General features: G+C 36.8%; 4 protein-coding genes and 1 long non-coding RNA gene across 5 annotated transcripts; 3 read left to right on the top strand and 2 right to left on the bottom strand.

The window, feature by feature from the left end:
* Positions 1-36,329: 36,329 nt before the first annotated feature.
* Positions 36,330-42,417, bottom strand: LOC124636200 (probable methyltransferase-like protein 25). The gene is made up of 9 exons (XM_047172143.1): positions 42,167-42,417; positions 41,827-42,079; positions 40,937-41,164; positions 40,223-40,392; positions 39,548-39,736; positions 38,102-38,285; positions 37,505-37,705; positions 37,117-37,226; positions 36,330-36,833 (listed from the first exon to the last, which is right to left on the bottom strand). Exons 2-9 carry the CDS (start codon positions 41,855-41,857, stop codon positions 36,471-36,473), a joined length of 1,476 nt encoding a protein of 491 aa, XP_047028099.1. The 5' UTR covers positions 41,858-42,079; positions 42,167-42,417; the 3' UTR covers positions 36,330-36,470.
* A 338-nt stretch (positions 42,418-42,755) lies between these two features.
* Positions 42,756-49,697, top strand: LOC124636201 (cytochrome b5-like). The gene is made up of 4 exons (XM_047172144.1): positions 42,756-42,999; positions 43,887-43,975; positions 44,391-44,441; positions 48,859-49,697. Exons 1-4 carry the CDS (start codon positions 42,871-42,873, stop codon positions 48,935-48,937), a joined length of 348 nt encoding a protein of 115 aa, XP_047028100.1. The 5' UTR covers positions 42,756-42,870; the 3' UTR covers positions 48,938-49,697.
* LOC124636198 (alkaline phosphatase-like) lies at positions 49,526-55,704 on the bottom strand. Its single transcript, XM_047172142.1, has 9 exons — positions 55,573-55,704; positions 53,650-53,852; positions 53,135-53,327; positions 52,728-52,888; positions 52,303-52,522; positions 51,857-51,990; positions 51,364-51,562; positions 50,747-50,980; positions 49,526-50,145 (listed from the first exon to the last, which is right to left on the bottom strand). The coding sequence occupies exons 1-9, from the start codon at positions 55,637-55,639 to the stop codon at positions 49,982-49,984; spliced, it is 1,575 nt and encodes a 524-aa protein (XP_047028098.1). The 5' UTR covers positions 55,640-55,704; the 3' UTR covers positions 49,526-49,981.
* Positions 55,705-57,670: 1,966 nt separating this feature from the next.
* On the top strand, positions 57,671-61,161 carry LOC124636681. The gene is made up of 5 exons (XM_047172843.1): positions 57,671-57,682; positions 59,288-59,374; positions 59,760-59,948; positions 60,341-60,470; positions 61,035-61,161. The coding sequence occupies exons 1-5, from the start codon at positions 57,671-57,673 to the stop codon at positions 61,103-61,105; spliced, it is 489 nt and encodes a 162-aa protein (XP_047028799.1). The 3' UTR covers positions 61,106-61,161.
* Positions 61,162-61,992: 831 nt separating this feature from the next.
* LOC124636341 lies at positions 61,993-63,347 on the top strand. Its single transcript, XR_006985122.1, has 2 exons — positions 61,993-62,155; positions 62,294-63,347. It is a non-coding gene; the product is annotated as an uncharacterized LOC124636341 (long non-coding RNA).
* Positions 63,348-72,089: the final 8,742 nt, after the last annotated feature.

The following is a 72,089-nucleotide window of genomic DNA, read 5'->3' as shown; positions in this document are numbered from 1 at the left end:
TATTTTATAGTTTTCAAGTGTAAGTAAAGTAATTGCATAAACTGTTAGGCTGAGATGTAACGTGAATTTACAGTTCAACCCGGGCAAGCGAACATAAGACGTTACATCCTGGGTATAATTCACATTTTATGACAACTAGACCAAAGATTTAGCACATAACACTTAAGTTATTTTTATCCAAACCAAAAATAAAATGCTGAAAGTATTTCAAAGTTACATTAATCATAAGTTCTAGCTTTAAGTAAATAAGTTAACAGGTGGTTAGGAACATTTGTTTTGCCTTCCATCTGATATTCGGGCATTATTTGGCTAAGTACCTATTAATTAGTTGATTGAACGTATTAATTGACACACAATCTAATTACAGACTCGACTTGATGGCAGTTTTGGATAAACACTGATCGGGTGTATGTGGTGTTAGGGGTGTACAAGTTTGAACCTGTTTAATTTGAGGCTAGCGAGCATGCTCAGTAATTAAAAGCTTAGGTGACTTATGGTCACCACATGACTTATGGTCACCACATGACTTATGGCATGGTTCAATCTGAGCACCGGTAGTTATTTCTATTGGCATAAATAATATAGTTTGTATTTCAACCAACCTAAGAGCGTATCAGCCGGTAGGTACCTATAGACTTGTTTTTCAGCTTAAGTTAGATATAAAATTGTAGGGACACATGTAAGTATGTATGGCAGAGTGCAAGGTAAAATTCACAAACCCTCTAGTTATTCTTAGACCAAAAAGAATAACTCATATATTTTCGTATGCTATGATTGCTAACCATGAGACACACTTTCATCCCTTACGAGTGTTTGCAGGTCAGATTGTGTAAGTAACAGATCTTTACTCAATATGCGGATAGCACGTTCAAAATCCCACACACAAAATATTTATGTAAAAAGTAAACACTGTGTGTGAATGGTCTAAAATAGTTGAAAGTTTCAATGTTAGTTATAATTTCTCGTTTACCTAATAGGCCTATGGAGCTAATTGTTTTATTCAATAGTAATATTTCCTAACTTAATTTTTGACTCGTCAGAAGGGACGGATATAATTTGAAAGCAATTTTTTAAAATATATTACCTAATTGAAAATTGTGGTATGAAGAACACATGTACCCACACTCTAAAATAATTCAGAAATAATGTTTACCTTTTTTTTGGGAAGTGGATTAAATTAAACAGTCTAAAAGTTCTTTGTGAGAAGAGGCCAACTTATTCATGATTTTGAGCGTTTTAAAAAAATACCACAGAATGGATAGATTGGCCGTAGTTTTTTTCTACTCTTGTCTTTCCTCTTTGAGAGCTAAATTTAGCTGTATACATTTCCTACAGTTTCTGTAGGAACTGTATAGCAATATTTGAAACTAATGATCTACAGAGATTAGTTTGCAATCAATGGATGCAAAGTTGTGGAGCGTCTAACTTTAGAGTTCAACTTTAATTAAAATTGCGATTCGAATCTAGACTGAGCTAGTTCATTGTTAGACTCATGGCTAGTTTACCACCTAGATATGAGAATTTGTTAAAATGATTGGTCAAACAATTTTGCAAATATGAATGAATTTTGTAGAACCTTTGATAGAGACTTGAATTACAACTGAAAAGTGGTAAAAGCGCGTTGATGGTACTTTTACATACCTATTATGTATGAAAATAATTTCAGGTAAATAAAAAAATTACCAGCGGTAACCAAGTAAAGTATCAAATGTGCAAAACTATAAAAATTACAACTATTGAAAACTTTAGTACATACCATGAAACAGTCAATATTCCTACTTATGACACAGTGGTAATTTTAAATATTCGATTACATAGTTCCATAAAAATTAAAATGGAAAAAAGTTGAGGTTTTGCAGTTCCGGTGATTTACGTGGGGACCGTCGAATTTGAAAACGGTTTTAGACAACTATCCTATAGACTATATTAATAAATAGTATGTCATGTGTTTTGTAAAGAATCATTGTTTTCAGTACAATCAACGCGGATAATGATTTTAATTTCCTACAAACATAATTAGCAATAGTTAGGCAGACATATTTATGTCATAATTTACGTTATAATATAACCATATTTATACATGAAATAGATTATTGTGCTTATTTTCAAATTAATAAGGAAAACAAATATATTGTACAAATTATTCGTTTAACCGATTATTTCAAAATTAAGTTAAATTTAAGTTCAGGACATTTTCTACAACATAGGTACTCTACCTCTCGTTTATTCATTGAAACACTACAAAACGTGATAGGTAAGCACCAAAAGTGGTTTATTGAAATCACAGAATAAACTAATACAAATAAGTGCAAACGTCAATTTCAATTTTATAAAACTTTTAACTAAATTGGACGTCAGCGATCGTAAACATATCATAGTGAATTCCACAGTTACCTATGTATTTCGGACGTACAAAGTACCCGAGAGGATAATTTTATGAAAACCGAGAAAAATTGTTCCAACGTCTACATAGTAAAGTTTGCTATCGACGTAAGTTGATCCGGCAACAAAGTCTTTAGGTATATAAACTTTATGACTTACCAATCAGCTCCGTTCTTATTATTAACACACTTATAACAATATTAAAACAATTCTTAAACTATTATAAATTAAAATTAATTAAGTAAACATAACACGGAGAAAAAATACAGAACTAAAAGGAATTGATGTAACTTTTTAAACAAAAGAAAACTTTTTAAGAGCTTCCTTCTAAATTCAAAAGATGTTCAGCCAGCTAAATATGTTCGTGGCCTGTTTCGAATCGATTATGAAATAAAAGTTCTTAATAAAAAAATAAATCCATTGAAAATGGAATAGACGTCATTGTTCAACTTTTTTTGTGAACATGATAACTTTTTGGTACTGTTTTGTGTTGTGACAAGAAGTTTAATTATTTTTAAAGCGAATAAAAGGTTAAGTAAAAGTTAGTTTTAATTGAAAATATAACTAAGAGAGATAAATAACTTGTTGAACTAACCGGCCAGCAGCAAGGCAAGCACAGCGGTCGTGCAGGCTGCGGATGGTTTCATCGTTGCGTTACGAATGCCGAGCCGAGTTCGCGAGCGCGCCTTATAACTTTGGGGCAGAGCCGCCCTCATGATATAGTACGTAACTATACTACGGCATCTCACGTAGGTGTCTTACGTTTAGTTTTTGTGGAATCTGAGCTTACATTAATGTGACCTTTGGGGTCTAAAATTAAGGAACAAGTTTTTTTCGAAGAAAGTTGTTCTTGAATAGGTGTTATTGAAAATGAGGTAGGCAAATTGATTTGTAAGAAGATTTTGAAACCGTGATATATAGGACTCTATCACCTATATTTAACATATAGTAGACAAATGTCTTGCATGAATAAAATTGATGTAAAGTACATCAATAGTATAATTGTAAATATATTTTGTTATTTTTGAAGATTTTTTTTACCCGTTCTGTCTAATTTGAACATTTTGTAAAGGCTGTATCAAACTATCACATTTATTCTAGCTTGTAAAGTTGTTCTACTATTGATAAGATAGGCACCTAATTTCTCTTTGTTTAACCAATGTTACATATACTAAATATAATGTTAGCTAGCACATAATATTCAAACATAATTTAGTGGAGGAACATGAAATAGGAAATATTGCAATAAACATGAGAAACAATGATCATTATGATCCAATTTTGTCAATGGTAAAAGTCCGTAAAGTTTTCCTCGTCTATTTATATTAACAGTGTTATTACGTGATTGTAAATTCCAGTCTTATGTAATATACTCGGATACGTATTTATTCATATTTACTTAGTAGATATAATTATTCTAAAAATAACAGGTTCAAATCGGAGATTAGTACTTTCAAACAATAAATCAAACTCCTTTTCTTCCACTTAATTAATAAATATATAGGTAAGTATACGCAGATTTATGAAACAATAGTCAGAATATGTAGAATGGTCATCTCCTTGGTTTCAACTGCTGACCTTAAGTGCTGGGTTTGGGTACCAGAACAGGTACCTGACAATTGTATATTTGTCAGGACAATTGTGTGTATCCGTTGGTGAATTTATCTCCGTTACACAAAAATAACGTGGAAAATAATAAAAATGTCGAAACTGACATATGTGACTCATACTCTGACCAAATGTTTCAATATCTATGATCGTAGAATTAATAATTACTTTTTATGATTTAAAACCTATTGGTAACTGTTAGGCAGACGTTTTCAATGTTTTCACAAATCCTTTTTTGAGTCGAACTTCGTAACGCAATGTAGATTTTTCGGTCAAGGAAATAAGTGGTCGAATATTTTTCCAAATGTTATTGGAATACCGGGGCGGCAACCAAATATTTACAGACATTTCCTATTTTTCTTTTATGTTATTTTAATTTATGCCCTTTTGTTTTATCTTGTTAAGAATTTCATCAAATCTATTTCGTATACTGGTGTATTATTTAACAAGATATAATCGTACATACCCACTGTGTTAGCCAGAGTGTCGGTCCATATAAACCACTGGCAAATGGACATCTATCTGGTTAGATTGGCGGCAACCCTAACATAGTTCGGAAAAAGCTAAGCAGGGGATGATGTTTAAGCTGGACTGAAAAAAGTCCCTAGATTTTGGATATAAACACTATCGAAACAACATGATTCATTCATTCATAGTGTAAAAATTCGCGATAACAATTATAATCCTACACACTGACCTATTTCATTCATCGCTTACCACGTTACACAAAAACTAACCACTAATTAGTAAAAGTAGACAAAGGCCAAAGGACCCATTTTACAGCAGAATACAAACTGTAACCCTCATATATTTCGTGATAATTCTAATTTATTAAAAGTATTGAACGGTGACGTCACAATTTACGTTGTTTACACGCCCAGTATTGGCGCGAAGAAAAACAAAACGCAACGACCTTTATTTATGAGTAATAATGGCGATTTGTCTCATCTCTAATAAATTACACGCATCGGTATCGAGTTTAATCGAAATGCAATATGTCCCCCCTCTATAATACCGAAGAAATTGATATTGGCAACATTTTTTCTGAATAAAACCTTATATTTATGGCGACTATCTATGCTTTTATTTGCATTTCGGAATTGATTAAAATGTTTTGTTACTAAGAATTTCTGTTGAAGTATTAAAATATTTGCCCGAGGTGATTAAAGGATTTCCACGCTTAAATCGAAATAACATTTAATAAGTAATTAATTTGCGAAAACCCCGTTGGGCATTTTCCTGCAAAAGTCAGATAACATATAAACATACAGTTTGTGAACCAAGACGTATATTTTAATGTTCTCACTTGATTAGAGGGCACGATGAACCCCTGAGACAGTGGGTGTATATTACGTATTAAATGAACACACTAAATACTAATAAATCAAGGTGTTTGAATTACCTGCCGATTCGAATATATTTGTGTATAGAAAGCCTACGTTGTAACCGAACTTTATTGAGCTAGATTAAGAATTATTCAAGTAACGTGACCGTCAAAGCACTGATTGTCTTAGTACCTACAAGTAACAAGTACCATGCCAGTCTTCGCCTTACAAAGTTAGTTGATGAATCAGAGATGGAATTTCCGTAGACATCTCTCGTGTCTGTTATTATTGCTGCATAGTTCTGCACCGTCCAAAGTATCCACCGTACTTATTTAATTAAATAGGTGTGATTCAATTCCGGTAAAAGTACATAGCAGTACTGGGATTCTATAAAACTCGATCAACAACTCGCATTTCACTTCGATTCGTAATGTCATTTCATACTTTAGGGGAGGTAGGGGAGGGATGGGCACTTTTTCACAATTTATTGCATAAAAAATCAGATTTTACAGATCATTATCAACTTTTATTGCCATTTCTTATATTCGGCTAGATATAATGAAAGAGCTTTCCTAAAAATTACAATCAGTTTCAACATTACGAGATATTTAAACGGTTTTATTTAGCTCACCCCGTTTGTTTTATTATTTATTCTTGGATCAAATTTAGTAATTCAAATTTCACCCTCTTCCTGTCAACCGATTGGTCTGAAATTTTGTATACACCTTTAATTAAATCCAATATGGCCGCCGGCACAAAATGGCACAGCCCCCTCAATATGGGTATCAAATGAAAGGGCTACACAAGTAGAATACTGTCAGCAACCCCAGCGGGGCGCAACAGGGCCAAGGCCTGCCTGCACGTCGATTCTATAAAATTCGAACAACAACTCGCATTTCACTTCGCTATTCACTCTCACTTCGCATTCGATTCAGAACGACCTTGATTTTGCATTCTGTAAACATCACCTAATCACTTGCGAAGTGAAGTGAGCTCGACATCGACCAATGCTGTGCTAGTGACTTCCCCACTCGACAAAATGTCAACCGAGATTAATCAGTTTTTAATTTTATCAGTTTTGACACAGAATTTTAGCTAAATATGATGTTTTAGTTATAATTTGTTATTGTAAGGAATTTGAGGCAGCTTTTAAGTATAAAATAAACAGAAATCTCTAAATTCGTGCTGTGAATATAATCTATGCTTACCCTACGAAAAAAAATACTGACAGCGCCAATACCATTATTAATCTGTGGACAATATTTTCTTCTCTTCTGTCATAGAGGAAAGTAATATATCGGGTATCTTCTGTCTTCATATTGTGTTTAAGCTTGTTTGTTTTCGCCGGTTTTCGCCGTAATTGTGATAAAATCATGAAGTAATTTTATATTTCTTGTTATAAAGTTAAAAATAATATTAATTAAAGAAGTGTTTATTTTATTAATCCAACAATAATTTCAGTCCAAATGACAGGTCGTCTCACCCTTCGTCGGCTCAGGTTGAAACTCTGGTTGAGTTTATGGAGCAAAACCCTGGCCTGGCGAAGGGTTTCGTGAGAACGCAAAATGCCAGAGAGCGAAGTCGAAGCCAGTGGGAGGAATTAGCCGTGCGCTTAAACAGTATAGGTGGCACCATCAAAACCCACAAACAGTGGACCAAGGTTAGCAGTATTTTTTTTTGCAGCAGTATGTTAGAACCACTTCACATTCCTTAAAGCAAACCACTTATGCGATAGCCGATAGTCTTGGTTTCAAATGTGTTCCTTGAATTCATAAATATTTTATTTTGATTTTATGTAATCTTTTTCAATTTTTGACCAAGAATATTGTGGAAATGGAGACAACTAATTTTCTTTTTAATTTTAAATAAATGTTTGATTGTAGTATTGGACTGACAAAAAAAGCGCCATTAAAAAAAAAGTTGCAGCACGCTCTGCTGCTAGGCGTAGGACTGGTGGTGGGGTGGAGGACGAAATGATGCTAACTGAGGTTGAGGAAAGGATTGTAAATATATTAAATATATATTGAACTATTTTAAATATAATAGTCTCTAGATCAAGTTGGCAACGGTACCTGAAACAAGATTCTATAAAGGATTTTTCGCGCAGATTTATAACCTCACAAATTTTCACTGACGAAGAAAAGCCTCCCTATCATAGAGAGCATTGGACACTTTTGACTTAGTTTATGAAAAAAAAAATCGGTAAAAAAACTTTTAAGTTAAACGGTTTTATCTTATGTGCACTGAAAACTAGAAAATAAAAAATAGTTACTTACCTGTCAACCTACGTAGGTGGTCCCGGTCATATTAGACTAAAATAAAAACGTGGGGCCCATTAACTATTGCTGTAGTACTCTCTTCTAAAGGTATAATAGGTGTGGATTGCATCGACTTACTATAATTGTAACTGGAGATTTTGACAATCAATAATTAATAATAGAAAATACACATACCTTTCATTAGTTTTCTCTTTATAACGATCCAAAACCGCAACAAAATATTTAAGTACTTTTACGAGTGTTTGTTCTTGACAACTCACAGAAATGACAGATAGTCTATGGATGAACACCGTTACCAGTCGGTAACGTAAACTACCCAATTAAAAAAAAAACAAAACTATGATCAGAAATCAGAATAAAAGGACCCCCCTTTTATTCTGATTTGATCATGTCTCCCAACTGCCCATCTCTCCCCTACCTCCCCTATAGATAGACAGATTTTGACAAATCTGTCAAAATCTCGACTTTGATTTAGTTCAACTTGTCAACACGCTCGATAGTGAAGCGCTAGTGTAGTTTGACAATGTCAATCACGAAACTTTAAGGTAGAATTCCGTGGGTCGCGATTGTCGCAGCCGCGCGCGACAAAAGTCAACCTATGAAAATGTATGGCACCGCTGCCGAGGGCTGCGACAGTCGCGCGCGGACGACGAATTTCGTGAGCCGCTCGCGGCCGTACGCTTCTCAACATGGTCTAGCGCTTAATAACATCTATAGAATTTTAGTAAAACCAGAATTAAATTTTTGACAATGCCGCGAGCAGCTTACGAAATTCGTCGGCCGCGCGCGACTGTCACGGGCCTCGACAACGGTGCCATACATTTTCAAAGGTTGACTATTGTCGCGTCCACGGAATTCTACCTTTAGATCGAAGTCGAACTGAGAGTGATGTCGAAGTGAGTTGTGATATTTTATAGAATCGACATGCAGGATTCAAAAGGAAACTGGACAATTAAAACGGATGAGCAATACTTATGTGTTTACCTATTGTGACTGTCGTCACCTAGCCCTAAATATTATCAAATAATATTAATTTATTTTACAAGGCGCCACGATGACGGGCCTCTTAAGAACACATTAACTTTCTATTTTATGGATAGGGATATTTGACGGCTGACATGGAGTGCAATAAATACTTAACAAAATATTTTAAGTGTCTAAAAGTTTCTCACAGCAAAGCAATCAAACATCTGCTAAGCAGGACTTACAAGCCGTTGCCAACCGTTAAGGCAATTAGGACCTTGAGACAAAGGACTCAATATTGAATAGAAGTGCACATGTGCCAAATCCCAAACGGACCCCGACAGCGATGCTTAGAACAATTGAGAATATGTACAAAAAGACTAATAAATCTATCTTATAACAAATAGACGAATACGCGAAACAGGACCTTAAGAATAGGGTGGAGTCAGCGCTGAAGGTGGGACTTGCGAGGATGTAGGAAGGGATAGCAGGCCACAAGGGTTTGCAGGGAACTGAAGCAGGGACAGTTGGTCCTAGGTCGCGCAGTAGGCTAGTACTCTGACCGAAATTAGGAGACGCCTCATGGAGGCTAGAGCTAAGTTGTGAAGTAATAGTGAGTCATGAAAGCCAAGTGAATCTGGGGAGGCGAAGGTGCATGGTCGAAGTGATCTGCGCGAGAGTGTGGTATTGTGGTGGTAACTAAGTCGTAGGAGCGTATACCTAACACCCACGGCCGGTCATCCGGAGGAAGAAGGGAAACGTTCTTCGGGCAAGCGACAAGGAGGACTCGCGTGAGTAAGTCGAATAGGTCCGGGTGCAGGATATTGATCGGTGAGTGGTTTATATCGATGTTATGGGTTTTACATCATTATTGTCTTTTATTTTAGTGTGCTTCATGCACTGCGTAGGGAATCGAGTAGTGCCCTGGTTCGGGATTACCACGGCGACTGCGTGACCACAGTTGTGGGACCTTAATTATGTAATTCGGCTGTGATCAACACCCCTAGGCTGTACTTTCTAGCTGCTCTGGTATTTAAACATAAACGTATTGCAAAGCGTGAGACGAGACTTGGCAATAGCGTAATGGTACTGTGCACTTTCGTAAGCGTAAGAATACTGAGCTTTGTTTTATGTAACGCGCTTCTATCTATGTATATATCTGGCATGTTCTCTCCCGACTACACTGAGGTATCCCAGACTCGCGTTTGGTTATAGGGAAACGGAGAAGGCCTTCTACTACACTTACAATAATGACACAGTTACACACCCATACCCTTGCCGTGGACTAGGGCTCCCACAAATCGAATACACAATTGGAGGGCAGAACCGTATTGACTGACCGCGGTTCATTATTACATAACGGCTCATGGCCGTATGATTTATGTTACGTCATTAAGAATACACGTTATCCCATAACAGGATACAATTAAACCAAACGCTAGTTACAGTTACTTCTTATGGACTGACAAACCGGCAGCTTCTTCTGTCTTGCATTTGTTGTACGCACTCTTCCAGGGAGCGGGGGTAGGCTTCACATACTTCCCCTAACAAAACTAAACCATAGACCCGTCCTGATGGACGCTAGGGACCGTGTCTTGCCATCACGCATACGGCTTCATGAGTCGATCAATGATTTTGTGTTGATGGTGAAACACGCAGACTGGACTAGGCTAGAACGGGGAGATTAAGGAAGAGGAAGTGACGAATTACCACTTCGGTGTATACCAGGTGTATTCATAGAGAAAGCTACCACCGACTGACCATACACTGCGCTTGCGCTAGTTTGATCTTTGTAAGGGTAAATCGGTCCGTAACGGGAATCCATCAATTGTACGCGTTCATTCTAACTGGAGACTTATCTTACCCAATGGCAGTAGTACTTCGCAGTACTCTGTCTTAGGATTGGGTGCGATATTTTATATATAGGGAACGTGACGGCTAGAACCTTCTATGTTAGCCCTAGACGTTCACGTGCGGAGTGTCAGCCACTCTAGGGTGGCTACACGTCACTAAACTGGGGATTGTAGCATTAGAGCAGTATATTATTATAACTTAAAGCGCAAGCTCTATGTATTTCTTCTGTTAGGTTTCGTTAGGTAGGTTTGCTATCCCTCTCACTCTCTAATAGTTTCTATAATTCAATTTGTACCCTGCATGTTAAGTCTGATTTGATTTGCTGACGTCTCGTCTACCCCTGCCCTTAGTTTTTATTAGACGGGACTAATGGTAAAGTTAATGCATGGTCCTCTAAGGTGGAAGAGCGTCCAGTAAGGTGACGAGCTCTACAGGGTTGCGCGGATGGCGGGGCGCAACCTCTTCCCCTTCGGGGGAAGCCTGCGGTATTTATATGTTAGGAAAAGCGAAAAATTTTACAGCCTAGGGGTTGTCGTGGAACGGTTACATTTGGCGCTGCGTGACCAGGATTCTCGTCATTAAATGTACTGATTCACATCAGTGCAACGAGAATAAAAGATCTAAATCGGTTACTACACAAAAACACAACGTAGATTTGATTTCATGCTTATGGTCCTAGACGAGACATTATGGCAATAAAACAGCATTGGGTTCGATTCCCTGTGATTTTTATACAACGTGATGAACTGTGAGTTCATATGGCGATGATTACGGTTACGGGTTCGACTCCCTAACTGAAGTGTTGTATAAAACGAGTCATAATTACGACGGATTCTAGTTATGGGTTCGATTCCCTAACGAAGACCTAGACTCTGGCTAGAGGTGAAAGATGATGCAAGAATTAAGAGTTAACTACGGTTATGATTTACGGTAATGGGTTCGATTCCCATATGTTACCAAGGGCGTGAACTGCATATCCTTATGGATGGATTAATACAGTTGGAAATACAGTTGTGGGTTCGAGTCCCTAACAAAAGTGTGCAGCCTAGAGGTATTTATGTATGTGGTTTTAAGTATGAAAGAAATGAATATGTGAAATACTAAGATAGAAGAAATGGGCAGATGGCTAGAGGTAGGATGTTGGTTCTGAAATTTTGCTATAAGCGTAAAACTGTATAATGGCAATAAGCGTATTTGCATAAGCGTAAGGATAGAATTAGTGTAAGAATACTGAGCGTACTTTAAAGAAAATAAACGTCATGGCTGTAAACCCCGCTTCTATATAAGTATATAACGACGTATATTTTCCCGATTACATTGCGGAGAAGGCCTTCTAGAAATTACACTGGAGTAGGTAATAATACAGTTACACACCCACAAATTTGCCGTGGACTAGGGGCATGCGCTTATAAAATACACATCTGGAAGGCAGAACCGCATTGATAAATCATTGCGATATCATTTTGTCACAACCTTAGCACTTTGCTTCGGTCTGTGTGGTTAATACACTAATCTATATTTTTACACGAGTTCATAAAAATATAATTATAATTACTTTTAGTTTAACTGACGAACCGACAACTTCCTCTAGGTTGTATTTACGTGTGATTTAAATATTCATCTTTGAAATTTCTTCACACATAGGAATCAATATATTGTGTGGCTATTTGTAAAGCCTCTGTCTTCTGTAAATAGATACTTGGCTGGTTTTGTTTTAAATTCCAGGACACTAACAGACTTCATGTACGAGCCTACACAGTTTCGACATCATTTTTCTGCGTCGCTTGGGTTCAAAGTTTCATCAAAATCGTCGTGCGCGTACGTCGGCTGATGTACCTACGTACTAGCAGCCCTAGTGTGGATGCGGTTGCGAAGCTAAGTTGCCAAATTATTTAAGTTAATCGATAGTGCTTAATCATATTCCAGCTCGTGATGATTGAATCAATGTGGATATGAGCTATCACGGCTGTGTGGAATGCACAGTGTATCCTTTAATGACAGACTTATATTGGCATTTCCATTTAAATCGGTTAAAAAAAAAAAAAAAAGGGAACTGAATTAATGTTTGTTCAATGTTCTGTCTTATTAGTTGATTTACAACCGGCTCTATCCTCTTAGAATCGGAGGGGGGTAAACCCAGTTGGGACGAATTTTTACATTCTTATAAATAAATTATACAACTATCATTGGATTAACTTCCAATTAGAATCAACTTCTAATTAGTACATGTGCGAACTATTCCAGGATAAAAATGCTGCAATAATTATCACGACGCAACGGAGAGGCCTAAGTTCAGCAGCTGTAGTAGGCTGAGTTGATAAGGGAAGGTAACGCGGTGCCATAATGAAAAGCTCTAGTAGAAGAAACTCTGGTATGTATATTCAACTTATAAGCATGCGCAGATTCTTCTACTAGACCGAAACCAGAGTGATTTCATCAAAACGTTGTTTCATCTAGTTCTAGTACGAATCTTATTGGTGGAAATATTCCGTTAGACAAGCCTTATGTTTTAACTGACTGATGCTAGGAGCTCTCCGGCCTATTGTGAAATCTCATACGCTGTACTGCGTCACGCGTCTGATTTTCAGAGGGGGGAATGTGACTGTCGTCACCTAGCCCTAAATATTATCAAATAATATTAATTTATTTTACAAGGCGCCACGATGACGGGCCTCTTAAGAACACATTAACTTTCTATTTTATGGATAGGGATATTTGACGGCTGACATGGAGTGCAATAAATACTTAACAAAATATTTTAAGTGTCTAAAAGTTTCTCACAGCAAAGCAATCAAACATCTGCTAAGCAGGACTTACAAGCCGTTGCCAACCGTTAAGGCAATTAGGACCTTGAGACAAAGGACTCAATATTGAATAGAAGTGCACATGTGCCAAATCCCAAACGGACCCCGACAGCGATGCTTAGAACAATTGAGAATATGTACAAAAAGACTAATAAATCTATCTTATAACAAATAGACGAATACGCGAAACAGGACCTTAAGAATAGGGTGGAGTCAGCGCTGAAGGTGGGACTTGCGAGGATGTAGGAAGGGATAGCAGGCCACAAGGGTTTGCAGGGAACTGAAGCAGGGACAGTTGGTCCTAGGTCGCGCAGTAGGCTAGTACTCTGACCGAAATTAGGAGACGCCTCATGGAGGCTAGAGCTAAGTTGTGAAGTAATAGTGAGTCATGAAAGCCAAGTGAATCTGGGGAGGCGAAGGTGCATGGTCGAAGTGATCTGCGCGAGAGTGTGGTATTGTGGTGGTAACTAAGTCGTAGGAGCGTATACCTAACACCCACGGCCGGTCATCCGGAGGAAGAAGGGAAACGTTCTTCGGGCAAGCGACAAGGAGGACTCGCGTGAGTAAGTCGAATAGGTCCGGGTGCAGGATATTGATCGGTGAGTGGTTTATATCGATGTTATGGGTTTTACATCATTATTGTCTTTTATTTTAGTGTGCTTCATGCACTGCGTAGGGAATCGAGTAGTGCCCTGGTTCGGGATTACCACGGCGACTGCGTGACCACAGTTGTGGGACCTTAATTATGTAATTCGGCTGTGATCAACACCCCTAGGCTGTACTTTCTAGCTGCTCTGGTATTTAAACATAAACGTATTGCAAAGCGTGAGACGAGACTTGGCAATAGCGTAATGGTACTGTGCACTTTCGTAAGCGTAAGAATACTGAGCTTTGTTTTATGTAACGCGCTTCTATCTATGTATATATCTGGCATGTTCTCTCCCGACTACACTGAGGTATCCCAGACTCGCGTTTGGTTATAGGGAAACGGAGAAGGCCTTCTACTACACTTACAATAATGACACAGTTACACACCCATACCCTTGCCGTGGACTAGGGCTCCCACAAATCGAATACACAATTGGAGGGCAGAACCGTATTGACTGACCGCGGTTCATTATTACATAACGGCTCATGGCCGTATGATTTATGTTACGTCATTAAGAATACACGTTATCCCATAACAGGATACAATTAAACCAAACGCTAGTTACAGTTACTTCTTATGGACTGACAAACCGGCAGCTTCTTCTGTCTTGCATTTGTTGTACGCACTCTTCCAGGGAGCGGGGGTAGGCTTCACATACTTCCCCTAACAAAACTAAACCATAGACCCGTCCTGATGGACGCTAGGGACCGTGTCTTGCCATCACGCATACGGCTTCATGAGTCGATCAATGATTTTGTGTTGATGGTGAAACACGCAGACTGGACTAGGCTAGAACGGGGAGATTAAGGAAGAGGAAGTGACGAATTACCACTTCGGTGTATACCAGGTGTATTCATAGAGAAAGCTACCACCGACTGACCATACACTGCGCTTGCGCTAGTTTGATCTTTGTAAGGGTAAATCGGTCCGTAACGGGAATCCATCAATTGTACGCGTTCATTCTAACTGGAGACTTATCTTACCCAATGGCAGTAGTACTTCGCAGTACTCTGTCTTAGGATTGGGTGCGATATTTTATATATAGGGAACGTGACGGCTAGAACCTTCTATGTTAGCCCTAGACGTTCACGTGCGGAGTGTCAGCCACTCTAGGGTGGCTACACGTCACTAAACTGGGGATTGTAGCATTAGAGCAGTATATTATTATAACCTAAAGCGCAAGCTCTATGTATTTCTTCTGTTAGGTTTCGTTAGGTAGGTTTGCTATCCCTCTCACTCTCTAATAGTTTCTATAATTCAATTTGTACCCTGCATGTTAAGTCTGATTTGATTTGCTGACGTCTCGTCTACCCCTGCCCTTAGTTTTTATTAGACGGGACTAATGGTAAAGTTAATGCATGGTCCTCTAAGGTGGAAGAGCGTCCAGTAAGGTGACGAGCTCTACAGGGTTGCGCGGATGGCGGGGCGCAACCTCTTCCCCTTCGGGGGAAGCCTGCGGTATTTATATGTTAGGAAAAGCGAAAAATTTTACAGCCTAGGGGTTGTCGTGGAACGGTTACACTATGTAAAGATCAAATCAAATCAAATCAACTCTATGAATTGACCAATGCCTAATACTGAGCGCTCACGACCTTACGCATACATGTTACACATACAAGAAGGTACGTTTCACCCGCTTTCCTGAAAAAAAAAAACAGTATTTCTTAGCAATGTACCCGTAGATAAATATCAAAAATTGTCGATTGACAAATGCTACCATGGAGGGCGCTATGACAAAGTACCAATATTTCAGTAGTCGAAGCATATTTTGTGTCATAGTTCAGGGAGTATATAGGTTACATTTAGGCTTCCCCGGAAGTGTAATATTGTGAATGCTTTACGGCTTGGAAAAAAGGAAGCAAGACTGTGTAAGTGTGTGTGGGTGAGAATGAAAGACAAGAAAAATATGAATCTATACGTCATTAAAGTATGTACTTAACTAAACATAAACTATATTGAAATGGATTTCTATTAAAAAGCTTAAAATGTGGCTAATAATGTATCTAAATACGAATAAAAATAACAATTACTGAGTCATTATTTTAAGCAGTTGTTTTTTGTTTAGTTCGTATTTCTCAATCTAGAGAGAAGCAAAAGATATATGCTATCTGTATCACACGACTATCTAGTATTAGTAATATAATCACTTTACACTTAGGCATTTAAGTATATGATTGATTTTCCCAGTAACTTAAACACAATAATACTCCTATATATGTATACACCAGCATTTACCTAGAATTTCAATAATTTCCTTGTATTGGTATCTAGTTACCTAAGCATATGAGCCTACGGTACAGAATTCGAGAAATCTAGACAAACTAAGTTTATACATAGTTGGACAGTCCGACAGTTTGTAACCCAAACGTTATTTGCCCCAGTTGCATTGGGCTATACCTACATATTTGTTCAGATTTACTAAGTTGATGTATCATACTCATGCAGATGCCTATAGTTAGTTATACAGATAATATAAAACTGAACAATTGGTTTGTTTGGTTGATCGCGCTTTTATATCAGGAATCACTGGATCGATTGAAAAAATATCAAAATTATTTGAATTTTAGCTGAAAATCAACACTTTTTGAACGTCAAAAAATACAGCCCACTAAACGCTCGCCTTTCACCACTTCCTATTTGTTATTGGGAAGAAGAAGCGGCGCATTAAACTCTCCAGCAACCAGTGTCTCCAATGTATCAAAGTATTAAATAGCAATTTTTTACCATAGGCTAGTTTTTATCCAGGTGCGCGTAGTAATCCTTACCAATATTTTCAACGCAGCGATTCTCGCAATATATCGTGACGTAAAAAGTTTGGCGTGAACTTCACAACTACATACATCCTACTTATATCCTGGTATTTGGATGACGGGACCCTAGGAGGAGATAGAGAAACTGTTTACCAAGACCTCATATTCCTAAAAGAAAAATTTCATTCGATTGGACTGGATCTAAATTTATCAAAATGTGAAATTTTTGTTCCTGACATCCCGGACAGACAGACAGTCATATCAAAATTTAATGTCATAGCACCTCAAATTAAAATTCTGGACGAAACATCATTGCACCTCCTAGGTTCACCTATTTTGGAAGAAAGTTTCACAACATTCATAGATAACAAAATTTCAAATTTTAATGACATTTCGGATAGACTTTTTAAAATTAATCTTCATTCGGCTTTTACCTTAGTAAAATACTGTTGTTTTGGCCCAAAATTTATATACAACCTTCGCTCCTCTCCCTTATGGAAGCAGCCACATCTTTTAGACAGAATTGACCAAATTATCCGTTCTACTTTTACATCTGTTTTTAATTTGGCCTTGGACGACCGAGCGTGGCTTCAAGCCACCCTTCCGATCAGATTCGGTGGCCTCGGTGTCCGCAAAATTTCCAGTTTAAGTCTACCGTCGTTCCTATCCTCGGTCTGCGGCACTAAGGAGTTGACCAGAAAAATTTTAGCCCCTTCACTGGTCGATTCTGAGGTGCCGTGTCTGACTGATGGCATGAACGCCTGGAAAGTGGCTTGCCCAAACACAGCCTTCCCTGACAACCCGGCTTCCCAGAGACAGTGGGACGAGCCGCTCTGCAGATTGACGAGAAATAAACTAATTGAAACATCTGTCAATACTGCTGAGCGTGCCCGCCTACTGGCTGTGGGAGAGTGGGAGTCAGGGTTATGGCTTCACGCACTGCCGTCACCCAGCGTTGGGACCATGCTGGGTGACACTACATTCCGGCTCGCTACATGCCTACGCCTCGGCGCTCCCACTGCGGCTCCGCATCGCTGCCAGTGCGGTGAATCTGTGGACCGCCTTGGGCACCATGGTCTTTCCTGTAGCAAAAGTGCTGGTCGCATGGCACGATACGCCAGCATAAATGACATTATCCGTCGTGCTCTTGTCCTTGCCAAAGCGTTTGACACCATTTCTTGTTCCCTATTATTGCACAAACTGGAAAAAATGGGGGTAAGAGGAGCACAATTAAAATTATTTTCTGACTATCTCAGTGATCGTCACCAATGTGTAAAAATTGGTCAGTACAAAAGTTCTGACCAAAAAAATAGTGGTTTCGGGATCCCTCAAGGCAGTATTTTAGGCCCCACCCTTTTCTTAATTTACATAAATGAATTAAGCAGCTTGTCACTTGCAAATGGTGTCATTATGTCATATGCTGACGACACAGCTCTTGTGTTCTCAGGCAAATCTATAGATGAGGTTTATGAACTTGCCCAAAATGGTTTTAATATAGTGTCAAATTGGCTTCAAAATAACCTACTGACATTAAATTCAGATAAAACCAAGTACATTTTATTTACTATAAGAAATAATAACAATTCAAACACTAACCTACACATTTATGCACACAATTGTCATATGAGTACATCCGCTGACACAGCATGCGCTTGCCCTACATTAGTAAAAACTGACCATATAAAATATCTAGGTGTCACGATTGACGCCCAGCTTAACTTCCGGAAACATATTGACTCATTATGCACTCGAGTTCGTAAATTGATATTCGTTTTTAAAAAACTTGCGTTACATAGCAGACTTCACTTTAATTCGGCAGGTGTATATGGCCTTATGTCAGTCTATTCTTGCCTACTGTATCAGCTCCTGGGGTGGCGCCCCTAAAACTATCCTCTTGCCCTTGGAACGTGCCCAAAGAGCAATCCTGAAGGTCGCAAGCTTTCGTCCATTCAGATTCCCCACCCACCAGCTTTACAGGGAATGCAAAGTGCTAACAGTACGCCAGCTATTTATTTTGAATATAGTACTACTCCAGCATGTAGAACTTGGTTTCAAGCCTGTACCTTCTGGCAAAAGAAGAAAGGATTTAGTTTGCACTAACTCTCGGACTAAACATGCTTTCACTAACAGGTTTTATTTATTTCTAGGGCCTTATTTGTATAACAAACTTAACAGATTGCTAAATGTTTATAGTGTTAATTTAAATAAGTGTAATATAGTACTAACAGAATATTTACAGTCCCTCAATTACTCAGACACGGAAAAATTGCTAGAAGTGTTAAAATAAATTGCTGATCTTAGTAAATTATGTATAATTAGAATGTTATAATTAAGGAAACTTTGCCCCTGCTTAGTCTAATAATTAAATAATTATGTAATATGTTTATGTTGTTAAAATTATATCCGACAATACTTCTGAGCCTTGATGGCCTGAAACACAGGTTTAAATAAACCTAGTTCGGGTAGTCCCTATGTTTAGAATTAGAACTGTTTTTATTTTATTATTGCCTGTATGTAGATATTAGCCTAGATTAACTTAGTTTATCCGAATGTTATTATTAAGACAGTTTGTTTTACCTCAACATCTGAGACATTTAAATTACAAATTCATGTGATCTATGTTTTATTAAATAAATTTTTATTTTTTTTATTTATTTTTTTTTTTTTCTTGTCACCGCCGGAGTGCCAGCCATTTTAGAACCCAGAGGCTTGGCGCGCGACGATGGCAAGAGACCAGACGGGATGTCTATAATGCCTTGGAAGATGGGAAGGTCTTTGGTGTGGGACGCAACCTGCGTCGACACCCTTGCACCTTCCCACCTTCCCAGTACGGCGAGCTGTGTCGGGGCAGCTGCTGCAGCCGCGGAAAACCTCAAGCGGCACAAATATGTAAACCTCACCGGCAATTGCATTTTTGAGCCGTTTGGGGTTGAAACCCTGGGACCATGGGGCCCAAGTGCCCACAGACTCTTTCGAGAAATTAGTAAGCGATTAGTGGAGTCCACTCGTGACCAAAGGGCTGGCCTATACTTCGGTCAAAGGATATGCATTGCCATCCAGCGTGGCAATGCAGCCAGCCTTTTGGGCACGATCCCAGCTGACAGCGATGCGGATGAATATTTTGATACTTAGTTTCCCTATAATAAGATCATTTTGTAAAACTATTGAATAAAACATTTTTAAAACTGAGTTTTTGCATAAATAAATCCTACTTATATTATAAATGTGAAAGTTTGTGAGAATGTATGGATGTATGTTTGTTATTCAATCACGCAAAAACGGCTGGACCGATTTGATTGAAATTTGAAATGTAGACAGGTGATACCCTGGATTAACACATAGGCTACTTTTTATCTCCACACCACGCGGGCGAAGCCGCTGGCGGAAGCTAGTAGGTCCATAAAAATACTTGTAATAATAGAATCAAGCGATCACTTCATTTGAAACACAAAACCTCAGGTAACTCTCCGGGACTTTTAAGGTCGGTTCATATTTGCAGGAAAATGCGTCGAACATATCGTAAATGTATGATTGACGCAATGACGGATCGTCTGAGGTACGAATGATTGAATGTTTTATCATATATTTGTCTGTTTTAGCGTTACGAGACGCATGTTTCGTCAGATGAACCTTCCCTTACCCCTTCACTAGAAACAGTTTGTAACAAACTTGGAGCTAATTGCTTTTCAATTGTTGTGTTACCTTCCTATGGGAAATATTAACTGTGGTTTTAGTAGACTGTTGTGGCTTATTCCACGTTGGCTTCCGCCCGTGCACGTGGCTCCAGGAAACTTTTCCAGAACTTGGATATAAGATGACAATGTTTAGGATAAAAAGCCTTGTTCTGAATAGGCTATGTAACAATGAACGATTTTCTCAAATCGGACCAGAATTTTTTGAGCCAAAATTCGAGTAAAAAAGCAAATATTAGATTGTTGATATTTAAGCTTTTTTTATTGGAAATGTGGTAAAAAAATGTAGATTGTAGTAGAAATACGTTGTTTAAATAACGATGTTATTACGCATGTTGCTATTATGTAGCAATACGTGTATAGGTATATTTTCATCGTTTCATGTCTCAATGATTTTTAGTACCTAACATCCTTGTTTTTATTCGTCGCCTACGATCAGAATATCATGCAAATGTTTGCAAAAACACGATAGCTCAACGTGGGATCATTTGAAGAGATTTTATTAATAGCACTAATGAACTTTTTAGACCAGTAGGCGGCATGACTAGGGGAAATTTTTGCATCTTTGTGAAGTAAATAGACCCTATATTAAAAAAAAAAATCCCAAATGATTTTTTCGAAAATAATGAAAACTAACTTTATCAATCTGACTTCAACTTCTTCTGTTATACCAGATTTAAAATTAGTGAAAATACTTAAGGGGCGGCGATAATTTAATTTACTGAAATATATTGTCGTGGCCATGCTACGGCGTAGGCCGATATTGTTCTACATAAAGCCACCGGTTCTAAGTCACCATTTGCTTTTGACTGATATTCCTTCACTACAAAATTTATCCACGCATTAATAAACGTCGTTTACCTATTGTGTTGTTCAAAACTGTCTGGCGTAGCCGCGTAGCACTGACTACAGCGTAGGCCGAAGATGCTCCAATTCAAAACAGCGTTGGTGGCTTCTTTATTTTGGTTGACGCTTAAATGTTTATAAATAGAATTTAATATTATATAGTTCGTTTTTTAAAAAAGCAAAAAACCAAAGGCTAAAAATGGTAGAATTTTTAATTTAAATAGTTTCAGTGTTTTCGTTCTGACTACAAAAATCAGAAAACATGTGTACCTACATATGTTACTTATGACAAAACAAATCTATTTCAGGAAAGAAATCCGGAAATAAAAACCACAGGGTGACCAAGGGTAGAATTCCAAGGTGACGTGACGGTGATAGGGTGTTTTTTTCCCTTTTTAGAAGATCCTTTGCCTCAAAACACAAATAGCAATAAACATGTGGTACATGGAATCTTGAGGAAACCTGGACTATATAAGGTAAACGTACCAATAGTCGTCGGATTTGGGAAATCACTGACTTTGAAGCGTTACTGTGTGTTAAATATTCAATAGAAAATGAAAATTTTTGCATGACGTGATAGAGTATTTATTCGTTATTCTAAGTAACTAATGTTTTTTTAATCATTTTGATGGGTTTATATACTTATTAAGACAGAAGTAAAAAAAAAGGCGATTTGTACCAGTAGTCGTCTGATTTGTACGGATACTCGTCAAATATTCCCAGTACTCGTCAACTTTTAATGCTAATGTAAACTCTCTGCTCTTGAACATAAAGTTCAAGTTCATGTACATTTTTTTTTGTGCTTGAATTTGTGAAGCATACTTGTGCTTTTGAAACATTGGGTAGGTAGATAGATAAAAAACCAAATCCCTATTTAGAATAGCAGGTCATAATCTGTTTTCTGCATTTTAATTTATATTCCTATCTATGAAACGCTTGGAATCACAACATCAGTATGTTATATTTCTTAATCAAAATAAAAATGCATTCATGTGCATATGTAGCACGAGTAAAATAATTAGTATTCACAAAAAATAAAAGCCACATTCATTTATATAGCTTTCCGCGAAATAATTACTAACATTCATAAATATGTAGGTAAGGTCGGTGTCATTGGTAGGTAAGGTGGGTGTCATTCATCAAAATTCTGAACTGCTTAGCGCAAGCTAAGTACGATTTGCAAAAATCTCTATAGACAGTTCAAACTGTCTACTGTCTTAAAGGTATCAATCAAAAAATAAAATATGATTAGGTACAACTAAGCGTTCAAACCCATTAATAGGATGACGGGGAATAGCGACCCCGCGGTGCTATACATCCGAGTGCTCCACGGAGAGTATACTGTCTCCCATCTCCGGCCTGCCGGAGTGAAGCATGACGGGGGATAGGTCTCCCGCCTCTTGGCTTGCCTTCATTGGCCGACCAGAGTGGAGTAGCTAGAGCAGGGTTAGCAGCCCTCGGAGGGTAGGTGCCTCGTGGTAAGTGGCGAGTGGGTCGGTGATGCTGGACCCACAGGGAGCGCGTGATCTGCGTTTAAAGTCCGCCGAGGTATCCTCACCCTTCAGCCGCTCATGTACCTGTTGCCCCCTTGTTGCGATTTAGCGACTGATTCCCGTGGGCCCAGTAAGTGAGGTGGCGAGTCTCCACCTGCCATTTTTATTTATTATTTAATACTTCTTGCACATATAGTACAATGGCGGACATAACGCCTAAGGCGTCCTCTACCAGTCTACCTTTGGGTGGCGGAGAGAAAGTGTTGGTAGGTGCAAACAAAACCGAAAAACTAGTATGAGACATAAACCTACATATATAAAAATAAAAATTTTTACATGTATCTAATACATTGTCATCGGCAGGTGCCATAGTTCCCGTAGTTTCCCCATTCCTAGTCCATTAGCATCCCATCACAATAGCCCAAGTAGTTTTCATCCATAGTTAGCAATAGTTTTGCACAGAACCGCGGACTGTCTTTGGGTACAATTCTATAGTGTATACAGGAAAAATCGTCGGTTTTGTGTCACCATTTCATTAAAGTTGTATCAGAAAGGCTTCAGCGTGTTGGCTTCGGCTCCACGTTCACCTCCCAAAAATCCGGAACTCTATAGTCCCGAGGTCTGGTAGAGACATACAAAATATCTAATAATTAATCACTTCAATAATAAAATTGTAGAGTTCAATGCGTCCGTATCTTGGCTACGCTTCCGTGATCTATTTGGAAAAACCGAAGAATTTGTATGTGCAATTATGGACGAAGTTATCCTGACGAATAACTACCGGAGTTATATTATGAAAGACGGGACGGTTGACATATGTTGTGACGGTTGTTGTCACCATCCGGGTGAGTCTATCAGGCATATTATATCTGGTTATATCTGGTTGTTCTCGTTTGGCTAACGGTGAATATTTGCACAGACAACCAAGTGGCCAAGATCATCCACCAGCAGCTTGCTCTTCAATACAAACTTGTAGATCTTGAGGTACCGTACTACCTTCATTTGTCTTCATTGGCCGACCAGAGTGGAGTAGCTAGAGCAGGGTTAGCAGCCCTGCTCGGAGGGTAGGTGCCTCGTGGTAAGTGGCGAGTGGGTCGGTGATGCTGGACCCACAGGGAGCGCGTGATCTGCGTTTAGAGTCCGCCGAGGTATCCTCACCCTTCAGCCGCTCATGTCCCTATTGCCCTCTTGTAGCTATTCAGTGACTGATTCCCGGGGCCCAGTAAGGTAGCTGGCGAGCCCCACCTGCCATCTTAACATGATTTTATACATCGTCATCGGCAGGTGCCATAGTTCCTCATCATCATCATCCTCCGAGCCTTTTTTCCCAACTATGTTGGGGTCGGCTTCGAGTTTAACCGGATTCAGCTGAGTACCAGTGCTTTACAAGATGCGACTGCCTATCTGACCTCCTCAACCCAGTTACCCGGGCAACCCAATACCCCTTGGTTAGGCTGGTGTCAGACTTACTGGCTTCTGACTACCCGTAACGACTGCCAAGGATGTTCAATGACAGCCGGGACCTACAGTTTAACGTGCCATCCGAAACACAGTCATTTGTGTCATTGGAGGATATACTTAGAAAGTACATACAAACTTAGAAAAGTAGCATTGGTACTTGCCGGATCTGGACGCGAACCCGCGCCCTCATACTTGAGAGGTTGTTTCTTTGCCCACCAGGCCACCACAACTTTTTTTCCAGATGCCATAGTTCCTATAGTTTCCTATATCCTAATCCACTAGCATCCCAAAGCAATAGCCCAAATAGTTTTCCTCCATAGTTAGCAATAGTTTAGCACAGAACCGGGGATTGTCCTTGGAATCATTTCTATAGTATATATATACAGGGATAATTGTCGGTTTTGTGTCACCATTTCATTAAAGTTGTCTCAAAAGGGCGTTTTAAATTTTCTTGCTGTATCTGATGTTGTGTGTGGCCCCTTGATTTACAGCTTTTATGACTTTTAAAAGGCCCTCTTGCTTGTAGTTTCTTTCAGTCATGATCTGCTATTAAAATTACGATCATGCAATCACTAAATGCAGACAATTTTAAATAAAAAAATCTTACTTAAGATTACTCTTTACCCATCAATATCGAATACGACAAGCAAAGAAGTGACAGAGATGGAAGCTATGTCATCTTAGTTTTAAAACTGATTTTAATATTTTTTGCGTCAAAACTAGTTGAATGACATAATTTTTATACAGGCGCTATTAAGGCACGTTAGGTATACAAAGCACATGCAGTTATTTCGAACAAAAAGAAGTAGTGTAAGAACAGTCAATTTTTGCTTGCCACAAATTGTAATCCAAGCGTAGTAGAAACAAAGGCTAGTGCTAGACCTACTTGTACCCAAAGCGGTAGATCTTAATCGAATGGCGGGGGCCTGCAGCGGCCAATATATACCTAAAAAAAACACTCGTAGAAAGTGCATACTTATAGAAAACAGGGGATTTAACCATTAAGAAACATATAAATTGAATCGAATAACATGACTGTGTACGTGCATAGATCTAGAACCAGCAGAGTAAAATTTACCCCTAAGAAAAAGCTTAAAAGAAACGCAGTTTTATGAACAAATGTAGTCTAAACCTTAAATATGTTTGTTCTAGACAGTTATCAATTTTGTAGAAGTCCCGATATTAGCTATTTATTCGCATTTTATACTATAAAACACAAAATATCCTCAATATGACGAGTTTAGGTGCAACTTTTGAGAATGTCCCAGTAGTCGTCATAATAATTGTTAAATTGACGGGTTTTGGGTCAAATGGGAGTTTTAAAGTACCAATAGATGTCACATTAAAAAAATATATCTTCTATGTTAAAAGTATTCCAAATTGCATATTAAATCGTTAGCAAATAAACTTAACTATCTAATTAAACAAAGAAACATACCACAGACCCTACTGGAGTTATGTAAATCAAAATACAAAACCACGTGCTGAGTTTCACTTTTGACAGCTGAACTTCACGAAAAAACGATTTTGTTAGAGCACACACGTTTCAAATAACATATCTTAAAAGCCGTGACTGTTAAAACCCCGTATTATTATTTCAATTGTGCAATATACATATAAACCGGCCCATTTTAAGTTCAGTAGAAAAAAATAATAAAAGTTTTAAGATTAATTGACGACTATTGGGGCATGACGACTTCACCCGCGTTTACCTTAGTCTGAAATCACCAACCCGCATTGAGCAAGCGTGGTGATTAATGCTCAATCCTTCTCCGTGTGAGAGGAGGCCTGTGCCCAGCAGTGGGACGATAAAAAGGCTGTAACAGAACATGGAATCTCGGTAAACAAGGTCACGGGTAGCTCTGGGTGCAGGCTCTCAACAGGTTCATTTGGAAATCAATGGGGTTGGGAGAGGCCTATGTTCAAGGGTGAACGTCCTGTGGCTGAAATGATGATGATGAATCCAAAATTTAAAGTTGTTATCATGTAACATAAATGTAATTCCGTAACAACAATGTAGATAACCCTTCAATACGTATATCGCCATATTGACAGAATAATGTACTTAAATTCTGTTTCTAAAACGGGTGTCCGATTCACAAAGATGTCATGCAAGCTTTATTTATTTCTGGTTTTACACGAGCGAGTAATATTTGTATTAGTAATACGTACGTAAATACTACACCACACAATATTTAACCCTCCAAAAGTCAAGGCATAATATTTACCCACCCGTAAATAGGGCAACAGGTTCAGTTGCCGTCAATGAAATAATGCCTGTGACAAATCACACGTTTTCACGCGCCCCGCGTTAATAATACAAACAAAACTATTAATAGTAAGCGGTATTTCACTATTATTTTGAGAATAATAATGAGCTGAGAACGTATTTATGACGAAACGCTTTTGAAAGGAACTCGTTCAATATAGGTAGGTACTAACTTATAAAGTTGTAGAGTATGTTTGGTAAAACTTGCTAATCTTAGAAAGTATTGGAGTAACGATTAAGTAATCCGTCTACTTTGAGAAATTCTTTTACTGTCAGATAGCCCTTTCATCGAGGAAGGCTATATGTTACTTTTTTCTAGGTTTTTAGAGGTAGTTCCCACGAGATGCGGATGAAACCGCTAGCTACAACTGTTTTCTTATTTAACTAGAAAACTTAGAAGGAATCATCTATTATTTGACCAGTCGACCTATGTAAATGCAACATGAAACTATGTCAATAAGTAAATTCGAGTAAACAGAAATAAAATACTAGTTACAGACGGTAAAATTTTAGTATGTGTATAAAATCATTTACTAATTGAAGTGTTCGCGGGCGTGTTTATTACTGTCATATTTGTCGCGGGTGTAGTTCAGCCTTTCTCGATAAATGGACTCACTAAGATGTAATTCTATAAATCAAACCAGAAGTATCTTACATTACCGAGCAAACATACAAACTAACTCTTCAGCTTTGAAATATTAGTACCTTTATCAATAAGATCAGGAAATCTATTCAATAGCTAATATTGATAAAATTTTCTCCGGGATATGGTTTTCTTTTATATGCCCATTATATTCTAGTAGGTAAACATTTTAATTAATTATGATTCGCCATATATTGAAGGTACTTATATTTCTTTGCTTTGATGTGTTGCTCTCTAGAGGTAGTAAATAGTTTCACGTACATGTGGGTGTAGATACTAAAAGTTGAATTATTTGTAAGGAGTTGCTTCCGCATGAAATCTTTCATGATTTGGTGCCCAAAGTTTAGGCATGACCAAGTAGTTTGGTCTTCTTGTGACATCTTTTCTATAACAACTATGTAGGTAGGTAAATGTTTTTTTAATCAGTCGTTGTGGATTCAGATTCATTCCCGGATATGTAATAACGCATTATTTGATCACAAAATCAATAAAAATCCGTCCTATTTTTATAAATGCAAAAGCAATTCTGTCTGTCGTGCTTTCAGGCAAAAAAATATAAGTGTACTATATGACAACTAAAATGTAAATTATTTCCGTTGCCAAAATAATACAACATCGTAGTTAGGTAAGTATAATAAAGCAAAGATGACATAAATAGGTAGACAGGTATAATGTTACAACTATCCTTTATCAGCTCTCATAAATTATCAAATTTTCCTCCCACAGTTTAGGCAGTTTATCATAATAATATGTGCTGCCCTTTTTATTTCGCTGCGTCTTTTTAAAACAGTTTTATGTATGATAAAATACAATATTATAAATCTTAAAATTATTATACTATTATAATGTTTTTTTCATGTTGCCCGTAGCGTCGTAGGCGAAACCACAAAGCTACAAATGTTACGTGTCGCACATGCTACGAGAACAGAAAAAATGTACGAAACTTGTTAACTCTGATTGGTTAGTGCCTTCCAACTATTCTTTAAAGAATAGTTGGAAGGTACTTTAAAATGTCGTGCGTGTATACCTGACCTTTTAAATTATTTTACAGTGCACTATGTTTATATAAATATGATATGTCTTTGAGCGTAGCTGCTTACGTAGGACGCTTAATTGAATTGAATTTTATGTCACAATTTTCGCATATTTTTTTACCCTCCCCATCTCCCATAAAAAAGTCGAATGATAATGCAAATTATGTAAAGTACATTGCCAAAAAGGCGGCGTAAACTCCCGATAAATGGGGGAATTCTCCCCTTATTACCGATTTAGTTCGTTTGACAGCTGATCCGTCATAAATGGCGTAACAGGTGCTGTATTGATTCAGCTTTGTGTTACAACCTGCGTGGGACAAACTCGCGTTATACAAAACCGTGAAGGACGTCGACCTACACTTATTATTAGAACGATAGCAATATTAATATGCTTCATTTTTGGAGAATTTTGACGAAGACGCCTTAAAAAACATTTCACTATGTAAATACTTTTTTTTCGCTTGGCACGTCATCGTTGGCGTGCCGCGAAAAATGGCGCCAAAAAAAATGTATATAGGTAATGCCTTTTTCTATGTGCGTTATTTTGGCGGCTATAAAGAGTGTTCGTGTAAACTCGGCATTACCTACGCTGAATTCTAGAACTTAAAAAAAAAAAAAAACTGTAGTGTAGAAAATATTCGTTTCGTTGGAACTTACTGAAAATTTGGGCGACTTTAAAACCCGTAGCGATGAAAAAGCGTTGGCATTTTGGCAAACTAAAGAAATGTGTGAGTGAGTGACTGATACGAAAACGATAGTGAATCACTCGGCGATCGTACCACGATTTCTGAAAAGCTGAACAAACCCCCAGATTGCTATCTGTTAAATTGTACTTTACTAATTATTCAAGCGATCGGCGGAATCGTTTGTGTTCTAGGAATTTGAACGCTTGCGTAATTTTTTAGTGTTCAGTCTTATAAGTTTAAGAATTTCTGAATGTGAAAGTTTTGTCATACTGTTTGTTAACTCGAATGCTTTTGTTTATTGAATTTCTCAAATGAGAGTATTTGAGAATTTTTCATAGTTTCTAGGTTACCTAAGTTTTACCTACTTTACATAGTACCTAGTAGCGCGGCGGTCACCGCCAGCGCCGGACGTGTGCGCCAGCAGGCTCTCCACAGTACCTGGCGTGTCCGCTGGAGGGCGCCACAGTGTCGTGCACAGTGTCGCACGGCGGCGAGCGCCGTCAGTAGCGCGGCGGCTACCGTCGGCGCCGGCGCTTGGTAACAACATCTCCCAAGCCTGATCGGAAATCCCCCGAAATTGTGTCTTGGCTAAATAGCAGACCACCACTGGTGGCAAGACACCGAGGCATCGCAGGAAGGCCTAGAGGCAGCGATAGGGATCGTGTTATCGTATGTCAAACTGCTGCATCTAACATCTCTCCGATCGTAGCGGTTCACCGTTCCATCGGATGAAGGGATGTTAGACGAGAGAGTGCTCTTGCGTTTGCGCGTATGTTTGAGCACTGTAATATATCCTGCGCATCTGACTGCTTCCGTATAATGGACCCCGATTTGGCGAAGACTAGTGGCGATAGGTTGAGGTAGAGAGGTTCGGGCTGATGCAACCTGAGCTTTGTCTGAGACCTGCACACTAGCGGCTCTGGGGGTGTGAGTACATGCCGTGGTCGTTTTCTCTTTGAGCTGGGGGGACAGAGGGAATCCGGCAGCACCCAGAGCGACAAAGCAGCCCTTTTTAGGGGAGCACTGCTTTCCTTGCTCAGCCTGGGAGGGGGCTAGAAAAGGTGCCCTAAAAAAATGCTCACCCCAAACACTCTTTGGATAGCAGTAACCACGGCTGCTTCCGCATCTTTTTATTCGTGGTCGACACAACAACAGTAATAAACGTAAAACACCTTTACTGACTTTTGGTGCATGGAATGTTCGCACCCTTCTCGACCGCGAGACAAACGCCTGCCCAGAACGGAAAACAGCCATAGTTGCTCGAGAACTCCGCCGCTACAACATTGATATAGCTGCTGTAAGCGAAACCCACCTTGCCGATGAGGGCGAGCTAGTCGAGCATGGCGGTGGCTACACTTTCTACTGGAAGGGCACTGCTGCAACAGAACCAAGAAGGTCGGGAGTTGGTTTTGTGATCAAGAATAATCTTGTGAAGACACTTCAAGAATGTCCAATCCACATCTCGGACCGTATAACCACATTGCGCCTTCACTTAGACGGTGACAATTTCCTTAATGTTATCAGTGTCTATGCACCAACGCTAGGTAGTTCTGACGACATCAAGGATAAATTTTATGAAGAACTTACACAATGTCTCCATAAAATACCGAACAGAGAAAAGATTCTCTTGTTAGGGGACTTCAATGCTAGAGTTGGTCAAGATTATGAAGCGTGGCCTAAAGTTTTGGGTAGACATGGGGTAGGCAACATCAACTCTAATGGCCAGTTGCTGCTTAGTTTATGTGCTCAATTCCAACTTGCAATCACAAACACCATGTTTCGCCTTGCTGCTAAGCACAAAACTACGTGGATGCACCCACGTTCTAAGCACTGGCACCTCATTGACTATGCCATCACGAGGCAGCGAGACATCTCTCAGGTCCTAGTCACTCGTGTTATGCGCGGTGCTCATTGCTGGACGGACCATAGACTAATTGTCACCAAACTGCGTCTTTGCCTTCGGCGACCATTCAGGGCTAGCAGGAAAAAGCCTCAGAACATAAACATTGAGAAACTCAAACATCCGGGACCCCGAAGCAAATACGCTGAAACGCTGGCATGTGATATACACTCTCATCAAAATACCGGTGATATTGATGCAGACTGGAACGCTTTATCGTCGTCCATTCTTGACGTAGCCATTAACACCATAGGGCTAAAAAATAAACGCAAGCAAGACTGGTTTGATGAGAACGACGAAGTTCTTTCTAAAGCTATTACCAAACACCGAGACCTTCTCAGGCGCAGTAATAACAGCGCACTTATAAGAGAGAGTGACCGTGAGTTGCGTAAACTCACGAGACACACTAAAGATAAATGGTGGCAAGACAAGGCTCAATACATCCAGTCGCTTGCTGATAGTAATCAGCTCGGTGATTTCTATAGCGAAATTCGCAATCTCCTGGGTACCACCAACTTCATAAAGGTACCACTGAAGTCGCTGGATGGTAAAAGTCTGCTGAAAAGCAAAAATGAAGTGTTAGATCGTTGGGCAGAACACTTCAATAATCTACTTAATGTAGATCGAACAGCCGATCTACACTACATAGACAGTTTGCCTCAACTTCAAATAGCAGAAGAATTGGATAATGCCTTGTCTAAACATGAGGTGCTTTGTGCCATCAAACAACAGCAAAATCAGCGTGCGGTTGGCCTAGACCTTATACCAGGTGAGCTTCTGAAGTACGGCGGCGAGGAACTGCATTCGCGCGTCTGGGAAATGTTTGTGCTTATGTGGGAGAAAGAACAAGTTCCTGAAACTTTTAAGTTATCACGCGTCAGGGCTCTCTATAAGAACAAAGGCGACCGGTCGGAATGTGGTTCTTACCGCGGTATTTCACTGCTCTCTGTCTCTGGAAAAGTCTTCGCCAGAGTACTTCTAAACCGCCTCAGGAACCTCTCTGAAAAGATTCTGCCGGAAACCTAATTTGGTTTCAGACCAGACTTGTGAGGCAATATTCGCAGTCCGTCAACTCCAGGAAAAAAGTAGAGAGCAGGGACAGCACTTGTATCTCTGCTTTATTGATCTGGAAAAAGCCTTTGACTGCGTCCCTCGCGAGGCCCTCTGGAAGGTACTGAGAAAGTTGGGGTGTACAGAGAAGTTCATAAGACTCCTGCGACTCCTGCACGATGACATGCAATGTTGTGTAGCGGTTGAAGATGACCAATCGAGCTTCTTCTCCGTCACCTGTGGAGTGAAGCAAGGTTGTGTCCTGGCTCCCACATTGTTTGCATTATATTTCGCAGTTGTAGTCCGGGAAGTATTGAATTCTTCTCCTGAAGGAGTTCGTATTCGTTATCGGACTGACAAAGGTGTCCTATGCACATATACAGGACATTATGTATGCAGATGACCTCTGTTTCGTGGCTGAATCCCCTGAAGTCCTGCAACAGCTAGTCACGAACCTTCACAAGCAGTGCTGTACATTTGGTCTAAAAATCAGCATCAAAAAGACAGAAGTAATGTCTTCAGATAATCACGGACGTCAAGAACTGACCATTATGCTTGGTGAAGATGTCCTGAAGCAGGTCGATAAATTTCGATATTTGGGGAGCACTATAACAGCAAAGTGCGACCTTGACGCCGAAATCAATAGCAGAATTGGTGCTGCAGCCGCTGCTTTCGGCAAATTCGACAAGAAGGTCTTCAGCTCCCATGACCTAAAGATATCCACAAAGGTTTCTGTGTATATGGCAGTTGTGTTGCCTTGTATACTCTACTCAGCGGAAACATGGACACCGTACCGACGCCACATCAAGCAACTAGACCGCTTCCACCTCAAATGTCTGCGCAAAATATTAAATATCTGTTGGTTTGATCGTGTGCGTAACACAGAAGTGTTGAGGAAAGCCAATGTAGGTGGCATTGAAGCATACCTCATGAGGAGACAGCTTCGTTGGTGCGGGCATGTACTGCGCATGCGGGATACTAGAGTGGCCAAGCGCATCCTCTACTCCGAGTTGCAGGAGGGCAAGCGGAAACGTGGCGGACAGCTGCTGCGATACAAGGATGTGCTGAAGCGTCACATGAAAAGCTGTTCCATTGACCCGTCTCAGTGGGAGAATCTGGCATCCAACCGCAGAGACTGGAGAAGCCGCGTTAAAGCCAAAGTCTTTGACTTTGAAGCACGCCGACTTTCTGAGTTGGATGCCAAACGAGATGAGTTGAAAGCTCGACCACCTGTAGCTATCAACTACAACTTTGTGGCTGGTACCCTGACATGTCCGCAGTGTGCGCAGACTTTCACGCACAAAATTGGATACTCCAGCCACATGAGAGCACACGCACGCCATTAGGGTCGAAGTGGTCGCCGTTGCCGAAATCGGCGTGGAAGATTATTATTAGTACCTACGAGTAATAAATGGCATTCTTAGGGGTACCTATGCCTGCCTTCAGCAGTGCACAGCAATCGGCATATTATGATGACGACGATCAAGTTATGAATGTTTTTATTTCGTTTTAATTCACATATTAACAAAACTAATAAACATGGAAGGATAACAGGAACGCGAAACGATATTGTCAAGGAAAATTCGCGAAAATTCCCGATAGGTGTGGGGGCAGAACTATGTACCTATTTACCTACTAAAATTACGCGTGAACCGTGTCACGTTAACTCTCACGTTTAAATTATAATTTAATAAGGCATTTTAATTGGTTGTTTACCTCAGTTCCACCACGGATTACTTAAAAGTTACTGCGATTTCACCCACGTCCGGGACGCCTAAAAATTCTCTTCAGTGTTTTTTTTTTACAAAATATCAAGTTTAGGCCTTGCACCCGTTATATATTCTATTTTACTGAAACGTTCGTTGGTTGGTAGGTCCTTTACCAGAATTATTATTGTCATAATATTGGCGTTAGTTAGTACCTTAATGCGCACAAGTCCCAATTAATCCTGGATTCAACGCTTAGTTGCTAATCTTATTTTGATAATTTAATAGGTATTTTAATACAAGCCTTCGTTCCCGGCGGATTTAAGTTTCTTAGAGCAGATTTTAGTTTGGTTGTTCGCCTTATGCAGAAAATAGATGGGTGGTTACAGTTTTATAGCAGATTTTAGGTTGTATGTTCGCCTTCTGCAGAAAATAGGTGGGTTTCTTGAAAAACCAATTACTTACGTAAAGTACCTTATGGTTAAATTAGTGTCGATTTCCCCGATTACCGATTAATGGAAAATGAGCATACCTACTTAGATACACGTCCCGCCACATAAATTCTTTTATCTTACGTAAATATTCTGGTTGGTTTTTCCGCTCAATGCCTAATAACTTTGGTTTAATTCGCAATATCTATTTTTGCTTGCGTTAAACCCCTAAAAATGGGTATTTAATACGATTTTTCAAGCCCCTAAGCTTAGATAGGTGAATCCTTAGTTATATGGACCTGGAATGTAGGTACATAAAAATGTCTGTTATATTAATGGAATGCATGTTGATGCTATCACGCGTTTGCTATAAAATTTTATTACAATTTGTAAACAGCCACATATACATACGCTGTAAATACCTTCGCTTATATACCTACATTGAACGCTAGGTAAACAGTGGTGGATAATTTTGGAAGTGGTGATTAGTTTAAGAAGTGTCCACAGGAGAGAAGAAATTGTAATTATACCTTATGCCTGTCCATTGCATGCCTAGCAATTCCATTGCAGGATATATTTATTTTAATTTTAAAAAAAATTGGTAAAAGACGTAAGTTACGTAAATAAGCCTAAGCAGCATACCAGGGAAAAGGTACCTTTTCATTGTAAGTAAATTGAAGTCAAAAACTTTGTGTGTAACATGTTTTAAGAGCAAGAGATAAACCGAACAATGCTAGCGGATACCTAAACGTGACCATGCTCCGATATTAGGTACCTACCTACTTACATCATAAAAATATTAAAATATAATTTACGATACCGTAAACATTCTTTATGAAGCTCCTGTGGTACGTAAATTACTTCTACACAGCGATCTCTTGCAAAGAGCGAGTAAGGATAACTTGTTGCTTTTTTATGATGGGTGGTATATGGTTGGGAAAAAGGCTCGGAGGATGATGATGGATGGTATCCATCGTGGTTGATGGATACCACCCATCATAAAAAAGCAACAAGTTATCCTTCAATTTTAGTTATCCTTAATTTCCTAACAGCTGCACGGCTCGATCGATCATAAGCTTAAGCAATGCTTGGCGTGGTTGGACCCAGTATAGCTGAACATCCTTGCTATAAGAATGCCCTCCGTGTTTCGGAAAGCACGTTAAGTTAGTGGGTCCCCGTCATTTCACTATCTTTGGCAGTCAATAGGAAACCAGAAAGCCCGACAACCAGTCGAAGGTGAAATCAAAATTAAGGACCAAGGTTTTATCTATTTGATTGGGGCTTGGGCCATAAATCTCACGAGCACAAATATTCAGGCCCGAAACAATCAAATATAGGTAGAAGCAATATTATCTTTATAAGGTCGAGAGAAAATACAAACATTTGTTCCGGGGTATCCACGTGTAACCAATGGTGTTGCTGATTACTTAAGAAATTATGGGTAGATAGGTACAACCGATTTGGCAAAAAAAGGTCTACGGGAGGAAAAGAATAAGCTATTGCTTTGTTTTAACTGAATAAACATAGTATCGAGCTCCTCTTAAAGATGATCTCTGGAATAATCACCTATTAATTAAAAAATAGTCGGTTCATCCATCAGGGAGCTACAGTTTCTCATACACACCCAGACATGTAAAACTTATTATACTTTGCATCGTTTTGCATCGGGAATTAATGAGAACCAACCTCCTTCGATTTAAGGCACGCGTTAGACCAGACGGAATCTGTTTTTCCCGAGTCTTGGGCGCCTATAAGATGTAACGCTGACCTCAGATAAAGACCATCTGATCTTGATGAGGATATCCCCCAATCATATAAAATGCTAGCTATCGGTCGGTGACTAATCGCTAATCAACGGATAGATCGGTTATTGTAATCCAACTTTAGTCTTTACTCATCAGTCCCTTGTAGGTCAATGTAGTAAAAATCCCATATTTCAACCTAACGACCACACGAAACAAGTACAAACAAAAAGCATTATTCGAAACAGTTCGCGTTCAATTCACGGAATTGTCCGGCAATCAAAAGTTTTCGGCTGGTTACGCGGAATTCGAAAATGTAAGGGGTGAGTTAGAAGTCGACAGCAAATGGGGGAATTGAATAAAATACAGTAAGTTCTATACTTACTTTACCTATATGTCGCGTATAAATGTAAATTCATTTATGAACACACTAGCTTCTGCCAGCGGTTTCACTCGCATCCCGTGAAAAATTCTGCATGAGCCCGGAAAAAAGTAGGCTATAGCCTTCCTCGATAAATGGGCTATCTGACACTGAAATCATTTTTCAAATCGGAGTAGTAGGTAGTTCCCGAGATTAGCGCATTCAAGCAAACAAACTCTTCCGCTTTATAATATTAGTATAGATGTAGGTTTAATTCTGTTTTAATCTAGATTAGTTTGCGAATTAAATATTACGAAAAAAGCGAATTAAAGGTAAATATTACAAAGCCATTTTTGTATAAATACTGAATGAGAAGTAACCGAACAAATAAAAGTTCAAAATCAGGTTTTCATCAATTTTATTATTGAAATCCTAAATTAGTAACAATATTTGCTTATACAGATACAGTACGTAAATAGATTGTATTGTACAAAATATAATTTATATTCATAGATACATTATATAATATGAAAATTATATTATTATCTTACAGCTACGATACTATGACATCTAGGTGACAACACAGGATCAAACAACTTAACCAAGTATACATTATCAAAACCATTTTCGAACAAAAACATTAATCTATCTAACAATATCAAACTTTCAACTACTTGAGCTAAGCATAACCTTAATAAATAAAACAACACGAGTTTTTTCCACTGGCAATCCATATTTTTATGCATATCTGTGAAGAAACTGTCCGGTAAACTGTCATAGAGTTCTAATTTTAAAATCTCGTCGGCCATTTTGAAATACTGTTGGAATGTTTGACATTTTGGTGTTATTCTCTTGAGTTTGCCTTCAGATATTTTGTGGTTTGGCAGTCGCTCTTGAATTATTGCCTGTGAATAAAAGTTAAGTACATTATGTATTCGCTTCAGATATTTATCTTCTTAGTGTCTTAATAAGTAACCTTGGTGGGTACTCCTAGTAGACTGGTATTGACTTAGGGCCCATTTTTCTATCACTGATAACTCTGAGGAATATGTTTGACGTTTTCACTGCATTTATAAAGAATCTATGCCAAACTGTCATATTTATTCCTATGATAGAAGTTAACAAAATGATTGAAAAATGAGCCCTCAGAAGCATTAATTTTGCATAACAATGAACAGTAGGTCTTACCTGTAACAGAGCTCTGTATAACAAACTGGAAGAGGGCAGTTGACGTTGTCTGACAACCCTGTGTATAGATTGAGCTGCTAACATCCTCCCGTTTCTGCCTATGTTGTACCCTGGAACAGTCAAAAATGTGAGAATACCACATGCGAGGTCAGGGGTACAAAGCACAGTAAGAGACTTTGGTATAGATACAGTAAAAAAATGTGCTTCGAAACATCGTTTAAGATGACTCATGGCCAGGTTTAGAGTACCATTATCGGTGGTCTATCTACTAAATGGGAATAAAGAATCGTGCCAACTCTATATCTGAAACGTTAACACATAATTGAGTTTGCAAAATACCAGACGTTTTATTACCTATTCTTTACCCAGAAGAAAGTCAAATTCTCACCTCTCAAATACTCCGACATCGGGAACCCTTGACTACTCTCCTCACTTCTATAATCCTTTTGGAAGACATCGAACATATCCCCCTCAACAGTTTCAGTCAGCAGATGGTAACAGCACGGCACGTTGAACACGGCGCCAGTAGTGGGCTGTGACGCGAAGATACGCAGACTGTCCGGGCCTAGGTTACCGCATGTGTGCAGACCTAAAGATAAAGTCAAAAGTCATTTATTCAAAGTAGGCTGAAAATCAGCACTTTTTGAAGGTCAAATTTACAAAAGACAGCCCCAAAAACCCCCGCCTTTCATGAGACATGTGTTGCTGTGGAGTTTGTTCTTCTAACCTATAGGTTAGAAGAACTTTTTAACATTGTTTGATATATTTTGTATACAATGCATGGAGTAGATATTTAGATATGCTTAAGATATCCACTATAAAGGATGTTGACGAGTTCCTTCCATGTTTCGGGAACTACTCTAAATTGGTGAATCCCGGCTATCATTTAACATCTTTGGGAGACGTTACGGACGTTAGATTAAGGGCATAAAGTCTGACACCCAGTCTTAACAATGGGTATTAATTTATCATTTTGCATACATACCAGTAAGAAGTAGCTTAACATCTTGTTCAGCGAATTCCGGGAACTTTTCCTTAACAATGCCGGCCAAATCCGTGTGTTCCGTAATGAAGGCAGCGGCGAATCTATGCAAGTTCTTGTCAATACTGTCACTCATGCGTTCCTCGTTGCCGTCCTTTATGCGTTTGGCTATGGCGTGCCATTGTTTCTGTAACATGATATAAACAAATATTTTTTTATTTAGGTACTAGTGTTCAACGCGTCCCGGGAAATCTTCCTCCCGAGCCCGGATAAAACATAGCCTATGTTCAGCGCAGAGAATGTAGCTTCCTAACAGTGGAAGAATAGGCATGATGACAAATTTTTAAATTCCTTTGTATGATGTAGGTATACGTCTATTTTATATGAAAAATTATTAATTTTAAGAAAATGCGAAGTTTTTTTAATCAAATAATTGCATTTTTCTCTGTCCACTTTGAATCCGGCGCGAAAACGCTTGTCAGTATCATGTCGTCACTTGTGACGTCACGACTGAAATTACGCAAGTAAACAACGCTCGTGCAATAATTAAGTTTTTTTGTGTTATTAAATATGAATTCGAAAGTGCATAGGTGTTGTGGGGTCCCCCAGTGTAAGAACACATCCAAAACAACTCCTGATAAGTTATTTGTGTACGTTCCTCACAATAAATACGAAACAAGTGGCTTAAACTTGCAAGGCGAGATTCAAAAGCAATATTGCCCAGGGTACAACTTTATTTTTGTGAAGATCACTTTGATGTAAGTTTTTACTTAGTTCTCTAGATTCTAGCATAGTTTATAATGTAAATAACTATTTCGAGGTTAGGTTTCATCTCTCATTGTTTTTTAATTAAACTAGTATACTTACATGGAAGTTTTAACATTTCTAAATTCAGCTGAACAAAAATCTTTATTTGATGCCAAAAACTTTCCCAGCATTATGATATCAATTCTAGGCAAATTAGCGCTGTTTGCCTTGATAAATCCGGGCTCCATAACTCGTGTTATAAACAATTAATTAATTAAAAACAAAGATCGCAGTGGAAGTTCACAATAACGAAATGTGACGTTCGCGCGCTTTCGCGCGAGTTGTTTTGAGAGATGACGTCACGAGCTCTGATTGGTGTTCAAGATATCATGGCGGATTGCCTTATTTCGTAATTTTATTTTATAAAAATACATATTAATCACATTATTAATAAAGAAAACAATGCGCGTTTTATATTCCAAGCTTCAAGTTTAATTTAATAAATATATTATTTTAATGATTTTTGATTACTGTCATCATGCCTATTATTCGAATCGGTTCAGTAGATCCGGAGCCTATTGGCCGCAAACAAACAATCAAATCTTTGTCGGAGTGTAGCTAAGGGTATGAAATCTTTAAAATGAATGCTGACTAAATATAATTTTCTCGCAAAGCGTGTAAAAATACGGATGGAAGTAATACCTGTATAATCCGTATCCTGCTTGGAGCAGCGGCCACGGCAGCAGCATCGCAGTCTACAGTGAGGCTGGGTATGCCGTACCCGAGACACAGCGCCACCGGCAAGTTGCCGCGGCCGCCGCCCGCTTCCACACAACACGTGGCATTGCTAGCTGAGTGCAGTGATGCTACCAGACGGGACATTGTTTGTACCTGGAAATGTACCTACATTAGGATAATAATGTACATCATAGATAATTTTATTTGGTAGAAAAGAGGAAGAGAAAATTGCTGGGGAGTTTGCCAAGCCATTTATGTTCTGCAAAATGACTTCTTAATTTTTTATTAAAAATATTTTGTTTGCAGTTTTGATGTACCAAGGGCTACTAGATTTCAGCAAAATGTAATTGCATAAGTTTCTAATAAAGCCTTTGTAGGCTCACATGAAAAGCCACAAAGTCAGTCAGTTAGTTACAGAGTTTCAGATCCTAGGTAAGTCAAGTATATTCTATACATATAGTGTATAGTATAAACCTATTTAGTAGATACATTTTGGCCATTTAATGATTACATATTTATTTACTATGCAAATAAACTTGCTTTGCTAAGCAGCAATGTTGTACAACATATTGTTTAAATGTCATGTTTGAATTTGGTATACGACTGACTATTACCATAACTATATCACAGTTAATTTACCTCATAACTCTTCTTGCTGGTCATAAACTCTTTCACACGTATCTCAGGCTTGATATCTCCGCCCCACGTCCTGATACGCTCCTGCAGTTGTTCAGCTGATATGCAGTAGTCATTGTTAATGGCTACGCAGTGGGCACGGGCTGTGGTGATCCAATCAGAGAGGGAGGTGGCTGGAATTAGAAGACAAGATTTGTTTGTGATGGAAAATATTTTGTCGATGTAGTTTGGTGAGTTATGGTAGTGGTATTATTATAATTCTCTAGATGTTCCCCGCTGTCCTATCTGTATCCCAGGGAACCTTTTTAGTCCCCAGGCCGGCGAACAAATTTTTTTTTGATACATATACATTTAAGACTTTGTGAGTGCCTTCCTTACGATGAGTCCGACAAACTTTTACTGATGATATATTTGGTGATGGAATTGGATCACCACAGCCCGTGCCCACTGCGTAGCCATTAACAATGACTACTGCATATCAGCTGAACAACTGCAGGAGCGTATCAGGACGTGGGGCGGAGATATCAGGCCTGAGATACGTGGAAAAATTTGTTCGCCGGCCTGGGGACTATTTTCTTGTACCAGAATAAAGTATAGTGTGTTACACAAAGACAGTGTAGCTTCTCAAGTTCTCTAGTTCAGCATTCAGCAACATTTTTTAGTTGTTCTTTGTAATACATATTAGTATAGATGGTAAATAAGAATATTTCAAGCTACCTTTAGTTTTCTGACCACTAGCAGTAGTCCAGAATTCCTCCAGTGCTTGATTTAACTCCAAACCTTCAAGGGTTTTCCTCAAAGGGCTCGGTAAAAGTTTCTCCCAATGGTTTTGAGTGAGGAACTCCACCATATGACAGTTGGCAATAGGTAATAGTGGTGCCAAGTATTTGGTGATGGAATTAATATGATGTTGAAGTCTGCTGATTTTGGATGTCATTGGTGATTCTGTAATGTAAATAATATTGATGAGAAGTTAGTTTTGAATGCAGTTTTCACTGACAACTAGACTTTTTTTTTTAAATTAATGGTAAAACTAAATGGTACATGGATCCAAAAAAAATTATCATCATCATCCTCCGAGCCTTTTCCCAATCATGTTGGGGTCGGCTTCCAGTCTAACCGGATTCAGCTGAGTATCAGTGCTTTACAAGAAGTGACTGCCTATCTGACTTCCTCAACCCAGTTACCCGGGCAACCCGATACCCCTTGGTTAGACTGGTGTCAGACTTACTGGCTTCTGACTACCCGTAACGACTGCCAAGGATGTTCAATAACAGCCGGGACCTACAGTTTAACGTGCCATCCGAAATACAGTCAGTGGTGCCTAAGATATACTTAGAAAGTACATACAAATTTAGAAAAGTTGCATTGGTACTTGCCCGACCTGGGATCGAACCAGCGCCCTCTTACTTGAGAGGTTGGTCCTTTACCCACTAGGCCACCACAACCAAAAAAAAATATCCAAAAAAATTGTGTATTTACAATTAATTTGCAAAATATGCAATTAAATTGAGAACCTTCTTTTTAGTAAGTTGGTTAAAATACATAAGAAACTACAGCAAAATTGAGCACATCATAAAGTTACATAGTGTATGTAGGTATCATACCAGAATCCTCAGAACGAGACCCCTGCATCATAAGGATTGGCTGAAGATATCTTCAACAATGCACAAGCCTTCTTATATTGAGCTCTGATTGTCTCTGCCATACCCAGTATATCATGCTCTTCAGAATTTGTTCTTGGAAAACTATCAATGAGTTCTTTAACTTTGGTCAGCTGTGTTATAGTTTTGTCTGTGTATTTTGTGCTAGATTCTGAGTTTAGGTTGATGTGGTGAGTTACTATACCTAGATAAAAGCCTGAAAAGTTTAATAATGTGGTTTAATAATTGTGTTTAGCTTGCTAAGCTAATTGAAACCTGCAGGTTGAAATACTTTCTTTCTTACCCAGTTCCCGCCCTAACTCAGCTCCTCTATGGTATCCTAGATGATAACCTTCGGGGTTTCCAGCTTCGCTTCCAATTTTAAAACCTTGATCATAACTTTCCTTGTGTGCTATCTCTTCACCAAGAAAAATGTCGTCTAATGCATCGTTGAAATCCTTCTCTTCAGCCATTAGCAGGTTTTCCTCTTATTGGTTATATTCATATTACAACAAAGTTGCTTAAAGGAACGGAATCAGGTTTATCTGATGTTTTTTAGCAAAACATGTAAGTTAGCAAGAAGAATCATGCAATTATTTTGAGGTTATGTTTACGTTTTCATTGACAATTGACATATGGATTCTGGCGAAATGCAAAAATAAAACGTAAGAGTTTGAAAATACGTATCATGTTTTGTAAATTTTTATAGCAATAAGACTAAATTATCTGATTTATGAATGTTTGTAATGTATGTGAATGCATTTTAATCAGATATAATTTAAATTCATCATTTTTGTTTAGTGTAGATGCGTTCATCAAACAAAACGCGTTCGGTCGCTGGCGTCGGATTGGTTGAAATTTTTACAGCACTAATAACAGCTGCGACACTGTCATATTGACAGATATGCAACATTATTTTTTCCAGTCAAGGGCTAACAACCTTGACCACCGTTCGGTCCAATTTGTTTCGTAAATTTCAAATAGAAAGTACACAATCACAACTCTAATATGTCTGACAAAAAAGATAAATCAGATAGACTTATAACGGCAGACGAAGTTAAAAGGCACAATACCAGAAAAAGCGTGTGGATGGTCATCCGAAATGACGTTTACGATGTTACTTCCTACATCGAAGAGGTAAGGCCTTTTCTTGAACTGCTGACCTACGCTAACTAGGTATATTATTTAGTGAATTAAAGGTTCAATTTATTTCAATAAGCTATGACCTTCATATGATATTGATTGATACTAAGTAATGTTCTGGTGAATTTTATGTAAACAGCACCTGTTGAATATTTATGTTTTTGAAGACTTAACTATGAATAAAGATTTATTAGTTGCGGCTAACGCATTATCAGTACCACTGGAAGATTCTTGATCGCTTCTATCACTCTGACCCCTAAGGATATCAACTGATTCTGTTTTCTTCATTTATATTTGTCTTTGAACCCTTCTACCCAATTTTATCTTATTTTATTATTCTTAGTTTTTTTCACTACTTATTTATACTTAAAATCATGGTATTGCATCAGATGGCCTTGAGTAGATAATTTCTGTCTGACATAACATTGTAAATACGCAGTGTAAATAACACAAATATTAAATATTAGCCATCAAGTAATCATACTAATATTTTATGTTATCAATTATGATGTGTTATATTTTATGTCCATATCCTGCTATTTGTCATAAAGTTCTACCCAGATACTGGAGACCATGTGCATAGGTAGCTATCTTAATGGGCTTATGTGATGGCCAATTAAAAGATGTCAGTGTGGTCATATTTCCACATTATTTACTGCAATCATTCAACAATGTTATAATTTAGTATTTTTCATAGAGTACCCAATAATCACGTTTGTTGTTTTACAATAACTGGTTAGCTATCATAGGTCCTGGGACAGCCTGGTGGCAGGCAGGTGGACAGCAAAGTCTTAGCTATAGGTCCCATTTTACCCTTTGCATACGGAACTCTAATAGCTAGTTTTATTTTCTGATTAATTAATGTACTTCCTCTCACACAGCACCCTGGCGGAGAAGACCCATTACTGGAGGCTGCGGGACAAGATGCCACAATCGCTTTTGAGGATATTGGTCACAGTGAAGATGCCAGGTAATTCATATTTCATCCTTTGATTTTGTGGTGACTTATAATGTAACCCCTCCCCCCCCCCGACATTTAATGATTACTTAAGTCACTCCTTACTGACGGTGAGTTGAGTGGCTTGAGTAACCATTAAATGTTTCTGAGTGCGGGGGTAAGTAACCCAAAGTTGTACAGAAATTATTTACATAAGAATCATGGAGCATAAGAATTAAGCTGGTTTCTACTGTGTTCATCAGAGCCTGACTGACTATCTATTTATTCTCAGTAATATTTTTTAAGTTCTTATGATTTGATGAGTCATTCTTATAAAAAAAACATACTTCAAGCTGTAATATAGCATTGTTTTAACAAACAAGTTATTTTTCTAGCCTGTCCCATTTTGTCTTCAAGTGAATTTTAATATTTTATTCTCTTTTTTCAGAACAATAATGAAAAAATATAAAATTGGTAGACTAGCACCAGGTGAAAGCTGGTAAGTACAAACTTGTATTTTTCAAATAAAATAAAGATAACGTAAAAAAATCGAATTCTAAAATTATCTCGGAAAATGTTTGGTTTACCCATAGATACACAAAGTGAAACAAGCAAAAAAGTGTAAAAACTAAAATTTTATAAAAAATAGTAAAAATGAAAGGAAATCCCGAAAAGTAATGATTATAACGGCTATATAAAATAATGTAAATTGTTTGCAGTTGTAAAATGAGAGCTAAAGTATGGAGGCCAAGGTGATTGTTTGTATTTTTTTTTATTACCACGTTACATAACTTATTTTTCACTTAGCAACTTTTTAAGGCATTTTAGTTCTTGTTACTTAGTTATATGGTTCAAATTCGCGTGTTATTATAATCTACTTATTCATTTATCATATTGTAGGTACTAGCACATAGGTACTAGTGGTTGGTACTTGTGATTTACATCAGTGGTATTGATGTGTTATATGATAAGTATTTATAAATAGATTTATCTTGTTTTGACTGAGTTAATTTCATTTCTAGATAAAAATGAAGGTCAGTCTGCCAAAAAATAAGTAGTACCTAACTAATTCTAAGAGTTGTATTGTAGTTTGTAAGACACTTAAATTTTGAAAGACCTGAGACTTTGGAAAACCTACACAGCACGTTGTCATGTGTATGTTTAACTCTTTTATCTCAGTATTCTACTCAGCACTTACCATTTTATTGTTTAATCCAGTAGTTACTAAATTAACTGTCCTTAACTTTAGACATTCCATAAGACATATACGTATCTACGACGCTATCGGCGTTACTACAAAAACTTAAACATCTGTTGAACACTTGTCTAAAAAAAGTGTGGCTGCAGAACCGATCTTATTTCAATGTCATAATATGACTTTTTTTAGACAAGTGTTCAACAGAGGTTTAATAGCTTTTGTGGTACGACGGTATTAATTCGTTATTCATAACAGAAAGTATTTAGCAGACATGCATTTAACAAAGTAATGGCAGAATAAAATAGAAAACTTATAATATATTTTTTTGCAATCTCTACAGTTCAGTATATCACCGAAACTGCACGGAATGTGAAGCCAGCAGGTCAATTCTTATTTATTTTTTGTAGATTTGTTAGTTTTCTGTATATTTTGTCAGTAATCAACGATAGGGTTATTCAGAAAATTATATACCATGTTACAAGCTCTGAGTGCAACGTGATCTTGAAAAATTCCCACTAGTCATGAAAGAGCCTAAAAATAAAGTTGACTACAAAACAGATCTCTTCCAAAAATAGTTTTTAAACGCAAACATTTAGAAGTTTGTTGATTTCCCCTAGAACTTGTTATTGAACAATGTTTCGATAGGTATCGGTTTGTTTACCATTTATTTTGGCGCCAATTACCGTGCTCATGCACTGATGTGGGCTAACAAACTATCGGATTTTTTAAGAAAAAAAATCTGTTCTTACACAACAGTAACTGGTTTCTCTGGAATTCTTTCTAAACCGTGAAATAATCTTCATAATTTTATGAATTAATGTATTTAGTGAAGTCTAGTTTCTAACCTAATTTGTCAAATAGTTGTCCAAATATTATCAAACCTGGTACAAGCGATGACAAGTCGTGGCGAACGTTTGATGGTGCTCCTATCAGGTATTTCAAGATAAAATTTCTTGTCTTAAGGTGTGTTTATTAATTGAAGTGTGGAAGGAATATTATGAAACCCGAAGTTTCGAACAAATTATATCATTAAAATGGGTTCCTACCGAATATATTAAATCGATATTTTAAAATCCAGCATTTAGACATCACCTAGAGTTCTGATAGTAGATTTTTAAAAGATTTAGTTGGCTTATTGATATCAGAAGTTTGTAGAATTTTGGTAACGACTTAGTTGAACATAAATCATAGGTTTACTGTATTAATGATTGGTTCTGTAACAGCCGAAAGTCGTCACACAAATGTGCTTATAAGGCTCCCATCCAGCCTAGAGTGGAAAGAAGAATTCAACATATTGTGGTGCCGCGCGAAAGGTCTTCTATTTTTATCCTCGTTATAAACCTATGAATATTTTCTTTCCTGATCGTATACATATTTTACTGAAACATATAAAGGACGATGGGCGTTTTGGTACCCTGTCCAACAGTGTTGATTCTAGTACCATTGCGTAGGTCTTGGCAAGCCAAAAAATGTTTACTATGACGACTAGTCCCAATTCCTTGTCCATTTCGCGTGACATCGACTAATAGAATGTATAATGTTCATAAATCATCAACGTAGATGTAGTTCTTAAATCCAACTGTATTGAATAAAAACTGGTAAAGTAACAAAAAAACAAGAATTTGGCCTTCTTAGAATGTTTGCCTGCCCACTGCTTAAAAAAAAAGTCTGTGCGCAAACCTTAGCAGTTCACGCAGAATATAGCTTATGTATTTGATGAAAGTCTTTCAGTATTTACAATCAATTATTACCGTCTTACCACAAAAACTTTTAAATGTCAGTTTATGCCTTGTCTAAAAATATGTCAAATTATGACGTTGACATATGGTTCATTTTGCAGCCAAAATTTTATTAGACAAGTGTAAAACAGGGTTTAAAGTTTTTGTAGTAAGGCCCTTAATGTTTAATGATTATCGTGTTTTAATAACAGTTTTTTTTTATTTCATATAATGTGTAGGTACATGGAAGCCAGTATGTTTAAAGATAGTATGTAACTAAAATGATTAGTTGTGTTTTCAGAAATGTTTTGAACTTTTGTCAAATCAGATGACGATTGTGTTTCCGTAGTATGACTCCATAGACTATTACAACCTTTAGATTATAATAGAGTGTATCTCAAACAATTTAAGATGTCTATTAACTGAGTTTAAAATTATTATACTGACGACATATGCCTCTTAATGAATTTGCATATATGGATGACATACTTGTTTCTATGTCGATTTAATTTTTATCGTTACTCGGATCGGACAGCTAATTGAGGCAAGCCCCATAGTTTTTATTATTGTTCACGTAAATACCTTTCTAATGATATATCATACGTTACTGTTGGAGCGGGTACCAAATCCCATACAAAGTGCCCATTGTCCTTTGTTCTTGATTTGACTTTTACACATCTTCCAGTCTTCAACTCTTTCCAAATTTTAAATTCTCAATTCTCTAGAGTGAACTGTCTAACCATAGAATCAGAAATTAATATCTTTTAATTTTTTCAAGACGACCCCGAGGTCCACCCTGTGGAGAAAGGTTCCTATGATTATGAATTTTCATTAATTTAAGTAAATTAGAAGAAGTAGGAAACCATAGTTAAATTTGAGAGTAGATAAGTAGTAGAGCTGTATATTTCTTCACGCTCGTAATTTTCTTGCGGTAGCTTGCAGAACTCTACGTGACATTTTTTGAATGGCACCTAATATTTTCTTGAATTAAAAAAACAACATCGAAATAATGAAACTAAATATTATTTTATAGTTTTAATAAAGCTCAATCTTGAAATCACACATCTGGTTCGCCACTACTTTTCATTGTTGGATACTTACTAAAATAGGGATTCTATAGTGTTTGATGCTACATGGCATGAAATACCTTTCATAATTACATACCTACTTGTTATAAAATAATCGCTAGGTAATACTAAAAGGTGTGCTTTTTTCCCGGAGATCTGCAGTTCCTGTAAGACTACGAGCTTGGAGATTTGTATAATGTTGAGTTTGTTTGTGTTTAAAGGCGTGGCAAGCCTTGTAGGCCAACGCCGCCGCCACCGCCGCCCCCAGATAACCGGGGGTAACTCCAAATTATTGTATTTCTCTGAGACCCATATTCACCGAGAAAATAAACGCTAGTTTTCTATAACCCGTTGTATGTATGTCAGAGCCCTGATATACGCGAGTCGCAATCGATTTTCAATTGGTTTATTATTACCTAGCCACAGAAGCAGTTAAACGGCTGTTTTCTAAAAATTGACACTTCCAAGTTTCAAATTAAACAGTAGTTTTAAGAAAAAAACGGGCGTTTATGTTGTCGGTGTAAATGGGCCTGAGTAGATGTAAAAATAATTATTGTTAGCTGGTTTACAATTGTATTGTATTCAACTTATTGTTGTATCTAAGAATAGGAGAATTGCGAATATAAGTAGCTAATTGTAAGTGTAACTTTAAGTAGATCAAAGAGGTTGTTTATGTAAAAAATATATGTTAAGTATTATTTTGTAGGTAGGTACATAATAGAAATTTTCTTGTATCTAATGAGTTCATAGAAAATGTATTTATATGAAAGTAAGAAAAAACACTAAAGGATATTGGGCATTTCTGTACTAAACTAAAAAAAACTTCATACTTACTACTTTTTAATTCACCTATTCGATGCATTGGTTAGCCCTTAGCCCAAAATCCTTTAAAAATAAGCTTAAAATAAATTAAATTTCACTTATTATTTTCAGTTCACGGCTGAAATGGGCGTTACTGGCTTTGGGGGCTGCTATACTCATCGGAATTGCGTACAAAAAATACGCAACATAAACTAGAAGAAAAAACACACAGTTGGGGTCCAATAAAACTGGTGAAACCAGTTGAGGCCTAGTGTAAGCCTAACTTTGTAGGTACACTCGACAATGACCATTGTTAATCAATTTTAAACCATATTACTGTAATGATAAGGTTAAAAATTGATCAATTATGATTATTTTCGAGTGTACCTTGGACAAGAAATTACTTCTGAGGAATATTCGTTATAGTATGTTTCTTTAGTCTTAGCTCAATTTTTTTTCACATATAATTGATTTTTAGTACAGTTATAAGGTAACTGTATGTAGAGTTATATTCCAATGTTTCAAATCGCGCTGTCCAGGTTTATTTAATATTATGTGCATTTATTATTCGTCTAACTTCTGTGATTCTTGTCTGTTGTTCTTTAGAACAGTTATTTAATACCCGTTCTTTAAAATGGTGCTTAATTTTAACCATAACGTTCCATTGATATTTTGGTGAGTTTTATTAAATTGTCACGTGATATGAAATTCTTATTAAAATTTACGAATAAGAGGAATATAAAATATGTAAAAATCCGTTTTTATCGCTTACATTACCAAAGGAATAATAATTCTGTAATCAGCGTGAAAGTATAATTTATTTATTTGAAACTGTTTTGCATTTTGAATTGTTCAACTATACTGTCGCGTTTATTTTGTGATAACCATGTTTTGTACAAATCTTTTTATATAACTGTTACAATTTTCTGATTTTATTATGACATGATGCAATAAAGTAGTAAATAGTGAAATACCTTTTTATTTTGATGCTCGATCTTTGGTATTCAAACATGCAAATTTTTCTTTAAATGCATTATTTTGGTATCAACACAGTATTTTCATTTTATACAAAATGCAATTATAAAAGTAAAAACAAGTACAAAATTGATATCTTTCTGAAAACATTTAAACTTAAAAGTAAACATTGATCATAATAATACAAACTTAATACTTCAAACAAATACTTTGAGACCAAAAACCCTCAAAGATTTCGTCGTCGATTGTACCTAAGATTTGACTACATCACTTTAAAAAGTCACAGCAATAGTATAGTTATGATAGTGATGATGCTAAGTTGCCATATGTTCGCAAATACCGTAGCTGTTCCACTGGAATACTCGCCGATCTTCGCCGCGTACGATATCGCGTGGAACACATAATGTTGTTCATGTACGTTGTGGAACAGGTGAGAGTACGGGCCTGGAACAGTGAAAAGGAACAGGTTGAAAATAACTGGCTATAAAATTATTGGTAAGTCAAACCCTATTAAATGCGTCCTTGCCATTGAAAGGTAATTTTATCTGCAGTAGGTGAGTTATGAATCAATTTAGTTAATTTGGGGACGGCCCCGACCTATATCTGTTATCTAGTTGAATGGATAGGTGTCTGATGTCCATCAATAACGTTGAGAGGGCTGTATCAAGTGTAAGAATATATGGTAGCTTAGAAATTTAATCCAATACGTCTTGTATCGGGTTCTATTGAGCGCCAAGCATATTATTTTTAATTTATAGAGACACATCTTCAGTTCGAGTATCAAATTAGTTTTCACTGTTAGAAAAAATGAGAAACCGCTGTCTGATATTTTTAACTTCGAGTATGAAGGGATATAAAGGGATTTCGGATAAATTATTCAGTAATCTCATCTTCCGGGGCTATGGGATTGTTCGAAAGAGTTATCACGACACGGGTAAGTACATAAAGGGCTTAAGCAAGAACATGTTGGGATTTAGTCAGTTAGAGTCTGACACTCCCTCGCGCTGCACCCACATCTTTAGGGATCCTTCATTTGATGATTTACCTCTAGCATAAATGGCCACATCGCCACCTCCATGGTAGTTCTCAATCAGCTGTATTCCCGCTATTTGCGTGTAGTTATATCTCTCCGTGTCGTCCTCACTGGGGTCTTTTCTTGCAACCTTCTTGGTGCCATCAGCTTCAGTCTTCACGTAGTATTGGAAGGACCCTGGGCCTCCGGTACCGTAGGATAGAGTTGTGTAGTTTACGCCGTCGTAACTGGATGGTTGAGCGATACCTGGAAAGATGTTCCTGAATCAAATTGCAGTTTTGTAGACAAAATATTTTCGGATTCCATTAAGGCCTGGTTACTGATAAAGTGTCAGTTAATTATTTGATAGTTAATGTTATCTGCCAGATAAGGCTGCTTATAATTTCTGTCAGATATTGCTATCTATGTATTTGTTCTCGATAACATGTACCCATATAACATATCGATAACACAAAAACATAACACAAAATATATTGATTTTGGTATGCGAACATGAATTCACTTTCCCTACATAGTCGAGCAACTATCCGCGCAGCCAATGATCTTTTCTTTACATACTTAATCAGTTTTGTATAGGTATGTAATTCATGCTCTACCAAAAGTTTATCTGACCTAGTAAATAAACATACCGAAAATACTAGACCCCCTATCCGGGTATCCATTAATAGAGAGCGAGTGCGTATGGTCACTAGTAACGACGAGCAGGGTATCTCGCTCATCCGTCATATCGGCAGCCACCTTCACAGCTTCCTCCATGGCTGCGGCTTCGTTCACGGCGATCTTGGCCCAGCCACGGTGGTGGGCCATGTCTATGTTACCTCCTTCCACCTGTATTTGTTAAAAAAAATATTGAGTAATTAGAGGGAAGGGAAGGTACTTTAAACTCTGCAGACATAATTTGCTTTAAGGGAAGTCTGTTCAAGTCTCCTCAGACCTGACATATTATCACGTCAGCCATGTAACCTTAAACTCTTATGTATTTTTTTTACTCTTCCTTTAGTTAGACTTTCACTCAGCGAAAAAGAAGAAGTTCAGATGATTACAAATATTTAAACATGCTGTAAGAGTACAAAACTTATAGAAATAATTTAAGAGAGTGAATACTAAGGTCCTTTCACTAACCATAAGGAAGTATCCATTCTTATTCTTCTGCAGCACCTTGATAGCGGCTGTGACCATCTCGGATATTGAGGGCATTCCTTCAGGCGACTTGTTTCTCAAATGCTCGTAGCTCAGGTGCTCGTTCGAGAATATTCCTGGAAACATGAAGTCAGTTGATATAGTCTATTGTCATTGTTTGGTTTTTGCATCAGAAAACAGCTTACCTACGTGTTTGCTGAGCTCTTTGTTTTTTTTTTCAGCAATTTTTTCATAGTGATCAGATTCTATACAAGACACAAGTTTTGAGTCTCTCCTATGTACTTTCTGAACATTTCGATATTTTTTTGTTTATTTAGGTAACATCAAAAATTCAATTATACTTAATTCAATTCTTCATCATCAGATTGTTTACTGTTCCCTCTTACCCAGACCTCTTCTCACACATAGAAAGAAAGAGCTGTACTCACCAAGCAAATAATCAGTTTCATCAAAGTCCACCTCGTTCAGCTCCTTATTATTCATGACAACTTCATGCTTCAGGTTCCTAGTCTTCTTGTCGATCATGTAGGTCTTGATGAGGTTCCGCCCGTCCTGTCTGTAGCATGTCCATGGAGATATGCTGATGGGGTCTATATCGGTGCCTGTGGCGTTGGAGATCAGCTGCTGACGGCCACCTCCCATTATAACCTGGAAGTTGGAAATAATGGGCAATTATTGACTGGGTTACAATGGTAAGTAAGATTCTAATTTTGCAGGATGATTGCGTTAGCACAAGATCGTGGGTCTGGAAATATTTTCCACTGGCTTTGTTATTTTGCTTTATGGTGAATTGTATTAGGTACTAAAAATCTTCAGAATTCAAGAGCTTTCTCGGTTTTTTCAAGGTACTTACTTGAAAGTCCCTTCCAGGCCAGTCTTCTATCAGTTGCCTGGCGATGTCCTTGCAGGAAGTCCCTGCTGGCATGAGGGCCTCACATTCCCACCTACGACTCGCACTGTGCGCATACAAAGGACTGGGGGTCGCGTGAGTCACTCGCATTGTTGTGACGAAACCTGGAGACGATAAGTTTTCATGAAAGAAGGTGCCACTCGAAAAAAATGGTAATTCAGTTGTATAAGATTAGGAACCATTTACGAAAGCCATAACAATGGTCACTTTTGTAATTTCCTATTTTAAAATTGCAGCTCAATGGGTTATCTATAAGTTTCTTGCGGGCAAGAAGTCTCAGTCTCATCAAGAGCATCTGTTTGAAGAACATAATTTCTGCTGGCAATGGCACGTATGTTCCTTGAATTTACCTGTACTTTTCCCAGCTTTCAAAGCCAGAGCAGCAAGCGACTCCAATCTGGCGTGGGGCCTAAGGCTTGTCATGCAGTCCTGGTGCTGCACCGTTGCATCCACACCAACTGTGTCCTGATTGGTCTTTACACCACTGAACATGGCGGTGGCTGTGCAAGCTGAGTCGGGCACCATTTTGTTCGCTGAGTATGTCTGAAAACGTAAAAATCAACACTTTTTATGCCGAGTAAGTTAGTATAGACGTTTTTTTTAAGGAGTAAATAGAGGACAAGTACCGACATGTGTGAAGTGTGAGCAAATAGGTACGTCTAAAATAACGAAACTGGTTTACCACGGAATCAGTTTTTACCTGCTATTATTATTATATATATTTATATATATATATTTGAGGAGAAAAAACAAGACTAAACGCTTTTAAAATTAAACAACACGCATCGGTTTCACACCGTCTAAATCTTTTAAAATGTACAGTTTCCTCATTTAAAAATGATTATAACGTATGTCTTGAACTTACCTTCAAAAGTCCCATATGGGGGAACTTCTCAAACACCAGCCGGTGACTCTCCCCGCCTTTGTGTATCCTCAAGGAGGTGACGGTGTTGGGTCCCATGCCATCTCCTATAAACAGGATCACATTCTTCGCCGGATTGAGGTTCCACTGCATCTTGAGAGCTTCCTCCAGCTCATCGTGGGCGAGGTCATTCCAATATTGCTGGTCTGCAGATGGAAGATATTTTTTGAGCATTTCAGGGACTTAAAAAAAGTTTTCTCCTGTAGGTATTAGATAGGTAAGAAAGTGCGTACCAACTTCGATGTCAAAATACACAATTCGTAAAATATGGGCGTGTTAGGTTGCTTAGTTGATATTTAATGTACCTAACCTAAGCGAAAAAAAGTCCCTTCATGTTTCTAGGTTACTATAATCACGGAATTTGTAAAAATAATCGTAATACTAAAGATAACGATATTAATCATTTGGACTACAACATAGACGTGCGCATTTAATTTGGTGCAGTCTGACCTAGTCTGAAATTCTTTGCGAAGTATTTATGGTACCTATTGAATAATGACTGCAAGGATTAGGTACCTAGGTACCTATGCTGCAAAAGAATTCCGTACTAATTTGAAGATTAAGATAAAAGTCCATAATATCAAAAGATAAAGGTAGAGGTAGTAGGTATTAAAGTAAGTTTGCTTACGACTTATGGACCCACGATTAGGTTTACTGACCAAATAATCAAGACTGATAAATCAAAAATCCAAACATTTGAAAGTAAGATTATCATTGCACTGAGGCACTGGAAATCTTATCGGCTTTTAATATTTGCTATTACTAATTAAACAAAACAATTTAAGTAGGTAAATATGTACTTTCTTACCTGAGAAGTTACAGAAATAACGTTATGGAATAATTTGTGTGTTTATTCTAGACTGAGCGTCTAGAAATACTTAGGTAACGAATGATTGTTTGTAAGCTTTTTGAAACAAAACTATTTTAGATGCATTTGAAAACAAACAGTTTAACTTACTAATTCGTTTTTGTTCACGGAGTATAATGAACGATGTTTGAATAAGATTTTTGTATACTTCAGGTAAAAAGACTGGCGGTCTACTTACCTATAGGTAAGTACCTATTATTATTGCAAAGCACGAACTACTGAAAAAATATTTCAGTGTTATATAGAGCAGTTATCGAACAAGGCTGTATCCGGATGCGTGAAGTAGGTAGTTCCCACAGGACGCGCCGGTACAACCGCCGGTTAAACCTCATATGATACTTTACATGAGGTTTCTAGAAGTTTTTTTTATAAAAAAATAATGCATCAATTTTCATAGATTCCAAAATCGTCAGTTTGTTTTAGTAATACTAAGGTACTTCCCTATAAGATTTAATTATAGGTATCTACTCAGCTACCGTAAAATTCGTAGGTAGATACATCCATTGCTTTAAAACGTCTCCAGAGTTATGCAAAATTGTTTTGTAATTTGGCTTAATGGCATAAATATTTATCCTATTTGCTGAATTCTGGTTGTGATTACACATTTTCCGCCTTTAATTAGATGTCAAATAGTAAAATTTCGTTAAAAACATATGACCTAAGTAACTTCTGGATTAAATTTAAATTTTGTTAACACTAAGCACCGGTATCCAGAAAAAAAAAATATTACTGGAGAACGTTCTAACACCAATTAGATAATAACAATAAATGGATGCATTATGTGTACCTTATCAACACTAACTCATTCAGCCCGACAATAATAAAACAACGGTAAATAGACGCTAACCTTGAAAACATATTCCCCAAATTAAAAACTAACCAACGAAACGACGAAACAGTTTGTCAAACTCAATTGGGTTACATGATTAATATGATATCATTGTTTATTGTTATAATTTGTAGTTTATTTACTGTTTAATAAAGGAAAATAAACATACCGCTTCGTAAGGCAGATCGCGCGACGGCGACGAGCGCGCAGAACGCGAGCACCGTGCGCGAGCGCATGATTACTACTACGTCATTACATCACCGCGGCCACTGTGTAAATATACTGACAGAAAGGAAACTCTGCCATTTTGTATTCTAAGATACAGCTGTGTATGATTAAAGCGTTTTTCTGTATTTTAATCCTAATCCTAATTGGTATTTCATCACTTAGTTTGTTTTATCACGCTGTCAAGGTTAACATCTGAATCGATTGGAACACAATGTGGTAAGATAAGCGGGATTCCGGAAGCAGTTGTAGTCAGCAGCAAAGCATGGGCACAGCGTACCGTGACGTCGGCGAGACCACATCTATGTAGCCATTTTCTATCTTTTCCAAATAACGGCACGGCCCTTCTCGAAATCCTGGAATTGCTTCTTGCAGGGTTTCTAAAGTTGCTTGCTATGTAATGTTTCCTCAATTTTTATGGGCTTGGCAAGGCCAATTAAAACGTGGGGATGTGGATGAAGGACAAAATCGCTGACATCTGGATAGGCCATTGCTTATGAGCTAGGTACCTGTGTACGGGTACGTCGTAGAAGTTCTTTCTGGAGTCTGATAAACACGAGAGACTGCTAGAGGTCTATATTAATATCCTGAATAAGTAAAACTAAGTGGTTGTACAAAGCCTTTTATAATAGTCCATGTTGCTGCATTATATCGTTGTTTAGAGTTGACTTTCTGCTATTAAACATCTATGTGTAACCGGTAGAAGATAATACAGCAAATGATTGGGCCAGACTTGTCCGATTGCAGATAATTCGGGCTTTAAATAAAAATGTTTCGTTTATAATAAATTTAATGGGATTGCTAATCCAGATGATAGGTTGAACATTTTCTCGTTTGGGTCAGTAGGTCAGCATTATGGAATCCATGGATGATTTAGGATTTAGTTTTTCTGCACTATTGCCCTATAATTTAATGTAACCAATACTATTCTTTAATTTGACCAACGAACAATTGGTTACTTAGACTTAAGATCCAACGACCTAGTAGCTGGGCAAGTACCCTATATACTCCATGACTTATTTGTTACTTCATATTCCGATAAATATTAAAAATACAGGCAAATATAATTTTAGAGGCAACCAAGACAGATGTAAACCTTCATGAAGTACAACAGATACTTTCACCAAAAGACAAGATAAAAATCTCTTACGATGCAACTAGAAACTACAGAAAATAGATACTGAAATAAAATTACATGTTAACAGCGTACATATCCACGGAAACCTCATCAGACTCCTTAAACGGCCATTTGACGAAGCCATTGAACGGAGCGAACATTAGGTGGTAAACGCCGAACATTACGAGTGACACACAAACGTACAGGCGTGTATATTGTCAGGATATTGGAAGTAGGGAGGAATGATATCGATCGCCAGTCCCTATCGCACTGCGCAGGGTCCGTACAGCCTCCTTTAAGGCGATGGTCGCTCTGAATATTTCTGAGAGGATATTTTTTAGGAGGTGTAAAGACTGTCGGTATCTATTCTAATATTATAGAGAGGAAAAAAAATATTTTTGTTTGTTTGTTTGTAATGGATAAACCCAAAAACTACTGGATTGCTTTTAAAAAAAAATTCACAATAACAAAACTACACTTCAGTATTCCTCAGTACCTATATGTATACATAGTAGTACATATCGTATAGTAAGTCCTAAATAGTTTCGGATTAATAAGCTTTATCTAAAAAAAAACTTTTGTAAACCTATGTTGAGATTTTTTTGTTATTTTTGTACCTAACTAGCTTCCGCCCGTGGTTTCAACTGTATCCTGAGATAACTGCTTCCCGTAGCTGGATGGTGACAAAATAATATGTCCTTCTCCCGGGTCTAGGTCACTTCCCACACGAAGCGTTGCCATAGAGCCAAAGTTCAGAAAAAAATATATGCCGAGTGTTGTAGATACGTAGGTTCTTATTTAATAGGAATAAATCATGTTTACGTGGACATACTTCAACGACGGAAACTTTTTATTAACAATGTACACGTAGGTTTCCTATGTCAACGATTTATATAGCCTTTTGAATTTCATTTAAGGGGCATTAATGGATGCATCAGTAAGATTGACGTAGACATACAATTAGCTACATTTCTAGAAGAAGAAACTCTACAGGATGCATTTTCCAAATTTTCTTGAATGCAATGTACAAAATTAACTGTAGATTTATTTTCCTTAACAAAGCTTCGCCTTAACCAGCGCGGTGACTTCAATCAGAGCCGCCTTGCAAAGTGAAGTTGTCGCTCACGGAATACTATAGTGATTCTATTAAAATGTTATACCCCTGTGCAAACTCATTGTGAAAGCCAGACGTTCTGTGTTCCAAATCTAACCCGTTATCAGATAATGGTATGTATTATTTGATTATCGATATTCGTGACCGATATTATGTTAATTGAGAAAGATGATTATGTTTTCTTACAATACGTGACATCCTTTATTTTTTAAACAGTGAATGAATAATTACTTAGTTATTTGTGGCTTACAATACATGTTGATTTGAATTCTTTAAGCTTTTTAGTCATTGAAGATTCTTTATCTTACATGAAACACAAAACCTACATGTAAAGGCTAGACTAGACTACTGCAACTACTAAGAAATGAGAACAGTTTTATGCAGTCCTAAAGACCAAAAATTTGATAGTTTTTGTGTCATTGGGGTTGACCTACCAACCTATTTATTAGGGCTATAAATAAGGGAGAAGGCACTAGTCATGGTCACCACCTTTACCTCGTGGATTGTCGATGTTCCGACCTTTAAAGACCAATAGGTTACCTCACGATATTTTTCGTTCATCGTTAGTTAGTTGTGCTCAAGATATCTAAGAACTAAGTAATTATCGAAAGAGCTGTATGTAATATCTTCACTTACAAAGACGCTTACATCTTTTACGACTTTGTTACTACCTTAGTACAAGTATATTATAAGCCCTTGCTTGCCTATATATAATGTATATTTAAGCAACATTTATAACTCTTTAGTAGTTAAGTAGGTACTAAATTATTTTATGTTCTTTCATTTGCATTTGAAATCGAGTGCAAACGTTAATCGCCAGTGAAAAGACAGCGTCTCATGAATATTTAGACTATTTGAATATATATAAATGTATTTTTACTTTACAAGCTTTACTGGGAATAAAAGAAAACAATTAAAAGGTACCTATACATTTTTAACATGAATAACAATAATTACGGGACACAATTCATTTGTCATGGTATACGCCCGTTGTAAGACCCTGTAGTTTGGTCTTCATTTTGGTTTAATTGTAAAATACATCGACATCATACACATACTTAATATTTCTTCCACTGACACGTGTCCCGTGGTTTTTATATCCATGATAACTTACGATTCTTTGAAGACTTCTTATCGTGCTCACAGTTCGCTTTTCATCAACACAATATTACACATTTCCCTTACTTGAGTTCTTATATCATAATTGTACTATCCATTACATTCACACCGTTAAAACGTAGGTTTCCACAGTCATCTTAGAACCACGGATGTCATTAATAGTACCCAATCTAACTCATTCGAAAACATCTTTGAAAAGGCTCCTCTTGCAAATTTATTTTCAATAGCCAATAAATATACTTAGGTACCTAGGCGAAAAAGCATAGATACTAAGGTTCCAATGTAAAATGCCTTAACTATATTTTTCAGGCAAGGATGGAGCTTCCAGTGTTAGACAAGTTCTGTTTCATCTTCGATCTGCGGACAGGATGCATTGTCATGGGGATTATCAATTCCGTAAGTAATTACTTTAGAGTTTAGACAAAGCTATTGTAAGATAGGTAAACTTAATTTGATGGCTGCAAAAGGCTGAATTTGGACGTCATGTTGAGAATTTAGTGATATGGATATTGCATTGGCACAGAGGGGACCTATGCATGTAGCTATGATAATGAAGTCTTAATATTAATAAACACTACACCTGGAATCCTACTAAGGGCTAGTCAGGGTGTGGCTTTTGAATCCCACAAGCTTCCTAGTTTGAGCAACTTAGTTTCCGAACCAATTTTAGGAGATTCCTCTGCATATTTTTCAGTTTTTATTGAAATTTGATAAATTCAAGCTTTTGAAATTCCCTATACATTTCATCCTACATACTAACTCTCCTTATATTTCTCCCCAGATCCTGACGTTCATCCTAGCAGTGCTGCTGATCACGTTCGCAGTAGACATCCGTGACGCGTCAGAGATGAAACGCGACGACATCGACTCGGGCATGTCGTCTGTGGTGTATACCATTGTGGTGCTGCTGGTGGTACTGCTGTTTGTCAAGTTCCTGCTGGATTTGGTGTTCGCGTATGCTGTTTATAAGGTGGGGTGCTTTATTTATCTGTTCTTTCGATTTGTGATGTTAGTTTTACAGTTTTGTTGATAAGGATAAATTGTTGCGTTCAGTGTGTGTCCGATTCTGTTTTTCTGACTTATTTAAATTCAACATATTAAAGGTATTTAATTTACGAACGTCAGACAGTAGTGCCTTTATCCAAAGTCAATATTTTGTTAGCTTGACTTTTTAAAGTCTCTATTAAAAACTGGAACTAATAGGCCTGCGAAAGCCAGACTGAGAGCTGAAGCTCTGCTTTGATAATTGAATGGATGATGCTTTTAAAACTTTGGAAGACTTTGCATTACATAAAGTTAATCACTGCGTAGGAACAGGATTCAAAGACGCGGTATCTTACTCGATGATTTGTGATTTTCCAGGAGAAATGCGGCATCATGAAGAAGTACTGCATCTTCTGGATCATTTTCCTGGTGCTGTTCATCATCGGCTTCCTGAAGACCCTGTTCCACATGGACGCTGGATATGTCATCGCACAGATATTATTTTTGGGTAAGTTGAAAACTAGCTTTTTAGATAATAAACGAATTGTCAGTATACGGGAAACGTTAGAAAATAAGCCTTGCTGAACTGGGCGATTCAGATAGGTGAGCCTATCACCGGTACTTACTCCAAGACGGGAAAGGCACATTCAGACGGGATAGGCTCTGAAAGACGACCTAGAGGTTATCACCGAGTAGAAAGAAAAGGGAGGCCTTTGCCCAGCTGCATGTGGGCAATATAGGTTAGAAAAAAGTTGAAAATATATTAGATATATATTATTCATATAAGCACACTTTCTTTATCTTGTCAAGTGGCGTTTTGCACCAGGCCTATTAGTTGCATATTGGCGTCTGACAGAATATGCTAACAGTCTACCGTCAGGCGCTGTAAGAAATAATTTGTTTTCGTTTATTTTTAATTTTGTGTTGTTTAGACACATGAACACCCCTTATTCTAGGTACCTGATCTTATAATGAACAAAAATGATTACTACTACACGATTTTTAATCAAATTAGCTTTTACATTTCGAAAACAGCTTTCAATATTTAATTGTAAATTAATGAAACTTTCAGCTGAAAACTTTTACTACATCGTGGTGATAAGGAGCTACTTGATATCAATCAACGAAGATGGAGTCCTGTAAATAGTTCCTTTTATTATTAATAATAATATTACCTAATAGAAATATTATTATCTCCTCTATTAATGAACAGAATGAAACAGAGTTGTGAATGGTTATTTTTACATATGTATATTTTTGTTGTGAATTACATATTTCAAACTGCATGCTCTTAGGGCTCTAAATAGTGTCCTAGACAAAATAATCTTTTAAATACTGCCGATGAATGTAAGAGCAGTGCTTAGCAGAATGTACCAATAGATGGCGTTACTTGTGTGTAGAAAAACAAATTGTATCGAATATCATATTGTTGATATATACCTCTAGATAGAATTATACATATCAGGAAATATCTTTCTCAATCCGTATGTTTTGCTTACTCAAAATTAAATCAACATTCTTTGTTATGGGAAAGACGGAATAAAATGTGAGTGAATATGGTTGTAAAAGATGTTCGTAAGTGGGTATCGATGGAACAGAGTAAAAGGACCAAAGTATACAGATGTACCTATCACTTTATAATAATTACATCATCCGTAAATATAACGCATCAGTCCATAACTTATTTTTGTACTAGATGGCGCTGAAAGTGATCTTAGTGACAATTCTTTTTTCAGTATACCTACCATATATCGGGTGTGTCGTTCATAATCACATTAAATAAAATGTGTTAATATACTGGTTAATATATGTCGATTAACACAAAGATAAAAGAAAAATACCTAAAAATAAAAAAATGATTTTTTCAAACAAAGTAAATGGAATAAAAATGTGCAAAAATTAGAACACCATATAAAAGTCAGTTATTAGTCCAGGCGCTAGAGGTAGTTGAGTATGCAAAATCCGAGTGACGGGAACTGTGACCGGATTCTTATACCTGAGACCCTAAATAATGACAAAACGCATCTTGCCGCCAGGTGTTATGGTCCCTTCTCGGTCCCTTCACATCCTCTCTCCACCCATACAGTAAGCATAGCGCGCTCACTTGTTTAGTGTGTTTCTACATCTATTGACGTACAGACGTTGCATTTTTAAGTCGTTTTTTGATATATCATATAAAATAATAATATTTTGGTAAATTCTTAGTGTCTGTTCAAAGTGTATTGAAAAACGTAAAAAATGTTAGAAGTGGTTAATTTCATCATCATCATCATCATCTCAGCCATAGGACGTCCACTGCTGAACATAGGCCTCCCCCTTTGATCTCCACAGATGCCTGTTGGAAGCGACCTGTGGTTAATTTGAAAAGAAAAAAACCTAACGAACAATTTTGCTTATTCTGCGATAATTCAAGTGATTTAGTGAAGAACCCAAGGCCAAGTACGTTTCTTCATATCATAGAAGCAGCAAATAGGAGAAAAGACAGCATTAGTGAAGTTTTCAAAACTATATGATCCAGACTCCACAAAACAAGAATTTTCATGGCATCAAGACTGTTTAGCCACTTATATAAGTGAGGAGAAAATAAGGCGTCGAGAAATTGCGTTGCATAAAAAAGAAGAAAAAGAAGTGTCTGCTTCAACTTCCAAAGCAAACGTGGAGGAGCTGACTCCAAAATCTCGTTCGTCATCAAGGGAACCGGCAGCGTTGAAAAAATCGTTGAAATGCATATTTTGTAAGAAGGTAACAAGAAACAAAGATAAGCAGCTACATTTATGTTCGGAAATTTCAGCAGCGGAAAAAATTTTTAGTACTGCACGTAGGAAAGAAGATCATATTTTCACTGAACTGAGTACTTGTCAACGGCCTGAAGATTTATTTGCTATCGGAGTGAGATACATATCACAAACATTGTTACCTTGATTATTTAAGATTACCGAGAAGTTTTGAATTGCCAGCTGGTCGACCTTCAAATCAAATCCCTAAAGAAATACTTATCGATGCATTTGACAAACTAATAGATGTAATTAAAGACCGGTTACCAACACATTCTTTTTACACAATAAACACAATTACCAACCATTGATTATTGTTCATTTGGTTACGAAAATCTCAACGGTGACTTACGTTCACGACAAATGACGAAGCCGTCTTTACCAGAGTCATTAATTCCACCATGTAAATGTACTTCAAATTGTCGCACAATGTCTTGTAATTGCAAAAAATCGGAATTGTTTTGTATTTCATTATGTAAATGCATCAATAACAAATGTGAATATAAAAATGATTAAGTTTTTACCTACTTTAACTACATTTATGCTTTAATTAGCTGGTTTTCATATATAACTTTCATTTTTTTATCAATAAAAAAAAAATATTACTGTAATTTTTTTTTTATTATTTAAGAATCCATCTTCACTTATAACACGAGAAAATACTATAAATTATTACGAAAATAATCATTAAAGCGATTTTATATCATGCACTAAATACATTCCCTTTATTAATAAGAGAAGAGGGGGTAAAAAAAAAATGGACCAAAAAATTGACCGGCAAGATCCACATTATTATTCTTTGTCCTTTTCCTCACCTAAATCCGTTGGCGAAATTTGGTACTCACATTTTGCATACTCACTTACCTCTAGCGCCCGGTCTATATTACAAACAACTGAAATTCTCCCTTGAAAACTGACAGCTGTCAACTGATCAAAACATACGATACTCCTAACTTTATCTCTGCTTTACACATGATGTTGTAAATTATAAAAACGAAAAATGACTCCTGTGGTTAAACCTCTGAATGGATTAGGTTATTTTTTTTACAATTCGCCATAGAATATCATAAAGTAGGTATATGCGATATGATTTAATGTGATTGTGAACGACACACCCGATATAAATTATACATGTATCTCGTATTAACTCCGGTTGTTCTATTAAATGTGAAAACCATTTAGCAGGTGAGGATTTAAAAAGATATTATTTTGTCAACTAGGGATATGGCATGGGAATATAATATTTTTTTTTTTTAGTAAATTGCCTGTATTATATGCCCTTATATGTTTACGCACAGCACTCAGCGCCATCTAATAAAAGTAACTTATATTTTTTCATGATTAAAATATTTTTAGTTAATTACATTACGTGTATATTTGGTATATACCTGGGGAATGAAAGCAATGATTATTTTTGAAATCAATTATTCCGTTTGCTATAAAATAAAAAAGCTTCTATTACAAAAATATGTATAATCACAAGATTTACCTGAAGAGTGAACTATTGACGTTTACTCTGGTTGTGATAATCTCCCGCTGAAGAAATTTTTGTATAATTATAAATACCTTTGTATAAAATGTATAGTAACGTTGTTTTATATCATTTTGATATGAAGATTTGTCTTCCATTTAGTAGGTTTAAGTGATTATAATTATTTGTGAAGTTTGAAATATTATCTGTTAAGGCTAACTCGGTTGTCGACGAGATTAAAATTTATTATGAGAGATTAAGCCAAGAAAAAATATTTTTGGTTTTTCTTTCGTTACAAGTACAGTCAACTTCAGGTCAGTAGTAACAGTGTTATAGAAAAATCGTGCTTATTACTATTGAGTTAAGGTGCATGACAGTTACCACTGATGTGCAGTCTACCGTACCTAAATAAGTTACTTTTCGGTTTAAGTTTTTCAATCATTACTTTTGATGGGTCAGTGGCTCGATTTGATGGCTTAGGTCCAAAGTGGTCGATACCCCCGATTCAGTTAATTTAACTAAAAGCATTTCTCGGGGCTACGGCCACAAGTTTTTCGACCACTGGGGGCCTAAGCCACTGAACTCTTTTGCTTATAAGTAGGTAAACAGTTGTAAATGAAAAAAATCTTGTCAACAACCGATTTACGTTGTTCACGTTCATATATTGCATTTTCTTCATATTATACCTCTACATTACTTATAGAGTTTATTCAAGTTAACTAGTTATTCCAATCATTATCATTTTTTTTATATACAACATCAAATCTGAATAATTATACAGTATAAAAAATATAATGAATATTTTATTCAGTTTTATATATCTACTAGTTTTGTGAAATCTGTGTATTTATTGTGAATTTTTAATAACACATATTTTAAAAACTTTCTATATTGTATACATACTTACTGTAAATCTACATATCTTTTGTATAATTTACGCGTTTGGACGTGTATTACGGGTATAGGGTCAGTTAAAATGGAGCTTAACATTTTTATATTGCACTGATCTTTACTACATATCTTAAGCTACCACAGCTAATCTATATAAGTTTATATGTTACATTATATAATGGAAAGGTCTCGATACGAATCTTAGAAAAATATGGTTCTCAAACATATAAAACAGCAGAATTACCAACCTCATTGGAGGATAAAACAAAACAGTTTCTCGTTTATTAAAAAATATCGCTGGACTTTAAAACCATAAATTATTTGAGACCTTACTTGCTTTATTTCAGTATGCATAATATTGTTTGTTTAATAACCTAATTCATTAATCGATTTAAAAATATACCTACAAACCTATAAACTCTTACAACGATTGTTAAGTTCTCTGTCTAGAGCCTTTTATCTTTAAACTAATAAAATATAGAATAGTGGATGATATAGAAATGTATTTATGTATTTATATAGCTGTGATTGTTCTAGTATCCATGTACGCCATAATTATAAATGAAGGGAACATACGAATCGGTTGTAAACATATTATTATTATAATGATGTGATTAATTTTGCAGATTAAAGAGCGCAAAGAGAGCTTTTACAATAAGCGACTTACCAATCGTGTTTTCAACTTATCGCAAATTGTTGAATAACGTAAGCTAATTACGTGAGTGAAACTTATAACGGCTTATACCTTATAAATCAGAATCCTACACCAGCCAATGTCTCATTGTTTCCTATAATAATTGATAAATACAGTATTTTAAAAATTATTTGAGGCCTGAATGTTTAGCCATAAAAAACAATATTGAATGCATCTCTGATTTTTTTTTTTCATTATTTTTTATGCCTTTAAACATCCTATTTAAAATTGAAATATATACTGCTCGATTATAATTATTTTAAGTTGAACATACCTACAATATACAGATGGAAAAGAGATGAAGCCTCATACTGCACACATTGAATGATTTGACTGACTATACCCATCTATACAACTAAGGCAACCGGCAACATAAACGTCCGTTTTCTTAAAACAACCGTTTACTTTAGAAATCGAACAAAAAAAATGGTAAACAATTGTTTAAAGAAAAATGGATGGTAAAGTCTCAGATCAAAGAAATTTCTTTGATCTGAGGGTAAAGTTGTCGGACTAAGCTTTTTAATGAGATTTCAATGGTATCAAAATCGCTTAGTTCTGTATAAATTAGTGAATTGGATGTGTATTTAATGTGTGTAGGTACCAAATAACTAAATAACGACAATAATACGTCCTTCGCTTTAATTAGCTAATAGATTATTGTGTCCATGTCTGTACCTGTCCACTGTTGGGAAGCTAATAGATAGACCTACTAATTATACGTATGATTTTGTAAACTTTTTAGTTATTTAACTTTGATTAAAGGAAATACAATATACATTATATAATTTGTTTCTTGTTGTTACACATTGATTTTATAGATAATTTGTATTAATATCTATGTTTAAATTATAACCAGTTATATTTAAACTGAATATATAGTTTAATATAAATATACGAATTTATTTTTAAGTGTATGTATTTTTGTCATGATTAAGTTTTAAATCTATTTGCTTCCCTTAAAACCAAAAATATGAGAATCCCCTGAAAGTTCAGTATTTTATTTTTGATTATTCAGTATTACAGAGTCGAAGGAGTAAAAAGGGTTTTCTTATATTTTGTACTAAAATCTTTACGAATATTTACCTACATAATATAACTTGTACTTCCCCTTTACAGTGTACTCAGATTATTTGTTAGTAATGTTTTATAATAAATGTATATTATTAATGTAGCCTGGGCTTGTTTACATTGAAATTATAAAATATAATAAAATAAAATAATGCTTATTCACAAAAGTAACTTTACATAGCTTATATTGTCGTTGAACCATAAACTAAGCGCAGCTTGTGTCTTGTGGCTCAGGGTGCGATAGTTAGTCTTAATACACTCTTTTGAAAAAAAATATAATTATGATAATATATATTTAATTATATTAAGTTTATTGTCCCTTTATGGTTATAAGCACATTACGTGGTTAAAGTGTTTATAAAGCTTCTTAATTATCAAATAATTTTCATGGTGTTATTGTGACGGTGACTAACTGTTACAGTCTCTTAGTAATTGCATAAGGATAATAAAATACAAAAGATTACCATACTGAAATAACAACTTTTATGTCATCCAGGAAAATTAAGTATGTTGTGTGTCTGGGAGGAAGCAATTATATAGGAAAATAGTGTCTTTATGACGTGACGTTTGTGATTACAAAGTCCCTGACCTGTTTACGTTATAGCTAGTTATGGTATACAGTTGTCGCAAATAACTTTGCCTCTTTGGTTGGCAGCGTGAGGGAGTGTCAGACTCTTACTGACTAAAACCCTTCATGTTCCTTCGTAGGTCTTTTACCTATGTACCAGGGTCGCGGTAACTCTTTCAAACAATCCTGCAGCCCCGGATAACTTTGCCTCTTAGGGTGAATTTTACTGACAGTCGTTTATATAATCGGTCGCTTTAACATAAACTTTTTTTTAGGTTCTGCGAAGTAGTTTCCTTTACTTTAGCCTTCTTCTTCTTCTTAAGAGTTATAAATATTTATTTACCTCCATAGTTGTTAGATGTGAATTGTGTTAAATAAGTGTTTGTTGTTTTTAAATGATCTCAATGTAAATAGGCCCATTATAAATGTTTGCACAACTATCGATCAATTATAAACGCTTTAAATGTTGTAACAATTATTTACAATTGTGAATTGAATTTAATTTTATAGAAATTTTGATGTTTGTGACTGTTGTACAACGCTTTGTTAAATGCATTGGGTATTTAAAAAAATAAATGAAAAGTTATAGTATAATGAGGTTTTTCTTTGTTTAACCCTTTTCAAATATGATGGCACTAGCTTAGGCTCAGCCTAATTTCACCGTCAACATAAAGCTCAGTTTTCTTAAACCAACTATGAATGGTCATGTATGGGCATTGCGGAGGCATGAAAGTCATGTTGTGAGGAAGGTGATGAGTATGAACGTGGACGGATATAGTGGAAGAGGAAGACCAAAGAAACGATGGATGGATTGTGTGAAAGATGACGGCAGATAGAGGAGTATGAAAGGAGAAAACATGCTGCGCCGACCCCAAATAAAATGATGATGAACTATGAATGCACATGTTCAGTTTATTAAATAAACACCTGTTTAAAGAAAAAACCTCAGAGAAACTTATGTTTATGTTTTTGGTGAACTCGGGCCTTTGAGGTTGTGCAATTGACAGCTGTTCTTCCTACAGCTTGGCAAAAAAGAGTCTGACGCGGTGACAGTTGGAACTAAAAATCAAAATCAAATAAAATTTGTTAACATCGTTAATACTGGACATTGAAGTGTCCCAGGGACATCGCCTACTTAGGATTGAATATCTCCAAAAATAACAAATATCAAAATCTGTGAGTCGTAGTATTCCGGGTTGCCACAGGTGCGATAGTGCTGACCTCATTTATTCCACACTCTTTTTTGCCAAGCTGTACATATCGCGTGTTCATAGATTGATTGAATGATGCAGTGAAACAGGAAAACGTAAATTGACCGGCACTGGATTTTTGTGCGTGTGCATAAACAATGTTTTTTCTAATAATACCAATGATAATAGCAACTGCCTGTTTTCAAGTAGGTAGATGAACGGATTTTTTATGTAACTCAAGGATACCTGACAATTCAGCCGAAAGGGGCTGTAACACAGGCTTATCAACTTCTTGTACTTATTATGTACTTTTATTTGGGGTTGGTGCAGTATGTTTTCTCCTTGCATACTTTTCTATCTGACGTCATCTCCCAAGTAACATTCTTTCTAATCATATCCACTTTCACACAATGCATCCATCGTTTTTTCGGTCGTCCTCTTCTCCTATAGCAGTCCACGTTCATGCTCATCATGACTCCCTGTACTGTATGTCGCTAATTATAAAATAATAGAAAATCAATTTTGTCTCGCGTATATCTGCCCGGATTAACGGTAGATAGGCGTTGGATTGGTAAACAGTGGAAAATGATACAATTGATAGCAAACTGTTACTCGTATATTTTTTCATCCATTTCATTATATAAACAACATTTATTACAAGGCAGTCTCCATTGTATTACATTCCTAGGTAATAGTTAAGCAGTCGAAGACTTCACAAGCTATACAATATTATAAAAACAATAAATACTTTTTAATTCTAGTTACCTATTCTAGTTACCTATTTGTGTCATCACAAAAGAATAAATAAAAATATATAGGTAGATAAATAAGTTAAGACCCAGTTGCACCATTTGACTATAACGATAACCAAACCATGAACTTATCGGCGATTTTTTAAATCGGCGACAACTGAAAATGGTTCCGTTTTCGTTATAGTTAAATAGTGCAACTTGGAAGGTATGCATTACCATTACGTATATACACAAATAACATACTAAAGCATAGGTACTTTACTCACTAAAATAGAGCTAAATACTATTTTATATTTTAGTCCACACTGTTATTTCGATAGTTTGAATTTGGCAGAAATAGTCTTGACAGCGCTTTTCAGGAATTATGCTAGCTAAAGAGAACTTAAAAAATCAAAGTACCTAGTTACCTAACCAAAGTTTCCAACCAATATCTAAAGCAAAAACATACAGTTAATAATTTCGTACATTAGATACCTCTGAGTATGTTTTCTAGCCTCTTTCAGACATAAAACTTACGTTGTGTTTCACCATTTCACTATAACGATAACCGAGCCATTTTCAGTTGTCAAATCGCGGATTTCACCAATGGGTGGCAAGTCCACGGTTTGTTTGGTCATCGTTACAGTTAAATGGTGCAACTCACCTTAAATCAAGGTAGAAGTAGGTACTTATGCACTATTTTCACAAGTTGTTATTCCCCTAAGTCAGTTATTGTATGAATCATTCATTTATGTACAGAAATTAATACAAAGGGATAGTGTTATTGATACTCGTTCCTGTTGTCATTCCCCTGTAGAAATACCAGTGCTGACGCACGCGCAGCAAATTGGAAGAAGATAAAAATATATATGAATGATAAATATATATGGTGCGGAAATTTACAATAAGTTAAGTATAGGTACATATTTCGTCTTCCATTAAGTTTATCTTGCTCATAATTATAGCTTTGTAGTTTTAAGTTCTCTGATAACATAAACGTCAGTTTTCTTAAAACAACTGTTTACTGTGAATTTTCATGTTCAATTATTAAAGCAAAAAGTTGTTTTACAAAACGGTCGCTTACCAGTTAAAATGGGGCTAAGACTGTTAGAAGAAAAGTGAAAATTGTAGGATTTTAAAAAGAAATGAATACTCGAAAGAAACCCATTTGAACATGTTTACATTAACAGATAACATGTGTCATATATTATCGTTTTCACGTTCTTTCGTATATGAATCATATGCACAAAATGTAAAGGTTTATTATAAAATAGTAATAGTAAGTTCCTAGTTTATCTACAGTTTTACAACATTGAAGGCACGAGTTTTGCACATCGTTTCATATATTTTATCTACTCATGTATTTATTTTGAACACTCACACATCTCTTTTTACGCTGATAAATAGGAAAAACAAATAATGTTGCTATAGAATTCATTTCGTTAATGGTTAAATGCACTAGCTACATAAAAGAAAACATATTTTTTTAATACTTTCCGGCAATTTACATACATATTCTGGCTATTTATAGGAACCATAACTAACTTATATCAATTATGTGATCTACGAACAGCAAATTACGAATTTAAAACACAATTTTATATATTTGGATACTAAAGATTCTTCTTGATACACTGGGCTAGGTTTGCGACTTTCGATTCGTAAAATATTTTTTCCGTCAATAGTAAAAAGATCCCGAGGTAGCGGAGGTCTTAATTTTTCTGCCAAGATTAGTGGTTATTTATTTGCTGATGGCAGTTTCCCTTAAAATTGTTTCGTTTTCAGATTATCATTTTAACATAATCGAAATACATTTATACATATTTTTAAAATAAGCTCTTAATATTTGCCGTATCGTCCCCAACTAGAACTACACTACCAGTGGCGGATTAAGAGTATCCGAGGCCCTAAGCACAGAGGAGAAATGGAAGGAATGGAATGGAAGGTTGAAGAAAGCGAAGCGAGCGTGATGCCTTTGCAGTTACAAATGCGCGAGCGAAGCGAGCGCGAAATTTTTTTCTTACTCGTACGGAGGTAAAATGTATCCTAAACGTACTTAATTTTTTGTTTGTTGACAAATGCAAAAACGAAAGCACATAGTTTCTGAAATTTTAATTATTTTTAAGACTGAACCAAAATTACGTTCAATGTAGGCCAAACGTAGGTACTTAACTTTTTATTTGTTGGCAAATGTAAAAACGAGGACATTACAGTTTATGAATACGCGAGCGAAGCGAGCGAGAAATCTTGATTATTTTTTAAGACTCAGAACCAAAATTACGTAAAAGGGCTACATTTCAAACCCTCATTTCTTTCTACAAGTTTCGTATGACAAGTAAGATTCGTTTCGTATAACAACTGAGGCCCAATTCTCCTAAGTTAATATTGTCAAAATCGAATAGAAATTGAATCGCACTATGATCGGAAGAGCAGATTTAACCTTATCGGGCATTCTGCTACTAATATAAGACCAATCGTATTCCAATGACATTCGATTGGTTTGCGATTGGTCTGCTATTTTGGTGATTTTGGTCTATACGGTAGTTTGCTGTACAATCATTTTGCAATCGTAAATCATTTGCAGACAAAATGATTCATTATTGAATGACAGAAAAGGATAAAAACGTTTATTTCAAAGAAAAAATAGCGGAATGCCATATACACTTAAATCGTAATCGAGTCAGGATTGGATCTCGGTCGAACCGAGTCGAACGTGAATCGTATGTCGTTTAAGTAAAAT

This window comes from Helicoverpa zea, chromosome 14 (genome assembly GCF_022581195.2).
Source record: "Helicoverpa zea isolate HzStark_Cry1AcR chromosome 14, ilHelZeax1.1, whole genome shotgun sequence".
Classification (NCBI taxonomy): domain Eukaryota; kingdom Metazoa; phylum Arthropoda; class Insecta; order Lepidoptera; family Noctuidae; genus Helicoverpa; species Helicoverpa zea.
Note: the sequence above shows the minus strand (reverse complement) of the source record. Positions and strands in the feature narration are given on the sequence as shown.

Excerpts from the sequence above, each read along its gene's own strand:
- LOC124636200 (XM_047172143.1), bottom strand. The coding sequence starts at position 41,857 with ATGATGCAGGGGTCTCGTTCTGAGGATTCTG. Across the intron at positions 38,286-39,547 it reads GCAGGATACGGATTATACAG|AAACAATGGCACGCCATAGC; the intron begins GTATTACTTCCA and ends ATCATGTTACAG. Across the intron at positions 37,706-38,101 it reads TGTTAAGCTACTTCTTACTG|GTCTGCACACATGCGGTAAC; the intron begins GTATGTATGCAA and ends CTTTATCTTTAG.
- LOC124636201 (XM_047172144.1), top strand. The coding sequence starts at position 42,871 with ATGTCTGACAAAAAAGATAAATCAGATAGACTTATAACGGCAGACGAA. Across the intron at positions 43,000-43,886 it reads TTACTTCCTACATCGAAGAG|CACCCTGGCGGAGAAGACCC; the intron begins GTAAGGCCTTTT and ends CCTCTCACACAG. Across the intron at positions 43,976-44,390 it reads GGTCACAGTGAAGATGCCAG|AACAATAATGAAAAAATATA; the intron begins GTAATTCATATT and ends CTCTTTTTTCAG.
- LOC124636198 (XM_047172142.1), bottom strand. The coding sequence starts at position 55,639 with ATGCGCTCGCGCACGGTGCTCGCGTTCTGCGCGCTCGTCGCCGTCGCG. Across the intron at positions 52,889-53,134 it reads GAAAGCTGGGAAAAGTACAG|GTTTCGTCACAACAATGCGA; the intron begins GTAAATTCAAGG and ends TATCGTCTCCAG. Across the intron at positions 52,523-52,727 it reads GGCCTGGAAGGGACTTTCAA|GTTATAATGGGAGGTGGCCG; the intron begins GTAAGTACCTTG and ends TCCAACTTCCAG.
- LOC124636681 (XM_047172843.1), top strand. Across the intron at positions 59,375-59,759 it reads TCATGGGGATTATCAATTCC|ATCCTGACGTTCATCCTAGC; the intron begins GTAAGTAATTAC and ends ATTTCTCCCCAG. Across the intron at positions 60,471-61,034 it reads CGCACAGATATTATTTTTGG|CTGAAAACTTTTACTACATC; the intron begins GTAAGTTGAAAA and ends TGAAACTTTCAG.